Consider the following 72,089-nt stretch of genomic DNA (forward strand, 5'->3'; position numbering starts at 1 on the left):
TAGGAATGGAGTGACTAAATATTTATTGTAACTGCCTAATATTTTTGTTAGCTACTCAAAGTCACACAGAGTGAAAACCAGAGTTATATCAACCAGTGAGCCTATATGAATATGGCTAATTGTATAGCTAATATACCTACTGGTAATATTGACCCTGGTTCTTACTGTCTGTCCCTAGCCAAAGGAACAGCTCTACTAACAGAGTGGGTAACTTCTGTCTCTTTACACTGTCCCAGGCATCTCAAACCACCATGCTTGACTTTTCAAACTAGATTGACTTTTTTTTTTTTTAAGCTGATTAGACAGTACATAAGCCATATTTTTGCCTGTGGCATTGTGGGAAAGCTAAATTCAGATAGCAGGAAGGTGACAAGCAGTTTGGTGGTGGAGGAGGCAAAACAAAAGTGAAAACAGAATCATCTTTAAATAGCACATTCATTTGTCAGTGGAGTTGTTGAAGGCTTGAGTTAGAGGCAAAAACACTGTGAGGCACAGCCTGAAAATTAAGCTGAGTCCAAGGTTGAGGTTTAGGGGAACAATAGCAGCAACCTGCCAGGAAGATGTAAGTTGGTTAACCAGCTAACATTTATTCTACAGTTTAGCTGCACAGTCTAGGTAAGGGAGAAATTAAGCAAAAAGCCATCTGTGAGAGCACTGGTTTGTTGACTAGAGGCATTAAAAGAAGTAGGGGAATTAGAGAAAGCTGCTTCTGGAATCAGGAAAGTTTACAATAGAATAATAAAACAACAACAAAAAAGCCCTAGTACCTTTACATTTTTTCCAATATGATGCACTGTTTGCTTAAACTGAAAGGTGTGTAGGTGAGCTCTAGTTTTTTAAATGATAGCCTGGTTGATCCCCTCCAGTAAAACTTCTCTTTTCACATTTATTTTTAGTCTTTGCTTTTTCAATTTCTAACTGAAAAACTCCAATGGAATAACATTACATATGGATAGAATAAGGTCTTGATCTGGAAAATATGACAAATTTCATGCAATAAGCAGCAGTATAATTTATGACAAAATCCTAATGCTCCAGGTATATGTGTCAGTAAATGCTGGGTCAATGGTACCAGTAAAATAACATCTGCATTATTTCTGCTGCTCTTGATAAATTGACAAGCTGGATTTATTTAAAGCATTATATGTTTAAGTGGCCTATCCATTAGCAGGTACTGCAGATGACTTCACTGCTCACTGTTCCAAATGGTAGTACACAAAGTTATACCTTTTCTACCTATGCTCATGTAAGGACATATAAGCTGAATAAAATATGTGATATTCAGGGCCGGTCAGTCAGAGGCGACAGACTAGTTGCAACCCTGGATCTAAAGACCTCTAATTTTCTATAGATTTGTGTCACATGTTTACAGACTTTTGTGTCTCAGAAAGGCTTCAGCTATGAAGGAAGCTTCTCCCTAGGTTACATCTTTGTAGAAGGGCATGCTGTTCAATTTTGTGGATTCTCTCTTATCTATTAACACTATGTCCTCAAGTTGCAACCTTTCCTTTACTCAGCTGTCCAATTTAACAAAATGTTAAAGAGAGCTATTTCCAATATATTGGCATTCTTGAAAAATGTTGAATTTCTCCAGTGAGTTCAAAAGGTAGAGAAAACACTGCTCAAGCATACTAAAAAATGTACAGATAGAGATCACATTGTCCTTGTATTTAGAGAAACAAAAGCTAAACACATACACACAGAGACTGAAAAGCCACCCTCAAAATCCCACAGTGCTTAAAATTTATGCTTGCAGTAATATTTGAATAGAATCATTGATAAACAACATTTAAAAGTTTAAAACTGGCTGCAGGCAAAACCTTTCATCTTAATTTATAATAATAAAAATACTATAGAAGGAAAATGTCTATTGGAAAACAATAAACTGATAAATTGCTTTCATGGTTATTTAAATACTGAAGTGAAATTTACTATTCAGTAAGCCTGAAAAACCTACTTACTACTGACTACTGGTCATCTGGCAGGACTAGGCAGGGTGCCTTGAAGGCTGCTCGTGCTGCTGTTTGTGGTTGGTGCTTTCAGTTTGTATAGCATCTGCAGGCTCTGCTGCCAGTTCTGCTGGGGCTTTGCCTAACATGCAGGCTGCTGCTGGGAAGCACTGACTGCCAGACCGGGATGCTTAAGCTGAGGGACAGTGGATAGACATAGCCACTGTCAAAGCAGTTAGTGAAGAGAAGCACACAGGGGCCTGCCATTGCTGCTGCTTTTTCATGTGAACACCCACAGTGCTATCAAGGGTAACCCAGATTGCATCAAGAGTGCTTCAGAGCTCAAGGGATAAGGTGAAAGATAAGGGGGTCAGGTGATGTCTCGGTCCTTCCAGAAAGGGGGAAAGTGTCCAGCAGAAGTGGCCTCATTCAGTAGGTCAACATATGCCTGATGTCACAAGCAGGGCTTTGGCTTCTACGATCCCAAGACCCTCTGTTATCAATAAGCACTACTGTGTAGGGATGGGATATCTGACAGCAGGACAGGACTGTCTTTGCAAACAAACTTGTTAATGTACTCAGGAATATTTTAAACTGTGCATGTAGCATAGCGTTGCCATAACCTGAAGAGAAGTAAGAGCACAAGGGGCAAAATAAATGTGTCTCAGCAGCACGTTCTCTTAAAGTGTAAGGGCACTTTAAGAGACATGGGGTATGACTTGGGGCCCATACCAAATACCTGTATACAAATGGATGTAGTATAGAAACAAGCAGGAGGAAACAGAAGCCCAAGCAAAGATGCAGAGCTATAACATCACTGGAATTACAGAGACATGATGGGATAGCTCTGTAGACTGGAGTGCTGCAGTGGATGGATAGAGGTGGGAAGGCAAGGAGGAGGTTGTGCTTTACGTCAAGGAGTGGCTCAAATGTAAAAAACTTTGCCTTGAAGACAGAGAAAAATCAGTAGAGGACTAGTGGGTAGGAGTTAAGAATCAGAAGACAGACTAGCACAGGTGATGTAACAGGTGTCTGCTAGAGACCATCTGATCAAGAAGAGGAGGTGGATGAAGCCTTCTTTAGACAGCTGGAGAAAACCTCACAGTCACAAGCCCCAGTACTCATGGGAGGCTTTAATCACCCCAGTATCTGCTGGAAGGGCACTCCAGCTGGTGCAAGCAATACAGACCTTCTGAATGTCTTCAAGAGAATTTTTGATACAGGTAATCAATCTAGTGACTAGAGAAGGTGCTCTGTTGGACCTGCTACTCACAAACAAGGAAGAAACAGTGAATGAAGTCAAGGGCACGCTTGACTACCATGACCATGAGACCAGAGTTTAAAGTCCTGAGAGGTATAAGCAAGACAAACAGCAGAATTACAACCTTAGACTTCAGAAGAGCAGATATGGGTCTATTCAAGAACCTATTTGGTACAATCCCATGAGAAATTGTCCTGGAGGGAAAGAGACTATGTTGTGGTTTAAGCCCAGAGGGCAACTGAGCAGGACTCAGCTGCTCGCTCGCTCCTTCCCTCCCCTCCCCCCGCCCCTGTGGAAGGGGGAGGAGAAAATATAACAAAAGGCTTGGAGATCAAGATAAGGACAGAGAGGGATGATTCATCAGATATGGTCATGGGCAAAAGACAGACTCAACTTGGGAAGAAAGAACATCAGTTTAATTTGAACACCACCACCAATACTAATTTACCAACCAAACAGAGCAAGACAGTGAGAAATACAACCACATCTTAAAAACACCTTCCCCCTGCCCTTCCCTTCTTCCCAGGCTCAACTTTGCTCCCAATTTCTCCACCTTCTCCCCTCCAGTGACACAGGGGGGCAGGGGATGGGGTTCATCACCTGTTGTTTCTGCTGTTCCTTCCTCCTTAGGGGGAAGATTCCTCACACTCTTCCCTTGCTCCAGCATGGGGTCGCTCCCATGGAAGACAGTTCTCCACAAATTTCTCCGAAGTGAGTCCTTCCGGCAGGCTGCAGCTCTCCTGAACTTCTCCAGCATGGGTCCCTTCTGTGGGCTGCAGTCCTGCCAGCAACAGACTGCTCCAGTGCGGGCTTCCCTCAGAGTCCTGGCCTTTTTTGGGTGCAACCACCTGCTCCAGTGTGAGGTCCTCCATGGGCTGCAGGTGGGCATCTGCTCCACCGTGGACCTCCATGGGCTGCAGGGGCACAGCCTGACCTCTCACCACAGGCTGCGGGGGAGTCTCTGCTGCAGTGCACCTTCCCCCCCCACCCTTCTCCTCCTCCTCCTTTCCTCAGCTGACCTAGGTGTTTACATAGGTGTTTCCCTCACTCCCATCCCTCTATCTGCTGCAGGTTCCCCTTCTTAAATATGTTATCACAGAGTCACTACCAGTTGCTAATTGGTTCAGCCTTGGCCAGAGACTGGTCTGACTTGGAGTCGGGGAAGCTTCCAGCAGCTTCTGACAGGAGCCACCTCTGTAGCCTCTCCCCTGCTACCAAAAGCCTACCACACACAAACCCAATACAGGCTAGGAGACCTGGCTGATTTTCAAGATCATCCTCAGAGCACAAGGATTAATTTTACAGAACTGTACAATTCCACTTCTGAAAATCCAATAGGGTCATTTTTTTTTAACCTGGAAATAGGAACAGGACTTGTTTCTCTAATCCATCATACCTATTCAATATTTTTCATGACTTCATAAGAAGGCACAAAACTTCTATTCCTTTATTACAGTTCAAAGCCTTTTGCTAGTGATATTAGGGAAATTAATTAATCCTTTCATTTGTTATACCCGTCATGTAGTAAAATGTCTGTCCTACTTCATATTTAAATTTCTTGAGATCATACCAGACCATCTGAAACCATGTAAATTCAACAATAAAAATGGAAGTCTTCATGAGGTTAATATGCTAACTACTAAAATAGTATTTTTTAATAGAAGCAAAACAGGGTAAACAGCCACAGATACATGCTAAGCTTAGTAATTGTTTGACTTTTACATTAAAAAAAATAGATTTGGTTTGTTATTTATGACCTGATTTTTATGTTAACAAGCCCTCCTTCCTTATTTTCTTGTTTTTGGATTGGGGGGGGGGGGGTGTTAATGCTGCTAGTGTGACGTCATTTTGGCTTTTTAAGATCTAACAAATCAAACTTTAGTGTGAGAAAGGTGTATTCTTACAGTGGATAACAATTCCAGTTCTAATACTTTCCCTCAAAGTATTTATTTCCAATATTTTGAAGACAATAGCATTTATTTCTTTAACTCCATTCCTACAGTTTAAATATCTTAACAGGCTAAAGAAGATACTTGATCTGCTGAAAGATTTTACTGTAGGATGGAACAAGACAATTTTACACCTGACTGTTTAGGAAAAGAATCTACATAAAAGAATTTAATACATCTCTGTAACCGAGGCACCCTAATCCCAAGCAGTTGTCATCTTTAACTTCATTTTCCCTTCAATAAAAAGACCATTAGTAAACCCAAAGATATTATAACCTAGCACTTCTGTTAGAGCTTTGCTCACTCACTTTTACAATCAGAAAGCAATCATAACAGAGAGCCAGACATTTGATATTTTAGTTACATCACATAAAGCTAGGCAAGCAAGTACAGAAGTTTGAATATGTTCTCATAATAAGGAGTGAGATATTAGCTGGTATATTTTGCTCTTGTAAAGTCTTTTGCTCAGCAAGTATCTATTGATATTCTCTACTCCTTTTATCAGTAATTGGAGATAATTATGTGTTTTAAGAATAAGCCTGTTCCAAGGGTGAGGTTCTACACAGATTATTTAATAGTACATTGAAGCTCCGTAAGCCTTTAGTAACCTAGCCCAAGACCTGACATACAGGATCTCTTATCCAGTGTGTAATCAGGCCTAATGCTTAAAATCTGTTCCATACATACTGATGCATCTATTGCAAGCAAAATTAGCCTTTTGTAAAATGTTAACAGCCAATTGCTTCTTTATTAAAACTGCAATTATGTAAACCCAGAACACAGATAAACAACAAGAACATGCCTGGTAAGATTTGTAATGCCTAAAATTGTGCCAGGTTTTCTAAGGTTCACAGGCATATAAGAACGCTTGAGCTAACATATGAATGGAAAAGAATATATTAAAAAAACCCAAACCTCTGTCATATCCATGTTCATTATTTTAAAACATTAATGATCATTCTGAGTTTACTGTAAGTTTTCATGATAAATACTTCTCCTGGCAATCTTCCTGCCACTCTCACTTGTGACCTAATCTTTATGCATTTTTCCTGATCATGCAACCAGACGTAAGTAGTTTGTAAAGTTGCTACTGCCAAGAACAATGGTATTTGAATGCTCCGGAATATGTATGTATGTATGTATGTATGTATGTATGTATCTATCTATCTATCTCTATCTATCTCTATCTATCTATCTATCTATCTATCTATCTATCTATCTATCTATCTATCTATCTATCTTTTCAACTATACATCTGAATTTACAATCTGCCTCTGAACACTACTTTCTATGTTATCTTACAGAAAGTCTGGACAAGGAAAAAGGCAGGACAAGGCTTCTCAACGGAAATAATACCTTTTATTAAAACAGCAAATATAGCTGGAAAAATCAGACAAGTTTTCAGGAACTCTAATTCTTCCTTAGGTCTAAAATAGATTCAGATTTCAAACCTAGGTACCTACTGAGAATCATAGGTTAATAGAGGTTTAGAGGAATATGCATTCTTTAGATCATCATCTGAAAGAAAAGATACTTGATATACCTATGACTGTTAGAAAAGGCCTGGGGGAGAACAGAAGAGAGAGAGGGAAGGAGATGGAGAGAAGATAAGTCGTTATCTCTTTGGGGAGAGAAAGTAGTTCATAAACTGTGGAACACAAAGAGATTAATGGGTTTGCGATTCAATGAGGACTGTGACAATCTGTTACAAAACCATTATCTTTACTGAAGTTGTGGGTTCTGGTATCCGGTAGAGTTATGAATTTTAATTCCAAGGTTTATTTTTGTAAGGAATTTTGGTTCCCCTGAGAATCAGGACGAAGAGATCAGAGATTAAACTGTTCTGAAAAACTTCCTGGAAGTTGAGTGGGTTTTATTCTTCACTGACTATCTGTCAGGATACATTCACATAGATAGTGATGGCTTAATTTTACCTATATAGTTGTTCTGAGATTACCTGGTTCACAAAATAAAGGGTATTGGATTTCTAGAAGTACAGGTGTAGGAGTGTGACAGTTCTGTTGTAAATGGTATTTACTGTCATCTTGTCACTGTGGTAAGTTTATGCATCTCCTGCAGCAACATCCTGGGTTGTTTCAGGCATTTGTAGCGGTAGGCATGTAAATATTTGATCTAAATGGCTAAATAAAACCATTTAAACAGTGATTCAGCCATTGATTATTATTAGGAATAGATTATTCAGTTCATAAATTTTAATAAAACCCAATTTGTAACTTGCCATCTTTTCTAAATCACAGTCTCTGCAAAGGAAACAGCATTTGATTGAAGCAAAAGAACCCCAGACCACCAAACAACACCAAATACAAAAAAAACCCCAAACCATAAAACCCCCCAGGGCTCTAATTTGTTAAAACAGACTTTTTCTGCTAGAATATAGATAAAGGAGTCATCTATTAGAAATACAGACTAATTTTTACTAGAAGATAAACTATTACATGAAAAGTATAAAAAAGTAAAGAAACTTTTAAAAGTTTCTTTATAATCCTTTAAAAAGGTTATTTAACATTTCCCATTTTTAGACTAAACTAAAAAGTTTATTTAAAGGATAGGACAGTAATACCATCTTTTATAAATACTGCTGACATTTTATATTAGAGGTTTTGTTATCATTTGCTGAAAAGTAAAGTTAGACCTTAGAGATGAATTTTCAGTCTACCTAGGACAGACTTATTACAGAAACTAAACAATTAGATGCTATAAGAGAGAAACGTAAAGGAACTACATAGGTGGGTACACGCATGTGTAAAAAACAAAAACTCTGAAAAACTTTTCTGACCACAGCTATAAAATTTGGCTTTGCAACAAGGATCTAGCATTGGGAGCAGATTAGCCTCTTTGAGGAACATGTGTTTTACCATCCCTGTGGAAATCCATGTGAATTCAGTCAGCATATAAACCCTTCATGCTCAGCAGATACTTTTCAGAGCTTAACAAAGAAAACTGCTGAAGCACATGGGACGTCCTTAACAGAGTGACTCAGCCTATGTCAGCCTAAATCTGGAAGGACAGCATTGAAGTTCCCTGTAACAACTTTTCTTGGTCTGTGGAGATTGAAGTAAAACATAAAAATAGTCTAAATAACTTCCTTGCCTGCATCCGGGAAGTAATAGAAAGGTAAGTATTAATTAGGACACAGAAGGAATGATACAGATGTCTGAACAGAAAACCTAATGCTATTTTAGATGCTACAGGGTGATGCTATTCAGATGTTCTTGATGTTCAGCTACCATTTGAGAAGAGCATGTCTCCTGTAGGTCCTGTTTTGTATCTGCCAGTCTCATGCAGGTATGTTAGATACTGCAGAATGTCTAAAAGGGTATGTTTAGACACCTGAAACTCTCCCGGAATCTTATAAAAGTAGAAACCAGAAGAATGGGGAAGGGATTCTAGAAATGGGAGGAAAGGTACACAACTAAAAATTTTTGAAACTATAGCCAATTATTTCAGAGTGCACTAAAAACAGACAAAGAGTTGGAGTGCAGTGACAAACACTGGGAAATCAGAGGGATGAATTGGGAGACTGGGCAAAGGACAGAAGGCTACCAGTACAGAATTAAAAAAAAAAAAAAGAAGAAAAAAAAAAAAGAAAATAGTGGGAAGAAGAGGACAGGTTCTAGATTTCAGTAAGATTCTGGGGAAAAAGATTGTGATTAAGAGCCCATAAGAAAAAAAAAGGAAAAAATGAGAACCAACAACATGCTGAGCAGCATGCAAGACAGAGCGAAGCTAAGGAGCCTGAGGTTAACAAGATGGGTAAGATACAAGAAGTCAAAGGTCTGAACTGTAGGGCAAACTTAGTAATTGGGCAGCAGTATGTAGGGGAGTTTCACAGTGAAATTTGAAAACAGTGGGAAAGAGACTGACTGCAAATTATGTGTTGCGAGACAGGAGTTGAGGAGAGAGAAATTTAAGAGAATACCAACTGTGAAGCTTAAAGGTGCTATGCAGAAGGGCCTCTCTCTGTGACCTGAAGTGGAGCACAGGTGTTCCTGAACCTTAACACTTCTCTGCTGTACAAAATCATGTGCAAAATACATTCATATGGAATATAAACCCCTGGTCTTCTAATAGAGGTATCCTTATGGAAGAATAAATGTACTGCTCTCAATTTCTCCTTTAGCTAATGTAGCAGACCTCAAGATTGCAGTCCTGTTGATAAACCATAAGACTGATCTAGATGAAGCCAATGGCCCAACTAAGCCCAGTCTTTCTTCAGCAGTGCTCAAAACCAGATACCTATGGAGAAGCATAAAAGCAGGATAAAAATGCATCAAAGCCTTCTTGGAATAATATTCCTGATTTTCACAGTTCGCAGTTCAGTGACTTCCTGAACTGCAGATAGTGTATTTCAATTTAATAACCTGGATTCCATGAACTTGTCCAACTACTCCTTGAGCTTATGTAAGGTATCAGCATTCACAAAATTGTAAAATCTGGAAGTTCCACAACTGAATTATACTACTAATGAATAATCAAGTCCCATTGTTTGTCTTGCATCTCACATCTACTAGTTTTATCCCCTTTTCCTAATTATTGTACTGGAAGAAGTAGTGAGGAGCCCATACCTATCCACTATCTCCATGCCAATTGTGATTTTATACATCTCTGTCTCATCTACTCTCAGTTTGTTTTCAGCCTGTAGAGCTGTCCAGTAACCTCCCTGTAGAGAGGCCATTCTGTGTCTTTGATTATCATGGTTCTTCTTTGAAGTTTTTCTAGCTCTAGTTTTTCATTTTTTATTAGATTGGGGACCTATCTGGCCACAGCAGTCAGAATGCAAGTGAACCATGGATTTATCGATGGCATAATAGTGTTTTCTCTTTTGCTCCTTGCTTCTTTCTTAAAAATTGCTAGCAGTTTACTTATTTTCTGGACCACTACTGATCAAAGAAATGAATTTTTCATAAAATATCTATTATATCTAGAAGACCTAGTTCCTGAAAGAAAACAATAGTCAAAGTTGATAATTTCTATTTAACTGCTTTTTCCATGTGTCATTTAAAAATTATCTGTATTGAGAAAACACTGAAATAGCATGGGAAGTTTACTCAGTGTATAAGTTCCTTCCATAATCCATCATAGTTTATTCTTGTCTTTGGCATCTTGAATACCATAGTATCACTCGAAAATTTACTCACATACTTCAGTCTATTCTTCTAAATCATTTATGAAAATGCTGAAAAACAGAGGTCGCAACAGGAACAGTGCGATCACTATTAAAACCAGCTTTTTTAGCTCAACAGTTCTGCTGTATATTCTTATGAAAGGTAGGCTTGTTTCCTTACTTCTTTTTTCTTTTTAAAGCTGTTTTGCAGTGCTCACTCAAGAAAAGAGCTAGGGACATTCATCTCAGATAGTTCCAGCAACGCCCCATGGCTAAAATGCACCTATGGGATTTCCACATTTCCATTACTAGTTGAAAACTCTAAATCAAAGAGACACAAAAATAACATCATATACTTTCCAGTGGGCTTTGCTGAGCAAGGCAGGACTGTGGAGACCTGGAGACTGACCTGGCTGTAGCATCAGTGGGAGAGGGGCTGACACCCCCAGGGGGCTGACATGGGATCTTGGGCTGTGGACACTGTGGGGAGAGCCCTGGAGGTCTGGGCAGGGGCAATCAGGGCTGGTGGTGCCCTAACGGCCATGACACTAAGCATCTGAAGGGAGCTGCTAGGCATGACCCAATGAAGCCCACACCATTTGTGGAATCGCAGCTGGAGGCAGGTGAGACTATCTTAGAGCATATAAGAAAGTGTAACATATCTAATTTTTGGCAACAATCACTCTTGCATATCTAAGGTCATATCTCCTCCCCAAGCACAGCAACTCCTCACAGAGTCACAGAATCACAGAATCATCTAGGTTGGAAAAGACCTTGAAGATCATCTCGTCCAACCATTCACCTAACATTGACAGTTCCCAACTACACCATATCCATCAGCGCTATGTCGACTACTCTTAAACACCTCCAGGGATGGGGACTCCACCACCTCCCTGGGCAGCCCATTCCAACGCCTAACAACCCGTTCTGTAAAGAAATGCTTCCTAATATCCAGTCTAAACCTTCCCTGGCGCAACTTGAGGCCATTACCTCTTGTCTTATCACTTATTACTTGGTTAAAGAGACTCATCCCCAGCTCTCTGCAACCTCCTTTCAGGTAGCTGTAGAGGGCAATGAGGTTTCCCCTCAGCCTCCTCTTCTCCACACTAAACAACCCCAGTTCCCTCAGCCGCTCCTCGTACAACATGTGCTCCAGACCCTTCACCAGCTTCGTTGCCCTTCTTTGGACACGCTCGAGTAATTCCATGTCCTTTTTGTAGTGAGGGGCCCAAAACTGAACACAGTCATCGAGGTGTGGCCTCACCAGTGCCGAGTACAGGGGTAAGATCACTTCCCTGTCCCTGCTGGCCACGCTATTTCTGATACAAGCCAGGATGCCATTGGCCTTCTTGGCCACCTGGGCACACTGTTGGCTCATGTTCAGCCAGCTGTCAATCAACACCCTCACGTCCCTCTCTGACTGGCAGCTCTCCAGCCACTCCTCCCCAAGCCTGTAGCGCTGCTGGGGGTTGTTGTGAACGAAGTGCAGAACCCGGCATTTGGCCTTATTGAAACTCCTGCAGTTGGCCTTAGCCCATCACTCCAGCCTGTCCAGGTCTCTCTGCAGAGCCTCCCTACCCTCGAGCAGATCAACACTCCCACCCAACTTGGTGTCATCTGCAAACTTACTGAGGGTGCACTCGATCCCCTCGTCTAGATCATCAATAAAGATGTTAAACAGGAGTGGCCCCAAAACCGAGCCCTGGGGGACACCACTCATGACCGGCTGCCAACCAGATTTAACTCCGTTCACCACAACTCTTTGGGCCCGGCCATCCAGGCAGTTTTTTACCCAGCAAAGCGTGTGCCCATCCAAGCCTTGAGCAGCCAGTTTCACCAGGAGAATGCTGTGGGAAACGGTGTCAAAGGCCTTACTAAAGTCAAAGTCGACAACATCCACAGCCTTTCCCTCATCCAATAAGCAGGTCAGTCTGTTGTAGAAGGAGATCAGGTTTGTTAAGCAGGACCTGCTTTTCATAAACCCATGCTGACTGGGCCTGATCATCTGGTTGTGCTGCATGTGTTGTATGATGGTACTCAGGATGAGCTGCTCCATCAGCTTCCCGGGCACCGACGTCAAGCTGTAATTTCCCCGATCATCATTCCGACCTTTCTTATAGATGGGCGTCACATTGGCCAATTTCCAATCTGTCGGGACCTCCCCGGTCAGCCAGGACTGCTGGTAAATGATGGAAAGCGGCTTGGCGAGCACCGCAGCCAGCTCCTTCAGCACCCTCGGGTGTATCCCATCTGGTCCCATAGACTTGTGAGTGTCTATGTGATGCAGTAGGTCACTGACTATCTCCTCCTGGAATGCGGGGGGGTCGTTCTCCCAGTCTCTGTCTTCTGGCTGAGGAGGCTGGATTCCCTCAGTACAACTAGTCTTGCTATTAAAGACTGAGGCAAAGAAGGCATTAAGCACCTCAGCCTTTTTCTTATCACTGGTTGCCTTGTTTCCTGCGTCTAGAAGGGGATGGAGACTCTCCCTGGTCTCTCTTTTGCTGTTGACATACTTATAGAAACATTTCTTGTTGTCCTTGATTGCTGAAGGAGATTAATTTCCAGCTGGGCTTTAGACCTCCTGATTTCCACCCTGCATAGCCTCACAGCATCTTTGTAATCATTGTGAGTGGCTAGCCCCTTCTTCCAAAGGCTGTAAACTTTCCTTTTCTCCCTGAGTTGCAGCCAAAGCTCCCTGTTTAGCCAGGGTGGTCTTCTCTGTCGCCAGCTTCTCTTACAGCACCTGGGGACTGCCTGCTCCTGAGCCATTAACACTTCCTTCTTGAAGAGCGCTCAGCCTTCCTGGACCCTTATACCCCTCAGGACCGTCTCCCAAGGGATCCTGTCAAGCAGGTGCCCAAACAAGACAAAGTCAGCCCTTTGGAAGTCCAGGATGGCAGTTCTGCTTCCCTCTCTCCTAGCCTCTCTAGGAATAGAGAACTCTATTATTTCATGATCATTGTGCCAAAGGATTAAAATGGTTTCTTGTCCAGGAGACATATGTCCTGTATGTATTCCCCATTCTAAAAATACTGTAAAACTGACTCCTTTCTTCACCTGGAATAAACACTAGTATTACCTTTTGAAGATAACTTTGTTAAACTGGATGGGAACCAGCACTGGGAAAAAAAAAATTTACTCATATTAAGGAGAAAATATTCTTAACTTACTCATACCAAACCCAATACCCTTCACATATTTAAGGCCCAGTTCAGTGATGATTCTTTCTGTCTTTATAATTTCAACAGTTAGGTCCAAGCTGTTTTAATTATAGTGAGTTAAATGTTGTTTTCTATATAAAGGGAGACTTTTGCATATTCCTTGTGCTCAAAAGCAGCCAACATACTAAAATTACAGTATTAGCACAAAAAAGTGTTGCCTACAAAGTGAATTTCAAAATTACTTCAAGTAAAAACATAGGGGCAGGAAGCGTTAGGCAATTTTAGATGTGGTAGTCATTGCTATTTCTGCATTCATTCATTCCCAGTTTTGGATTCCAAAGAATTTAACAACTTATCATCTTTTTTTTAAACTTTTATAAAATCTAGCCAATGTCAGTAATGAAGATATTCTACTCAGTCCTGAAGACATTTCAGAACTTTTTCACTGCATCTGTAGCATGAGAAGAAAGAGAGATTCCAGGAGAATCTGGAAATCTCACTTGACAAAACTCCAAAACTTGGTTATTTGTTGTCAAAAATTTTGTTTCAGTCATTTTTAACTTAACTAACTTTAGCTTACGAAGAAATATAGTGGCTCTGAAAGGGTATATTTCTGAAAACTATTTGTTAAAATAAGCAGAACTTGTATAGATGCCTTCTGATTAGAAATGCTGTTTAGATTCTCAAACTGCTTACCTATGCCTCTCAGAAAATTAAGAAAGATAAATGCATGTCTCTAGAACTGAATACAGAGGTAAATAAGTAGAACTCAGCTGAATTAATATCCTAAATTTTCTGCAATGATTAATATTTTTTAATTATTCAGTTGTAATGATTTCTTTAATATAGATTGCGTTTTTCAACCAAATTCTACTCTCTACAATTTTACTCTGAGCTTTATTTGCACAGCACATTTTATATAAATATATATATACACACATTTATATTCAGAATAAAGAATGCAAAATTAAATTATTAAGAAATTTTGTCTGAAGAGTTCTGTTCCAACAGCTAAAACAGGAAACCAAAGGAAAACTCTTTGGTCAAACTATCTCCTTTAATGAAAAGCAATTTAAAATGAGATACCAGAAGTGCATTTTCTAAAAATTTATTCAATGGAGCAGGATGGCAGAGATGTACAATCACACCAAATGACAGCATATTTTCAAGTACATTTCTGTCACGTTCTTAATGACTTAAATTTCATCAATTAGATTGGGTCAACAGCAGAAGAGATACAAAATCAGTTACTTCATTCCATATATGAATATGTCTGTATGGAACTAATCTATTAGGTTTTAAAATTAAAAACTACCACCTTGCCAAATAATAGGTAAGTATATACCTTTGAAAGTTATTTAAACAGGCATATCCCAAACATTCACAATAACCTTTAAAGCATAATGCTTACTTTGAACAAACTATCTGAATTATGTTTAGTTGCCCTCTGAAGATTATTTTCATTCTCTTCAAACAGCCTCCTGAATTTTCTCTTTGACATGCAGAATAATGACTGCAAAATTGAGTTTTTTAAGTAGCTTAGTTTATAGTGGCTCTGTATGTGCAGATAAAATAGAAGACCAATGTAAAACCCATCGATAATAATATTGACTTATTTTTGAAACATTCTACACATTGAATATTTTGGAGTATTTGCAAAATAAGATATTAACAATGAAATTTCAATGAAGTTCAAAAATGTATCTGGATTATCTGATTTTTACAAAGCTCTTATTAGAAGGAAATTAATGCATACAGCGATGCTGCAATTCAACATTAAAGTAATTTTGGAATGACGTGCACTGTATCATTAATTTTTGTTTTCAAGGATTTAATTCTTGCAGAGACAGTATGCTTGGTTTATAGCATTTGAAAATGAAAATAAGAGCTTATTTTGATCAACTCTGTTTTAAATACTGTTAATATTGTTAGTCTAACAGACATAGCTGCCCATAGGTTAACACTTTAACCTGGTATACTATGTAAAAAATCACTGCTTCCTGTAGTATTGTAAGAACTTATCAATAGTTCACAATCAACAAGTAACTTTACAATATCCTTAATGCTAAACATTTAGAAATTTCATAAAGTCCAGATTTTGAAGCATGCCTGGAGTTAGATACTATATCCACACAGTCACATTATTTTCCCCTGTAACTGGTGTGTGAAGGTTTGAAATCAGTACATCAATCTTTTTCCTCATTTCTAAGGTATGTAGTATGAGGTCAATATGAAGAGAAGGGATACAGTTAAGGAAGAGCCAATATTGTATTAGACAGTGTATTGGGTCTGTCTGAGATAGAGTTCATTTTCCCCATAGCAGCCCTCACAGTGCTGTGCTTTGTGTTGGTAGCTAGAAAGATGCTGGTAACACACCAGTGTTCTGGCTACTGCAGAGCAGTGCTCACACAGCATCAAGGCTGTCTCTCCAACATTCCTCCCTCACCCAGTAGGCTGGGGGTGGGCAAGATCTTGGATGGGGACACAGCCAGGACAGCTGACCCAAAGCAACCAAAGGCATATTCCATACCATGTGACGTCTGCTCAGCAATAAAAGCCAAGACAAAGGATAAGGCGGGGGAAGGTTCGTCTTCTGGAGCAACTGTTATACATACTGAAACCCTACTTCCTGGGAAGTGGCTGAATATTGCCTGCTGATGGGAAGTAGAGAACAAATCTTTTGTTTTCCTTTGCTTCCACACACAACCTTTGCTTTTGCTTTCTTAAACTCCCTTTATCTTGACCCATGAGGGGTTTTTTCCATCTTATTTTCTCTCCCCTGTTCCTGCTAAAGAGGGGGAGTGATAGAGTGGCTTGGTGGGCATCTGACATACAGCCGAGGTCAACCCACCACAGACAACTAAACCTTTTCAGAGATGTTTTGGAAGATAAGCCTCATGTTTGCCATCAGAAGACAAAATGACAATCACTCTTCAGGAAAACAAGATATTTAATTATGGACCCTTCAGATAAACAGGATATGCCATCTTTTGTGCTTGAGTAGGTGAGCCTACAGTTTGATAGCCACTAACTCAGGGAAGAATATAAGTAGTCAAGTTTTACTTACTTGAAGATCCACAAAACTTATAAATATGTTGAAATAGTGAATAAGCTTCCCCATGCCAGGGCCCGTAAAAATTAATCTGCCTCAACATCTACTGTCCTACTTTTTTGATTTCTAAATTACGGATGATCACCAAGATTCTATATGCTATTTTAATACAACTTAATTAACACTTTTGCTATACATTCTTATCCATTGGGTATACACTGATTTATGGATGAAACAATATTTTTAAGCTGGAGCCTAAATGACATTCTGAAGAACAGAGATCACAGGTATATGAAATGAGCTGTAAAGAATGCTGAAGAATGTTCTTAATGGAGTGGCTGTCAAGTTATTTCTAATTAAAATAAATAAATGAAGTAAAATATTCCCATATATCCCAAATCAAATATGCAAGATAGAAGACTGATCCACAGTGATAATTATCTCACTATTTCAGGGCCCAACACCTAAACATAATGAGATGAAACCAAGTTTGTAAAAATTTTTACTAGATATTATTTAAAAAATTGCTACTGTTAAGGTCAAACTACTTCCAAGGTGATTTCCTAAGATTAGGTGACATTCACAGCTCTTCCACAGACAACAGTCATGCAATAATAAAGACACAAATCTACTCTCTTAAACCTAGTAGATTTTCTTCATCTCTCCTCTCTGATATAGCTAGAGACAATAGAGAATATGCTAGCAAAAGAAACCAAAGTACCTGTAAGTTATATTAAAATAAATTACACTGACCACACATACTTTTAGTTTTTGTACAATAAGTATTTCTGAGACAGAAGAAACAGTCTTTCAAGATTTTATCTATACAGCAAAAGCTCTGCTGAGCATTAAACAAGATGATGAGATTTTCAATATGCAAAAACACACTGCCAGGTAAATATTTCTTGCTGATTAAAGTGTTTCTTATAAATTAAATTCAGATTCCAAGAGCTCTGTTTTATTTCTTTCCATTAAATTTAATTTGCATTGAGGTTTATTGGCTATTGTTAAGAGGTTGCTGAAGCTTAATCTAGAATGAGATAATCATGTCATCAGAGGATAAAATAATGATATGCAGTATACGTGTGGCACTATAAAGAATAGAAAAGAGCAACTGAGTGCCAAATTATTAAAGACTTCTAAAATGATATCCAAGATAACAGCATAGCATCTGAATTAGTGTAGTGATTTCTAGTCGTTACCAAGGCATCTACATAAAACAGCAAAAAACACTATTTAAGTATTAGGAGAAAATATCATAGTGTGAATAATAATTATGTCTGACATCTATGGTTTACATAAACAGAAATGGCTAATAGTGTGTGGTTCAGAAAAAAAAGGGCATATTTAACTGGACAGTTTTGAGTCTTTTTTTGTAAGAATACAAATGAAGTATCATAGATATTTATATTCAATTAATTATTATTTTCACCAAAAAAAAGCATGGATTAAAAAAGCAAAGTTCACAAAAAAATACAGCTTCTGGTATGAATACTAACAGGTAAAAATTATACTTAAAGCAATAACAAATATAAAAGTGAAATGACAGGAAATCTGAATTATTTCTGTGGTGACAGAGTTACAGCCCAACATCCAGATTTTTTTTTTTTTTTTTAAATCTGCAAAACTTTTTAAATTACATAAATGTTAAAAAGGTTTCTATCCAGACCACTCTATTTAAAGCTGAAAAGCACATCATGAAAAGTACTGTTCAGTGAAATACTAAAACTAACCACAACTAATAAGCTGTGAACATTTAACTCTTCCCCCTCACCCTTACCCCCTTCTCAGTCACTTTGGTGCCTGATTTTTATAGATAGCAATAGCACTTACATAGCAGTGGAATCTTAAATTCACCTAAATGATTTCTTGCTAAATCATTTAGGTTTTGTAGGTCAAAACCAACAATACAGACTGCAGAACAGTAGTTTAATAAGCTTGCAGTCACAGAGTCACGCCACTTACCAAGTAGCCTTGATCCAGAACCACGGTACATAATTTTTTTGCCAGATATATTCTATACTTCCATCCAGATTTTTTGTATAAATTGGACTCATTTTTCATATGTAGTAGCATTGAGCTGTGTGTATGGCATTCATTTCTGTACTTCTTAAGGTGCTAACAATGCTTTATACAGTACTTCCAGGCACCATGCACACAAAGGAAAGAACAAGCAGAGGAAGGGAGCGGAGGCGGGGTATGATGCCTGGTTAACAAGCCCAGGCTTGCTTCTGCAACTCAGCCAAAGAGGACAGTTCAACCAGGAAATTCACAATGCCCTCAGTCTGTCGGCTGGTCTGAAGCTTTCTCTCAGCCTGCCTTATAACCATGGGTATGTAAGCCATTGCACACCTGGATATTAAGTTTAGCCCATTATAGTGCATTAGTGGATTTTCTGTCCTTTTGACCTTGTACTACTGAAATGACCTGGATAATTGTACTACTGGCTTGTTTTTGTTACTCTATTGTTATTTAGAGATAATTTGTTTATTCCTAAAGCTGTTAGTCTGATGTCTACATCCAAAAGTTATAGCTTGTCAGGGTCACGTTAAGTCCTTACTTCTCTTCAGGATCCCCTAGGGAAAGCACAGGAATTCTAACCACTTGAATTTAATTTTCTAAAGATTAATTATTAATTTAATGGTGCCACTGTTTACAGTAAGCTATGCTTCCAGTTTTCCTTCTGAAGTCCACAGAAAACTCATGAGTGTATATATTTTATTAAGACAGAATAGATAGTACAATGTATAAAGCTTAATTTGAATATAGCTACAGGTGAAGTCATCCATCTAGGAACAAGACACATAGACCAGATCTACAGTTTAGGTAATATAAATGTGACTTTGAAAACATGAGGGTGGAAGGTGTTCATGAATAATTGAACAGATCTTCTCAGTGACATGTTCTGGTCAAGCAGCTGATATTGTTCATATTGCTAGGCAAAGAAATGCAGTCTTGGAACAATGTTGAAATAATACAGCAAGAAGTAGGAGTAAGAGTTTATGCAATTTACACATTTGATATGTAAATACGGAAGCACTGTCACCAGTTTCAGTATTCAGACTTCAAAAGGATGTTAAAATATTCAAAAGGGTTTAGAAAAGAGACATAATTATTTGAAGTGTGGAGAAAAAAAAAATTTTGTGCACTGAAAAATTTAAAACATTCAATAGACTGAATTTATCCAGGAGAAGGAAAATCTGTATATGAGAATCTATTGGAGGCATTTCTGATACTAAAAAAACTGATATATTTTGAAAAAAAAATGCATAACAAGATCTTGTGACAGAGAAGGTGCAACCAGAAAAATTGATGTGCTTACATTTTCTCTTACTAACAATAAAAACAAAGAACACCTTATACCTTGCTTAACCTTGTATCTTCCTTACTTAAAACAATTTAATTTTGTATCGTTTTTTAAAAGGTTTTTCACTCAAGCAAACATTGGACACCATGTGAACATTCTTAAGTTTAGTCCTACAAAATGTTTTATACATAAGAAAGATTAGACAGTTAGTGATTCTTCTGGCTTCATTTTGCAAACAAAGAGTGTTATAGAAAGTTTTTGAAATGGAAATAAAACCAGAGTAGCCAGTTCAAAACGTAAAGATGTTTTTTTCCCCAAGGATACAGGTTCAGGTCAAAATTCTTAAAAGGATTACAAACAGGCATCACTAGGTAACAAAGGTGATAATTAAAAAAAATATATATTAATCTAGATGTTACTTGGAAGACATGAAAGAGACAAACTCCTGCATTTTTCCATAGGATATAATATTCCAAAATATTTTGATACTATCTCATGTTTTCAATGTGGTTTTTTAAAATGTGTTTGTTATTATATGGTATATAATATAGTCATGGTATATAACTTAGGCATTTTGAAAATAATTTTTTTATAATTTCCTATCAAAAGAAACAACAAAATCCATTTTAATGAAAAGTTTTGATTTATTCAAATCTCTACTTTTGAGTGGAAAAAGACTGTGATTTTAAGCAAAAAAAGCTTTTGTTAGTTGTGATTAAAATTGTACGTTTTCAGACATTTGTCATTTCAAGTCATTTATTTATATGCTCAGATATTCCAACTATATTAGTACCTCTACCTGACAATGGAGAAGCACATGTCTTCATTTATTGGTCAGAACACACTGTTACTCGTAACAGTTGCCTTTATTTCTACAAAATATAGAATAGAAGGCAATGATGAGGGCCTTCAAAACAGAGGTTTGGAAGATAATTCACATTCGGCCATGTTCAAAGAAGACTGTACTCCTTATTATGCCATTTAGCTCAGTTTGAGTAAATTAACTTCATTGTGACTGGACAACTGGAAGTAGAATTTGAGTTAAGAGCATTAATTAAAAGTGAGTGTAATTCAACACTGCAAGACTGAAGTCAACTTTAGGTACTTACGGAGAATACTATCCAGTAGGAACAATGCATTAAACTTTATACATGCCTATTGTCTAACAACCTCCACACCAGAGACTTGGTGTAAGTATTATTCAACTGCATCACTTCACTATGATTGTGAAATTGACTGGTACATCCCAAAAAATAAGATAACTTCCCCCTCCACCCCAGGAAATAACTTTAACTTATAGGGTCTTTAACTGGTATTACCGAAGATCTTCAAATTTATCACTATTATTCAAGTAAGAAGTGTAACTTTTATTTTTCACCTTGGTACAATTTCCTAATAACATTTATGAAAAAGAGTGTGCCAAACTTTTGTTCTATGCTCTCTGCAAATTTCTACAATCATTTGAAGAATGAAAGTGCTGAATCTTTTACCTTTGGGTAAGTACATTGTTTTTCGTTTAGAACTGTTGGAATTATAGAGAAGAAAAATAATCAAATTCAACTTCTAAGATATTAAAAATTAGAAATGCCTTATATTCAAGGCTCTAAGATGACATTATGGGCTTATGGAAGCATCTGCTTCTTTGAAATTTTCTCTTTTGTTTTGCTTGTTCTTAGTTCTGAAACAACAGAAAGGCAGCAGGTAAAACACCCAAGTCATTATTTAAATATATATGAATAACAGTAGCTGCAGCTCAAATTTTATTGAATCATGGAATGATAGCACACTGACACAGAAGTTGCAATACCCTGGGAAGGTAAATCTGAATCACCCAAAGAAGATGATGTGTAGCTCAGACTCTCATTTCTGTTTCTAGCATGTTGCAGTCACAAATACGGCCTGTGAGTGCCTCCTAAACAGACAACTCTTTACAACATGGTGAGCATTCTGCTACAAGATACACAGGAGCTCTTCAACATATTTTTAATTTTATTTTTGAATGGAGATCAATCATTTACTTCAAGCGGTATGCATGTAGGAGTGTTCTGTGGATTTCAGCTGTTATTTAATGCATTGCAGGCTTGAATCTACAAGCTGTAAAAACTGGAAATAAAAGATGTGAAAAATCTGTAAAAAAAAAAAAAAAAAGAAATCTGTAAAATCTGGTCTGAAAAAAAGGCTATCAAAACATTCATGTCCTAAATTACCAAAAACTAAGTATTTCTGTCATCTCCTGACAGCACTCCTGGAGCTCTGTGAAAACATAATTGTACCAGATGTAAAGCAGATGAAATATGTATTTTCATCAATTTAACAGAATAAAGAATAAAACTGTAATAATTTCTACTCATTTTGTTTCCTAGCGTTGATCAAAGCCAGTAACTACTTGCCAAAAAAAAGAGCAAGACACATGATTTTGTTCATCCTACATACTTTTTTCACATTAAGGAATATTTCTGCAACTCTTAATTTCAAGGGATGAAATCACATTAGTTCAGTTCATACCATAGCCTTACTATAAATAACTAGAAAGTCAAGGTCCATTTTTGTAGTTAATTTTATAGTTAATATTTTGTGTTTTCATTTCAATGCTAACAATATGAAATGGTATGTGGCCTATCTTCTGCTTCTGGGATGTGATTATGATTGTTCTTAGTTTTAGGTTGTTTCTTCACTCACTATAAAATACAGATGGCTTCATTCTGAAACTTATTTTGATGCTGAAAGCAAAGAAAAAGGCAGAGATGCTCAGTGAAAGGAGTGGTACAGAGTTAAATCTTATAGTCCCATACAAAAATATTCTCAGATGAGTATGCTAAGATGCAGTTAGATCTGGCAATTATCTTCTCTATTCTCAGTGCTGTCTGCTGTTGCTAAAACCTAACTGCCAATAGACATTTGTAATACACATGGACCTGTACACATGGATCTCATGATCTCTATTTCTGGATAGTCTGTTCAAAAAAAACCCATGATGCATGGGAATTTAAGAGAGAAATACAGCAGCTTATGAAACCTAGAAGGAGAAGATCATGAATAGATATAATAACGTAGGCAAAAAAAATTCTGTAACCAATAAATACTGTAAGAAAATGGAATGATTGAAGATATCTGTGCATTTTGCAACAGATCTTGGTAAAAACATAAGTTCTTTTGAACATTTCCTACTAAACTCCTTGCTTACAGATCATGTAGAACAATCAGTAAATCATGGTTTGAATAGTAATTCCTGGTGTGAATATCCCCTCATTACTCTGTTAATTTTGAGTAGCAAAAAGAATCACTGCAATAAACAAGCCCTATACATGCTTGTACCTTCTTGGACACAGATATCAAGACTTGTAATGCAGAAAACCAGAGACATTTGCTATGCTTTTTAAGCCAACAGCAGTCAACAATGAAAGTTTTTGTAATAATACTTACTGACATTATTTCACAAGTTATTGGACAGAACATGAGATTAATATAAATGTGATCAATGGCAATACAGTGTCAAACCACTCCAGGTACTAGGGAACATATGTACCACGTGCACAAGTAACTTAGGAAACAAGGGAGTTTAAGACTGCCTCAGAACTATAATCCTTGTGCTAGCACATGGAAGCTATGGTAAATAAACATAGTTTTCAGAGAGAAAGTTTCTGGATCAAGTACAACGGGTTACCAAGTAACAGATTACCATAGGGAAAAAAACAAAACCAAACCCCTGCTACACTGAAAATATAGGAGGTAATGAAGACATCTTTCCAGTCTCTGGACCCTTTCTTATGCTTTTTAAAGAAATTATGCTGGAGAAGTGCAAAAAGAGAAAAGTAGTTCCTGATTCCTAGTTTGACTGAGCATAACGTAAGACAGGTGAGGTAAAGACAGAGACCAAAAAGGCCTGACTTATATGGAGGAGAATAATCTTTATGGCAACAAAAATAAACTTCTGCTCTCTCAAGCATAAATGAATCTCTCCAACATTGTCATTGAATGAGCTATAATGCAGCTCTATGAGGTATTTCCTCTGCAACTTATTTCAAGGCTAATGACCCTTATGTTCTGAGTTAGCAAGAGAAGGTAAGAGATTCATTACCTGCTGGGTTGTAGAAGAGCACTTTCTGAAGTCCACTCATCTGCTATCATTTTTACTAGGTTCTTTGAACTTCATATATACTCCATAAAACTACACTCAGGAAAAAGGCAGGGAAAATTTACCTGTGTACATCCCTTTTTGTGACACTAAATCCCCTACTCTGCAAAGGGAGAAGCCAATATAGCTGACTCATGCTCTGATAAAAGAGATGAAGGAAATGGTCCATGCATTCTCTCCTTGGGTGTGCTCACCCACCCTCCCCCCCCCTTGAGCTCATCTGCTTTGCGCCTTGTTTTTGCATGGAAAAAGAAGCTGAGTTAGGAAAGTGAACACAGCAGTGACTGTGCGCAAGTCATTTGCAATAGAAGTGTTAGATTTTTTTTTTTTTTTTTCCTACAATCTCTCAGGGCCCTGTGGGGTCTAATAAGCTTTACTGGGTATGGCTAACCTCACCTGCAAGACTCCCTGTACCCCTTCACATTGATCCAGGAGCCTCATTTCAACTCACCCTGGGGACTGTCTGAACTACATCATAGGTGTGTGTGTCTCTGGCTTCTTTCTAAACTGTTTGGATTTCCTGGACTGATCCAGGACCTGGTTTGTTACTTTGCTTCACATGATACTCACTGGACTGGTGCTGGGACCTATTGCTGTCACCACCCTGCTCTTTCATCCAGCTCAGGTGCTATGGGATTGGCATGGCACTGCCTGGCCTGTGCTATGGTCAGCCATGGCTCCCAGCTCCCTTCTTTTAGGGAGCAACCCTTACAGCTCCCTGACACAAACTGATCCTTTTCTTTTCCAACTTCCAAAGGTATTTTAAGTTGCTGAAAATAACAGAAAGAAGAAGGTCTGAGAGGGTAAGCTGTGTTTCCTCTGGCAGTTAGCAGCAATTCAAGGATCAAAATGGTAACTGCTGCCTTTCCTGCTGACAGGTAGTTCTTTGAAATTTAAGGTTGCAGTCAATAGAACAAAAAAAGGCATTGCAGTCTCATAACTAAGCACATCACTTCTTCCACTGGTTTAGTTTATTCCTTCAACTCCTAAGGAATACCATTGTACTTATTCTCACAAGCAGAGGACTATGTGTTCTCTATCAATAGAACTCTTACCAGCGAGAGGTGCACACACAAATAAGTTCACTTAAGCAAATAAAAATTGTCCTAAAAAACTGAAACAGGCTTATGGTTGAATAAGACCCATCCCTTGCAATCAAAGGCAACCAGATAACGAATTGGCTTTAACCTCAATAGTGAAGATGCTTACCTTTGAGGACCCGATGGGTCCTACTAGAAGGTTCTAACAAAGTTCTGCTTTGAAGTTTTAAGCTCCTATGTCCAACATCCAGATGTAATTACATGTGCTGTTTATAATCAAATTGTTTTTCCTTTTCCTTCAATGTAAAAGAAACTTGCCAGCTCCTCCTTGTTGTTTGCTTCCAAATGTAATGCATAGCAATATTCTTTCAGCCTTCATTTTGAGAATTTATAACATCCCCTTCTCATCTCTCTATTCTAAGAGTGGGTCTTTCTTCACCTGGTCATGCTAACAATTCTTTTGAGCACTTCTTGCAGCTTGAATGGCCTTGGTGAACAAGAACTACAGTATGATGGAACCTGGTGTAGTTTAATAAAATGTCATACTTTTGAAAGTGAGCAGATTATTATCTCAAGAGGTAAAATTCATAAAAACATCTTCCACTTTATTTAGGGATCACTATAGGCCATATTCTCTAGATACTACATTTTCTATCCTGTCTAGCTAGGAGAGATGAATTATTAAAAATCCTAGTTACTGAACCTGAAGATTCAGGATACATTTTTGGGGAGTTTTTTTGAGGGGAAGGAGAAGCTGGCTTGCATTTGCTGTTTATACAGGTGCAGCAAGAGCTGGTATCTTGCAGGATTGTAGGATCTGAAGAGGAAGCAGATGAAAGCAGAGCAAGAATGCATGAGAAAAGAACTGTAGAAAAGGCCAAGTGGAAGAAGTCAGAAGTTACAAGGTGTGAACAACAAGCCAAGAGCAAGGATCAGCAAAAGTAGTGTAAGTGGAAAGCTGAACATGCCAAAGGGAATTCAAGGCTATACTGCAGACATTTTGTCCCAGATGCTTTTACACAAAAGGTCAAGAAAGCCAAGTTCTTTTGTTCTACCCCACAGCTCCCCTCTTCTCACTACAGGAGCATTCTGGACTCAATAAACTTTTCTCAAGCATTACAGACAGAAAAACTGAATTCAATCTGAAAACTCTACAGAATTTCTCAAACCAGAACATAAAGAGCTGAAATGATAGTATACAATTTTTTTCCTGAATTAATATTTAAAAAATCTTTTTTCCTCATTATCACGACTAATTTTTTCCTGTTTTAAACGGTGATATATAGATGTTGTATTTGATTGAAAAATACATAGCATACACAAAGGTAAAAACAGCTTAATCCACTTTAAAGCGTGTCTTAATAAACACTTAAAGACACAACATAGTTTTTTCTGTACCTTTGATATTATGAGTTACCATGTTCAAACAATGTGTGCTCTTCAAATATCATTGTTGCAAAGTTGATCTTTTAAAGAGTGAGAAGTCCAAGTGTATCAAGTCTGGAGTATGAATTGAGGACAGATCTGCATAACTTTGTGCTGCACTGCCTGTTTAGAAATCTTCATTAACACAGGAGGAGTTGTTGAGCAAAAAGGGTGTATTTTCTTTGTGCATATGAGTACTAGTATCTGTGATACAATGTTTGACTCAAAATATGTCTTGATTTTCTTAAAGAAGATATGCTAAATAGTCAAAATTTGAAAAGAAAAAAGTAAATTGTTGAAGGTATTTTTTTCTTACAACTTCTGAATTACCATTAAAACCCCATTATTCATGCAGTTGTATAGTATGTCTATGAAATTAAGTAAAAGGTCAAGCTGCTAATTACTCTCTTTCAGCATCACCACCATTTCACTTGCTTGTGACAACTTTAACTATGTTGCCAGTACATTAAGACTGACAAAGGGACAGGGTCAGCATTACTTTGCTGGCAGCACAATTTTCCCTATCCTACACTACCTAACAGTTTATGCACTTTGGATTGATTTTATCAGCAAACCAAAAAAACAGAAGAGAAAACTCTTATGTATCATTAAAATAGACAAAGTAAGGTCGATGTAGTTTGGCTGCTTAAGAATTACTGTTGGATTGATGAAGTTTTGCATCATAAATTTATCACATTTTTGTAAAGCAGTTCTTATAGAAGATGGTGAGAACCCACCCTGAAGAACAAATACTTTTACAGTTCCAAAATCAAGTAGTGTTCAAATTAAATAAATGGAAAATAATTAGGTAATCACTTCATGTGTGTCTTGCTATCAGCATTTTATTATTATACAAAAATTCTTTGTAATTAGAGCTTATCAAAAGTGCAAAATCAACAGAAAACTCTATTTTAGATTCTGTGCTACAGAGAAGCAAAAGGAGGGGAAATTAATTCTTCCTTTTCTTTACCTCATCTGCACTGGCACATATAGCAGAGGCCTACTTGAAGGGTCTTCTTTTGCTCTGCAAGCCTGAAGTAAGAGATCACAAGACTGGGGATATAATGAGACAGAAATATAGACTAGATTTTAAAAACTGCATAGACACATGTTCTCTTTTGCAGCAAACATCCCTCTCATTTTTTCTAATACATACTATAAAGTGCTGAAGAATACCTTGCTGACATCTAGTCTGAAATATTTTATTCTTTGCTCGCAGAATGACATTATAACTGTTAAGAGTCAAAACCACTTACTTTCACTCACCCTTAGACTGATACTGTTGAGGTTATAAATTACAAGATAACTCTCAGGGAACAGGAAGACTGCATCTTCCTTTTTGTTTCTTCCAGTGGTCTTTTTCTTGATTCTTTCTCACCACCAAAACCAGATCTTTTCATCTTTGAATAAAAATTCTACTGGTCTCTTCCATGCCAAAATATACCCTGATCTCCTACTTGCCTCCCTACATGCCATCACATTTCCCTCCCTCAAAACTCACTAAACATAATATTTCCAAGCACTGCCTCAAATCTTCTTCTACAACTCAATCTAAGGCAATAGTCCATCCCCATATGAGTAACAAAAATGTAGTCATTTAGCAACACTATAATGCAAGAGAAAAGGCCAAGAGGTTTGTGCTGAAAATTCTTCAGGTCTGCCAAGTGTCACATATCTTACATAGAACTCACATTTGGCAGACTATCGTTCCTGGCTGCATCTCCCGATTAAGTTTCATGTATTAATAAGAAGTGCAGGTAGAAATGTACATCATGTACTTCTTAGTATTAAAAAAAAAAAAAAAATACATTGGGGTGAAAGCCAAGATTTTATAGTTTTGGATTTTATAGTTTCTAATTTCACATCATCTACTAAGTAGTTAGGCTATATCTTTGTTGTAAAGAATTCTGTAATCAAAATCTCCTATCTCTATCCTGGAGCCAGGCAACCCTCAACTCCATCTTGTTTCAAATAAAACTAGTTGTCAAATTTCGTAGAACTACTGGAAGCAGAACTGGGATTAAAACTCATAGCCAAGTCTACCAACCACAAGGCTTTTTTCAGGATTCACATAATCAACTTGCGTGCTTAGCCATCCTGTTCCTGCCCTACAAAGGCCATTCTGCCAACTAGAACCTAAAAATCCTGATACCCCTCATTGTACTTTTATCTCAAACAGCTTTGCAACCTTTAGTAACTGTGCATTTAGTTATGATCTGGAAGGTGCTTCCCACAAATTCAAAGACCCTGGTTTGTTTCCAAGGATCTCTCACATTTTATTTATCTTTTCCTGGTCATTCCTCCAGACCCCCAAGTTCAGCAGCACCCTTAGCACATAAAGACCATTCATGTCTCCCTGTGCTCCTGTTGACCCTTCCTCCACAGTCCTCTGCACAAAATGATACAAGCTCTAACTGTGCGGTCCTCGTCCTGGTTTCAGCCAGGATAGAGTTAACTTTCCTTGGGCTGAGAGGGAGCACAGCTAGAGGGCCGGTCCCGATAGATCATCGGAGCATTCCATATCATGTGACTCATGATCAGTATATAGGTGGATGGGGCTCTCTCTTGCACAAGCCATTTTCAGTTTCTGGGTCAGCGTGGCAGGATTTTCCGGTGCAGTCGGATCGCTGCTGCGGGGGGTGGGGGGTTGTCTGTGTACCTGTCGCCATGCTTGGTAAGCCACTGCTGCATTTTGCCCATTTTGGACTTATTATTGTTACTGTTGTTTTTTTGTTACTGTTAGTAAATTTCTTTTATTCAACCTACAAATTTCTTCTTTTGTCCCTCCCCTATTTCACCGTGGAGGGGGGAGGTGAACAGATAGCCACATGACGATTGGCTGACAGCTGAGTTCAAACCACAACAGTCCTTTGGTACAGCAAAAAATATGTGGACAGTGAATACCTGTGTCCTTATGTGCCTCATCTCCACAGTCTTCTCTAAATTGTTACAGTCCTAGATGACATGACTGGAAAATCATGTGGATAATCTCATTCCCACTCTTTGCTGAAGATTGACCTGGCTAACAGCCTCCAAATCCCAGGTGGGAGTTTAGAGGTACTGGGAACTTCTTGGGTGGAACAAGAAGACTTGCTGGTGTAGTGGGCTCAAGCCTTACAGCTCCACATCATACCAGCAAACAGGGAGAATGAAAATAAGCCAACAAGGCTTCAGTAACATTTGAAAACTAATACACACACACCCCCCTTCAATTTGTTATTTTTGAACTCTATCAATCACGACTTTTAATCTAGTTAGTATTGTGCGAGAGAATACATAAAGTGGTTTTTGGATGTTTCAGATAAATACTGTTCCTTGAAAAGTTCAGCCGGAGTTAACTGCTCTATTCAATTGAAGCTTGATGGTGGCTATATGTAAAAATCTTAGAAAAGCTCAGAACAATATTTAAATTAACTTTAGAATAACTATTTTTATTTTATCCACACCTTTTTGGAAAAGCAGCTGTCAGTGAATGGTTGTGCTTGATCATTAGAAGTGCTGTATTTCACCTTGAAGGGATTCCTACATGAAGGTGCTGTCATGAAGCCATACTGTTCTGCTCAATGTCTCCAATTCCACTTACCTAGGTAAACTAGATGGGTATGAACATGCTGTGTTGTTACAGCTTACTTTCATTGGGTAAATAGAATGATTTGTAAAGTACCATTGCACTGCTGGAACTGAGCCACTCATAAGCATTTTTGCTTTTATACCAGTGTGATATGAACATAGCCAGTATAGTTTTGTGTCATACTAATTTCTAATTAACTCTTATCACATCTTACTTCTAATTATGATATATTTCCATCACTTGAAATCTTTAAACCATGGCTGGATAGTAATATATATGTTAAAGACATATCAGAAGTTACAGCCTTACTACAGAAATGACTGGTTTCAGTTCTTTGGGCTGAATTACGGAACACATGAGATGAACTCATAATATCCTTTGTCCTTAAATCATCTGAATTTCTAAGAAATCTTTTCTGTATTCAAACATTGCTTAAGTGAGACATAATTTACTAACAACAAACAAAGAAATACCTTAATCACCATCTTAGCATTTTTATGTTTTCAATATATCATTCAGCTGTATTTTTATTTTCTTAATCAATCACCATGCTTCTACTTTTGGGGAGGAAAAATGCTGTGGGAACTCAGATGTAATCCACTTCATTTCAGATGGGTCTAACACTAACTATTCATTCCTATGAAAAAACAATTTTCTTTTGTATCTGGACCAAATACTTCATTCCAGTTTTCAGAGCATTGGCTGTCACCAGGTCATCAACACCACAGTCTTTCAGCTGAACGTGATATTAGCATCTGAAGTACAAATCTGCAAATGATACAAAACTGGGAAGGCTGGTTGTGTTGCCATTCAGAGGGACCTCAACAGGCTGTAGAAAGGGGCCACCAGCACCCTCACGACGTTCAACAAAGGGAAATACCAAGTCCTATACCCTGGAGAATAACACCATGCACGAGTACATGCTGGGGGCAACAGGCTGGAAAGCAGCTTGGCAGAAAAAGATCTGGGGTTCCTGTTGGACAAGTTGACCATAAGCCAGCAGTGCACCCTTGTGGCAAAGAAAGCCAACAGCATTTGGGGCTGCATTAGGAAAAGCATCAGCAACAAGTCAAGGGAGGTGATCCATCCCCTCCAGTCAGCTTCGGCTGAGACCACACCTCCAGTGCAGAGTCCATTTCTGGGCTCTGACCAGACAGACATGGACTTGTCTCTGAGAAGACAGACATAGGCTTCCTGGAGCAAGTCCAGCACGGGTCCACGAAGATGGTGAAGGAATAGGAGCACCCATCGTACATAGACAGACTGAGAAAGGACTGTTTAGCATGGAGAAACGAAGGCTCAGGGTGATTTTATCAACATGTGTAAGCACATGTTATGGGAGGTGTAAGGAACTGAAGGAATTAATGCCTCAAAGATTTATTGATACAGAAAACCTCAAGGACAAGTTGTGGACTTTGTGATTAGTCTAAGGGATGCTGCCCAAGGAAGCGCAGAGTGCGTCAAAGGATATATGTCCCCACTCCCTTGCAGTTGTATTGCCAAACTTCTTAAATAAGACTCAAAGTGGGGAAACATGGACTGAGTGAAACCAGATGTTTGGGTTAAAAGACTGATAAGAGAGATAAATAATGAGCACCAGATCGACCTAAGCAAAAATTGAGGAAAGAATAAAGAGGTTGTGAGTCTCCACCTGTGAAGATACTCAAAACCGGACTGGACAATGTCCTGAGCAACCTGCTCTAGTAGACTCTGCTTTGAGCAGAGGGCTGGGCTAAGCGATCTCCAGACATCCCTTCCAACCTCAGTTATTCTGTGAAATCAGTAGAAAGTAGTTTCTCAGGGAGTGATCAGGGTGTCCCTGGAAACTAAAGGTCATGACAAACCTTATTTCTTCCTCCTACACATGATTTTTCTTATCTAATGCAAGCATGTAGCAATATATCTACACATACATAAAAATACGATCCAAACACCTAAAAAGCAAGTTATGTAGGACAGATGTGAATCATATCATTTACTATAGCAGGACATAATCAAATATTTTGGTGATGAGTGTGGCATAAAAATCTACCTAAAGCAGAGTTTAATCCCTTTCACTTAATGTTACATAATTATCTAATTTCTACATAGAATTAAAGATGATGGTGAGGAAATTACTCTGTACAGTGATTACTATACGTATTTATTATAAAAAAAATAGTCATCAGAGTTTGCTCTGTGCCTGTATAAAAATTGGCATGTGACAATACATAGACTAAGGATCCTAAATGCAAGCATCTACTTTGAAATTTTGACAGGAATAGTGCTGATGAGGGTTTGATAAGAAAAGTTGACCTCTTCAAAACAATGCTTCCAGAAAAAATTAGCAATTTCCTTTTATTTACGTTGAAGCATGTGCATTGCATGCTCTCACATCCTGGATTGTGTATCCAGATCTAATAATCAGTCTAAAAAAAAAAAGCTGCTCTACTCAAGAATGTTATTTGCTATTTCAAGAAATGCTTTATTTATTTTCTAAGAATAGTGCAGAGTTCACTTCTGAAAGGAAAGCACTGACTATAGGGTGCATTAACATGTTCATTTTCCACGTTTGCTGTTGCATATTTAAGGTAAATACAGGAAAAAACAAGAGTAAACAGCGGATAGGAAAAGGATACCCTTCTGTATCATATCAAGTAATTTCATGAGTTTAACTATAAATTCAGAGATACAGCACTAGGGGTTCCTGGGGCATAGAAATAAAACAAACAATAAAGAGGGCACAATGCAAAAAAATTACAAAGCATTTTTTATGGAAGCATTTATGGCTTACTCAGACTAATACAGAGTCCAAATTCTACACCAAACTTGAAAGAAACTTCAAACCTGTGTTTCTCCCACTGAGAGAGAAAAGTGGAAAGAGAAGGGGGAGGGGGTATCTGCAGGTAAATTAATCTGACATAACATGAAAAATGAAGTCACAGAATCACAGAATCACAGAATCATTCAGGTTGGAAAAGACCCTTTGGATCTCCTTGGTATGTATTGCTTAAAATCAGAATTTAAAGGCCAGTGTGCATGGCTTTAATGGAAAACAAATGCAGGTATTTAAACTTTATGTTATAGAGTTTTATTCAATTATTTCTTAAATATGTTCCTTTAAAGATTTACCTGTACAATCATGTTCAGAGGATATTTTCAGGAAAGGGCTTTTTAAAGAAAATACACAAGTTTTAATTTTTATTTCAGTGATCATCCAATGGTATTTTAAAAGGAAGCACTTCACTGCATTTTATTCACAGGGGCTGAATTCAGGAGGAGTGGGGGGAGCTGGAGAGGAAACTGTAATTCTGCTTCTCCAAGCTCAGCATACAAAATATCCTTCATTTGATTGAAGTGTCAAAATAAAATGCTACTCAGTTAATTGTGCAGATGTTCAAAATATTATCATTTTGAATTTAATCAAGATATAAAACAAAACCCAAAAGCAAGGTCACATTGAAATTTCTTTTTTGGTTCTATACACTTCCGAAGCTTTTGTTCTTCTTCCTGCTTTCTCTGTAATGAAACTGAGCCCTGTGAAATTCTGGTACTTATTTTGATGGGGCGATTTGTGTCTCCCTCACATCATGCACAAGCTAATGACAGTTTTCTTAGCTAGGTCTCATTGCTTTGCATGTATTTTGCTCAGAGCATTACCATCTTATCCATTTGACCTTTATTAAAGCTATCATGGGGTAAGATTTACCAAACTGTCAGAGCAATTTAGGAAGGATTTGCCTTTTGCCATGTTTATCCCATGTCTCCGACACTGAATAGAAGGCTATTTCTAATACATTGCATTGAAATAGGTTTATGCATTCTATTCTCGGTTAGTTATAGCATCTTTTATTGCAGACTGGTTGTGGGTGCTCAGGCATGCTCAATTCTCTTGGTACACACTAATGGATTAATTCTTGCTCCTGTAGATCCCTTCTGTTGCAATAATGTCACTTCAAAATTGACATTTCTTCAGACTTGAAATAAGAAATATTTTGTTTACTAAGCTAACAAGATTGCAATTTTCCTCCTTTTCACTAATTGCATGTACAGATCAAGGCTGTACTCTACAACTCTGGACATTATCACTTGACCTCTTCATTCCTACACTCCCTGTTTTTATTATAATGCAATAACATGGGATAGTGTATGAGTTAAAAACATTAAAGCCTGTGATGTTCAGCTACTATAATAAACTTTCTATAAAGACTGCAGAGGTATCATATTTAAATCTGTCAAAACATATGTGAGTACTGTAGAAAGTTTAGGGAGATGGGACTTCTTTAACTAGTATTTCTATATTTACTATTAATCATTCTCTCCCACTCTCCAAATGTTTTATAGATTCTGCTCCCCTTCACCCCTATAGATGCTTTTAGCTTTTCAAGGTGCAGTATCCGAAATGCAAAATAAAGCTCCTATGAAACAGAACTGGAAATAAAATGTGAGATGACAAGAAATGTCAAATGTCATGTTAATAGAAGGGTTAATAGAAGGGTTTAATTATAGTCAAAATAGGTTTGAAGTTCTAATATGACCAAGGATAATAGCTTAACTTTCAATCACTTGCATCAACTGATTGTTTATTAAAAAATATCCTTTTATACAAAGGGTGGCTACAAAGAGGATGGAGGCTCTTGCTCCACAAGGAGCTACATGGAGAAGACAAGAGGCAATGGGTACAAGCTGCACCAGGAGAGATTTCATCTCAATATAGGAAAGAATTTTTTTTACAGCAAGAAAGATCATTCACTGGAACATCCTTCCTAGGGAAGTGGTCAAGTCCCCATTGCTGGGGGTTTTCAAGATGCAATTGGACAGGGTGCTAGATAATCTCATCTCAGCCCCCTTTCCCACAAGTTGGACCAGATGAGCCGTTTGAGGTCCCTTCCAATCTGGACTGTTCTATGATTCTATGAATGATGCGAATTTGATATTGCTAATTAGTTACAGGACTGCCAGTGAATTCTCCTACCTATTAGTTGTACAGATGCAAACATTTCTGCAGGCCTTATCAGATTCAGAAGTCTTAGATTTCTATTTTCTCCAAAATTATTACGAGCACAGAAATGCTTAATATTACACAAAACTCACCATTTGACTGAGAGTATGTTGCTATAAATCACTTACTAGTTCAAAAAAATTGTTTTACATGATTGCTAAACCAAGCAGTACAACGTGTTACGTGAGGCTGGCATTATAGACATGACATAAAGCAAAAATCTTAAATAAAAGATACCAGATGGCCAAATTCAGCACTACATTCTCTTCTATTACTTATTTCATGCACAGTTTAGTCATTTGTTGACAGGATTTCAAATCAGCATCAGTAGGCTGGACAAGGTGTCAATCCCCTCTGAGGCTTCCCCAGGTAACTTCCAAGAAGCAGTGGAGTGCAATAAGTATGTTGTCATTACTTACAAGGGGACACAAGTTTGTATTAAGCTAAGAAAGCTCACTGGACTTGCACTGTTTTGTATGAACTTGTCTTGGCCTGCCTGAAGATTTATTTTACAGTGTGTTTAGCTATAACTATAATTATCTAATGTCCAAGTGATACCACTCATTTTGTTTAGTGTCTCCTGAGCTTTGTACAATTTTGTGGTGTAATGGTTATTTTTATTTTTGTAACTGATAGATTAGTAATAACATTCTGTACAGAATGGACTATCTTTGATCATGAAATAAAATGCAGTGAATGGTAGTGCAGACATGGAATGAGAGCATGACCCTTAAAAGTACATGTAGAGGATAATACTGAAGACCACAAGATGATAAACAACTCATCAACAGTAAATTACTAGTCATTAAAGGACTGCACCTTGGAAGCCAAGCAAAATGTATTTTAGGATTAGCAAAGATAATAATTCTCCAACATATAACACACACCTTACTAAATCTGGATGCAATACAGGCTTGCAGTGAAGAAAGTGCAAAGCTAGTAAACATACAAATGTACATAACACTGTCTATCCATATAGTCTAAATATGTAAAGACCATATTAATAAACCTACTAGATCCTAGAGTGAGGAGAAAGAACCTATCAAGCCAGCAAAGACTCAGGGTACTGATAGCTTGCATTATCCAACCCAGAGTAAGACACCTGAGGATCCAGAGGGACACTGCAAAATGAAAAGGTAGTCTGGAGAAAGTTTGTGTATCATTTTAACTGGATAGAATTTGAACCAAAAGTATTAGTATCATTGTAACAGGACTAATAACAATTCTTAAAATTGACTATAATTAGGCTAATCCTGTGAAGGAGGTCTTACCCCACAATTTTCATAGAGAAAACTGAAAAAGTAAATGACTTGCTGAAGATCATGAAGAATCCTGTGATGGAAATGAATCAACTCGTCTTTAAGTTATGGAGTTTGTCCTCAAAGATTGTCCTTGGTGGTTCATTGCGAATGACATGGATGGCACAAATGACAAAACATAGTTTTTTTCAAACATTAACAAATACAGCATATTAAATATCTGTTATTTGCTTTTAATTTTAGTGTCTGATTTACACTCATTGTGGAAAGGAGCCAAAGTTGAACCAGTTCTAAATCTTACCAACTGTGGAATAAAGCCAAGGCTGAATTAACTCTTGCCATAACATTAAAAAAAAAAAACATCCCTAAGCAGCAAGCCTGAAACCAGATTAAAAGGCTGATTAACAATGTAGGTCCAAGGCAATGAAATTAGAAGGATTCAAGTAGTCTGTTGGCCCTATTTGCAAACAGAAAAACAATTAAAGGATTCATAATTCAGTATATCTTGTTTATTTTGTTTAACTGTATTTCAGTTTAATCAACAGTTATATCCGAAAAAACATGAAAAAGTCAATTTTTCCTAAACATTCTTTGACACACATAAAATAAGATACAAAATACATCTGACTATAAAAACCAATAAAAAACTAGGAAAATAATTCAGGTCTTGGGGCATTGTTTACTAGTATTTTTTCTCCTACTTCTTTAGGGTAATTAACAGGAGACATTATGATCCCATTGGCAAGCAATCAACTTCTTGTATATGTTGACTGTAAAGAAAACGGACTGCGTAGGTTTGCTGACAGACTATAAGCCTCTGACTTGATTCCTGCTATTCTAGAACCAGTCTGGGATCTGAGGACCCAATCATGTGCACAGGCAGGCTAATAGGCTTTTGTCATTGCCCATCTTGCATTTAAACTGCCATGGCTGTGACAAAGCAATTCTTGCTCCTCTGTGTTTCCCTGGCTTCTCACCACTGCCTAGCTAGTGCTCACAAAACACATTTTTGTGGCAGCCCGGGGAGTTAATCAGGGGCTAATCTGGCTGAAAAAAAACCAAGTCGTGTTCTCTGTGCTACTTAGTTACCTCAGCTCCCTGATACAGCCAACAAAATGCCTGCACTGACAATATTAAAAGAAGTGGGAAATGGCCAGGAAGGAGCAACAGGGGAGAGAGTCAGCCAGGAACTGCAGCTTTTGGCAGAGTGCTGTGTAAATGCAAGTCAGATGGCATTTTTCATAGTTGTTCCTATGGAAACAGCAAAAGTGTTACTTTCCTGAAGTTTTATCACTGGGTGTTATGCATTTATATCTCCACCAATATCTCCCTCCTCATCTTTGTGGAGAAAAGCAAGCACCATTAAAAATACATTTACTGAATGTAACAGTGAACCAATTCTGGAAGTAGCTGTTTGCACAAGTTCCCACCCAGAGTCAGGTTGCAAATTATTTCTCTGAAGAATACGTTAGTGCTTTGTGATTAATAGGCTATTTAAATTTTTACTTCTACTGAAAGAGTCAGAGAAACCAATTCTTGTGCATAATGTACTTAGTTTTAGACATAACGAGACTTAAATCTGTATTTACAGACCAATTTCTGTTCAAACCACATACTCCTCATCCTCAACTCTGGTGGCTGAACACCGCTGGGTCACTGGGGCACAGGGCCACCAGCCCATGAACCACCCATGCAGCAGCCTCCATGTTGCCAAGGCGGCTGCAGGTCTGGGGTCTGCAGGGCCGGGGCATGGCAGTGCTGCCAGCCCAGGGGGGAGAGCCTCTCGCCTCTCCCAGGTGAGCCAGGGCTGTGCAGTACCCTTGGTGGTGTGGGCTGTACTGAGGAAATGTGCAGAAATGAACTTAAGCAAGCCCAAGGCTGAGGAGGAAGAAACACCCACTGCCAGGGAAAGGCCTCAGGGTGCTGGTGCCTTGGTGTAGCTGCACCCGCCCGCCCCTGGTGAAGACCAGAACTGCCAGTGTGGGACTGGAGGAGCTCAGTGAGGTTGAGCATCCTGACAGGGGAAAGGCATAGCAGCTGAATGGTGAGCATCCTCAGGGGACAAACAACAATCAGAACTCTGTTTTTAATGAGGGTTTTCATATTTGTAAGATAACTTGGACTATTAAGTTGTTAAAGGATTGATTGGACTAACAAAGTTCTTACCACCCTCTCTAGCTATACACATACACAAAAGCATATATTAATGATAAGCATGTGGTTTCTTTCCTTTATCCCATGTTAAGACTCTAGTTCAACAGACTTTCTGGCTCAGGGCTGATTTTCATTGTACACCCAGAAGCCCCATGCAGTCTCTGCTGCTGATGCCCTTCCAAGGCCTTGAGATACAGAAGAAAAAGAAATAAAAAGTTACCAATAACCACACTCCACTTTTTTAAAAAAAGTTGATTTAGTCACAGTGAAGAATATTAGCAAACCTTGTGAATGCAGACTTAACAATATGGCAAGGAAACATAAAAATCATCTACAGAAACAATTTTTTAAAAATCCAGTATTTTTAGGCTCTCAAGAAATTTTGGCCATTGTGATTGCTTAGGATTCAGACTGACAGTGTTTTTGTCTAAACTGGCTAAGCTTGTTGGTTTAAGTGTATACCCTACCTGCATCCCAACCTTACGTGGGAACAGGTGTTTCATGTGTATCAGTCCTTTCTTGCTTACCATATGTTCAATTCCATACTGTCATGGTTTAACCCCATCTGGCAACTAAGTGCCACACAGCTGCTCGCTCACTCCCCTCCAGTGGGATGGGAGAGAGAATCAGAAGAGTAAAACTGAGAAAATATGTGGATTGAGATAAAGACAGTTTAATAAGTAAAGCAAAAGCTGCTCACACAAGCAAAGCAAAACAAGGAATTCATTCACCACTTCCCATGGGCAGGCAGGTGTTCAGCCATCTCCAGGAAAGCAGGGCTCCATCACATGTAATGGTTACTTGGGAAGACAAATGTCATCACTCCAAACGTTCTCCCCTTCCTTCTTCCCCTGGCTTTATATGCTGAGTATGACATCATATGATACAGAATATCCCTTTGATCAGTTGGGGTCAGCTGTCCCAGCTGTGTCTCCTCCCAACTTCTTGTGCACCCCCAGCCTACTCGCTGGTGGGGTGATGCGAGAAGCAGAAAAGGCCTTGACTCTGTGTAAGCACTGCTCAGCAGTAACTAAAACATCCCTGTGTTATCAACACTGTTTTCAGCACAAATCCAAAGCATAGCCCCATACTAGCTACTGCGAAGAGAATTAATTCTACCCCAGCCAAAACCAGCACACATAGGAAGAAAATCTTGATGCCTCTGCTACAAGAGAGGCACAACACACTCCCAGCACATGGATGATTTAGAAACTGAAATTCTGCAGTGTGCTGGGGTGTGTCTAAACAGATGTAAACTGAACATGTCTAACAATAGGTATTGTCTCCGGGAGAGATACAACTCCATACTATTATTTAAAGGTGTCCTTCTAAACACCTTTAAAATGTACTTTACTTTGATTAATTATCAAAATAATTATTTTCTCAGGCTGTGTCTGTACAGTATCCAGTCCAAGGAGAAATCCCTGGCCTCTAGATGAACTGACACAGTGTTGCGTGCAAACCTATTTCTTATTGCCTCCTGTTTTTGTAGTGGCCATCTCCACTCTGCATAATACACGTTTCCTCTGGAGCTCATGGGGCAGATCTGTGGCCTTACCAAAAGGATTTTTTTTTTTCTTTCTATTGCAAGGACTTGAAATAGTTCTAGAGTATTATCCCGAACATCTTTATATTAAATAGCATTTAGGAGTTGTGTGATATTTATTCTGTGCCTTGGAATGAGAGGGTTTTGAGACTATAAAGCCTGATGGACAATATTGGAGAATTATAACAGTACAGAGCTAAACATTGTGTGGCTATATTCACGTTACCTATGGGGAGCAATACCTGGAACAGACCACCCCCAAAATGGTGAACAGATTTGTCTTGTAAGGATCTATTTGGTTAGTTCTGAAAGAGAACTTTGAAAAAATACACATGCAGATCCATAATCAGCACACCAAGACAATCTAGGAAGGTAAATTATCTGGAAAAAAAGATCACAACTTAGAAATATATATTTTAATTTCCCAAACTACCCAACTAAGAAAGAAAATAATAGCTGCCTGAGTCCTGAGCATCAAAACTGCAATCTTTAATCAGAAGTTATAAAGAACTAAAGACCTGCACTGTAGGTGCAGAAACCACTTGAAAGCATGATGAGAAGAAATCAGATATATTCAGCTAGATTATTGTATTTTACAGACATGAAAATATAAAGTGAATTGGAGGATTCCCTGTTAGTAGTATAGCATTTTATACTTACTTCTTATGCACTCCAATAGGAGATATTTCTGAAAACACTCACATAAGTAATTACAGAGATAATTGATTTAAAACCACCAACCTAGTAATATTAATTGGTAATACTGCGTAGCTGTAATATATGAAGTTAACAGTAACTATATTCATCTTTAGAGAAAATATCTAAATATATTTTAAGTATTATTTGATTTTGAATGAATATACATATCTGTCACAGTAATTTTCAATTAAATGTTCTTATGAGATGTTCAGCTTAGACTGTGTTGGAAGGAAAAGGTATTAAAGTGAAATCTTGTAACAGCTGTGTAAATCTGATTGGACTTGTATATAGACTTGTTTTCTGCTTGTTTTTTGATACAGCAGGAATGAAAGGCATGAAAGGGCTCAAACAAATACATTTCTGACAATCATTGATTAAGACTAAACTGTGATGCATAAAAGCTTTGCTTGTGTTTTACTTCGTTTGTTTCAAAGCTTTGCTTGTGTTTTTTATTTCCCAAGGACTCCTTAACTGTTTCCCTAGGCCTTTGTCTGTTTGGATCTCCCTATGGAAATTACTGATAGCAGACTCAAAGCTTTCAATGGACACTTGGGCAGCTCCTAGAATGGGCAAACTAAGATAAGGGGGACTCAAAAAAAAGGACACAGAGATCCTATTATAGGGAGGATGATCTTGCTGATTTAGGAAGAAGACACCTGGACTTTACTTCACAGCGCATGGTCCGGAAAGAAGGTCAACTACCATAAAGAAGACTACTTACTTCTTCCCTCCACCACCAAAGACCCCCACTCTATTTTTACTATGCATGCTAGGACTATGTAAATGAATCCTGGGAACTCATTATCATAAGACATTCCTTTCCAGGAAATCTAATGAATATGTATGATTTGTGTGTATGTAAACTGATGTCCCTTGCTAGTTCTTGGGAGCCCTTATGGTGGAGAATCCTCAGGGCGACCCCAGCTCTGCTAATAAAGAATACCTGCTTAACAGTTATATTGGATTCTGACTGTTGAGTGAATTTGTTTCAGGCAAATGAACTGTTTTGCCATTTTATTTTGAAATAAAGATGCACTCTTATTTCATACCTTATTGTCTCATCCCATGTGGTGGGTTATGAGGGGGGTGAATCTTTAGAATTCCCCCAAGACTGTGCTGGTGGAAGAGCCAGAGCTGGTCTTTGCTCACAGAGCTGCACGGGGGCCGAGTCACCACAATGTCTCAGAGGAACAATAGTGCTGGTGACTTTATTAACTGACCACTTCAGTGAACGAATGGAAACAATTTGGCAACAATCAATGATAATTGTCCAGGAAACTAATAAAGGCTCTTTGGGATGCAACTGTTTTCCTAATAACCTGTCAATGATCAACCAATTGTAATTCGTAAAAAACTGATATACATTAATATATGTAAGAAAGAGAGAGCAGAAGGAGGAAAGAGAAGGGGAGGGGGAGGGGATAGGGAAAGGGGAATCACCATCCTTGGATCCTTCATTGTTGCAGAGTACCCAGCTTGGTCCGTAGGTGGTGGGTCGACAAAGACATGCGTGGAGTGTTGCCTTTATATAGTCTCATGCATGCACAATAGGTTGTTCCAGAAGGTTCTCATTTTCTCTGTCTTGTACCTGCGCAGTTAGGCAAGTTCTGTCTCTGGGCAACCACAGGAGGGAGGGGGAGAGAAACGCCCACCACCCCACCTCCGCAGAGCTTGATCTGCTTCTCCCCCACAGGGCGTCCCACTTGAGTTGAGACATCCTCTTTACGAACAATTTCTTGTTTATGAAGAGTTTGTGACACTTATTCATAAATAAGATCAACTGAAACAACTTAATTTTCCTACTCTGCAAAGTGGCTGCCTTCTATTAATCTCTAGCTATATATTCAGAAGAGCAGAAGTAAAGAAAAGAATTATCAAAATTGAACATATTAAGATGCGTGTGATAGATGTTTAGAGGTGGGGGGATATTATAATCTCTTCTATAGAAAATTAAGAGGACTCTCATTTTGTAAGACTGCACAAAGGAGACTGTTACTGCAAGACGCTCCATGTCTGAATCACAATGATTTGGCTGCCTTTTAAAAAAAAAAGTAAACAGCAGCCACCATATTAAAGTAAATAAATTCCTGATGTGGAAAAGCACAGCTGTTCTTTGAAAATATGATCTGGATTTTTCAAGGCTGCAGTCTTGATCCTCCAAAGTTTTCTTTTCACCATGTGTTTAATTAACACTCTGTAGTCATGGAAACTTCAAGCACCTGTAATTGTTCCTCACAGCCATGTTTAATAGTCTGGAAATAGCATGTCATGATCTTTAATTTCTAATCTGCTCTGAATTTCATCAACGTTCTTCATCGCTAATATCTCCCCTCCCTCTCCTTTGCTCTGCACCCCACGACCTGTGAAACTGGTGTTCAGAGCAACAGCTGCTGCAGGCTTCCTTGCAGCAGGCCCCTGCCAATACTAACCTCTGATTCCACAGCATGTAATCACCATAGTGCAAGGTCACAGGCTTCTTGCCTTCCTTTCCCATTCATTACCTGTGGCATCAGAACCCCAGAGAGCAATTCCCTTTCTCTCTTACCCGGTGTTTTGAAATTCCAAATATTTGCTGTAATTTAACAAGGATATACTGTACACTGGTTGTCACAGAGCACCACAAAATGCAGCTTTATTGCTTAAATAGCAAAGGATCTTAGTCTGTAGCTTCAACAAACAAAGAAGGGAACAGAAGGATCTCAGACCTACTTTCAGTATTTCCTTTCTTGTGGAAATCCAGGGAGGAAAATACATAGAGTCCCAGGAATTTAGTGAAAGATGGCAGCTGGGCTGACAGACAATATCATCAAGAATGCAAGGGACAAACTGGAAAGTATGTATACACCTGTAGGCAGTGCTAATTTTGGGGATGAGCCCTTTACAAAGAAAAATTGCCTATTAAAAGGAACTCCAGTTGCCATTAAGTTAGAGGGAAGTTTCTTCCACCTCAGTTCCATTAGATAGAGCTACTCTCTTTGTTAGCTGAGAAATGAAGGAGTGGATGGCCTTCATGGGAGCATTGGGATACCAATGGATATCACTGTACCTTTACTAGACTGTGTAGATAGCTCTCAAGAGATCTTCAGAGTTCAGGTTTAGAATCCTATCCTTTTTCATGGGGAAGGAAAAACTAGTCCCTTTGCTCCTTAAATCTATGATCTCAATAAATGCCTTTAGAAGATCATCTGTTACAGAAAGCTTATACATTCCTCCCTTCAGACTCCCTTACTTTCAGACTTTTCTTCAGGTATCCAGCTTAGTTTGATGCATAAGCATTATCTGCCTTGTATCACAAGTCACACATTATTCTCAACCTCCTGCATGGTTATTTTTCTTAAGAGAAAACATGCTGTTAGTTTTGTGCAAGGAACAGTTGCTAAATGATTATTATTTCCTACAGATTATATCATCTCATAACAGCAAAACATTTCTTTACAACGACTTAATAAAATGCAAGAGAAGGTATCCAAGTTCCATTTAAAATAAATGGTGAATGTATTAAAATTTAAAAAGACATTAAAAATATCTGCAGTCTCATCTGTCAAAAGGGATGGGCACAGTATTGTGGAAAAGGTGCCGGCTTTTTCTCAAGATGTACACCCATAAAGCTCTATGGGTACTTTAAGGCAGCATAATTCAACACTGCTGCTGGAGGGAGTGGAAGCCCCATGTACTCTATAGGGCAACTAATCCACAGGTAAGTTTTAGCCCTGCTGCACGGGTTTGCTGCACTTGGATGCTTGACAAGGTGGAGATTGGCACGGACTAATTGGATGCACAAAAGAATAGCACTCCTTTCAGTGGCAGTTGATGCTTTATCATGCTTATAAAACTGAGAAATGTGATCCTGAAACCAACCTCTTCATACTGATTATATTTCAATCAAAGCTACATTCTCTAAATTCTGTAACCTTCTGAAAAAGCATTTCCTTCTCTAAGAAGCTTAGCTTCCCGCCAAAGTTCAGTAATGCTTTGCAGTGGTGCAGTCCTTGTTGTTTTTCCTATGAAACTCTTCACTTAAAGGCAAACTGAGAACCTGAGTTGCAGGATCACTGGAATGTTCATAGATGTGGAAGAAATGTCCTTATCATGGAGTGATTTTTAGAGGTTATCTGTTGGGATCATGAACTGCATTTCTTATAGAAACTTAAAATGCTTTTTCTGTTTATGAAGTACTGCAGTTGTACTAGTGATTCAGGGCAGAAAGAACAAGGCACACCAGTGTAACAGAACATGAGTGGAAAGAGCAATGGGGCGACATGAGCAACAGGAAGGAGTCCAATGCACATAGCTGCTGCAGTTGATATACAAATGGTCAGAGTGCTATGACTCTTGTGCTACATTTAATGTAGATAGCATCAGGCCCTAACAGATATGAAAGTGAGCTTCTGCTTTCTGTCATTGTGGCACCAATCCAAGTCAGCTATACTGATTTTTATGGAATTTCTCCAGATTCAGGACACCAAAACTAGAAGAAAGTTAGACTTTCACATAAGACTATCATGATTATTCCTCAATATTTTCATTTTACTTACTTTTCTTTTCAAAAACTAGAATTTGGTATTTATTAAACTTAAAACAACCGTGTACATTAGTCTACTCTGGATTTCTGAATGTGGCTGAGATGTAAAGGCATGAGGAAGGAAGGATAGCTCTTACTCTAAAATGCAATTAGGAAATCCCATATAGTCTAAAATACCTCAAAAATAGGAACTGTACAGGGTGTGCCAACTCTCCTGTTAAGGCAATATGCTTTGAGATTAGTGGGCAATACATAAATAATGAAACTATTTCCCCAAAGCATTCTTTACACTTTTTCATATAGCTTTATGTACAGGTGGTCACAGATGGCACTGAGATAAACAGCCTATGGAGGACTGAGTCACAGGTTTGTGAGATTCAAAAGCTACTTCCCAAGAGAATGACACAATATACTACAATTCCCACACCACAAGAAAGTGCAGTCTGGTTACTGAGCACCTGTGACTCATGTCCTTGGAACCCATCAGTTCAGTTTCTTGGAGGTAAACTCAAGACTGATTTTTCACAATGTTTCAGAAAGTTTCCAGCAACACTATAAACAAACAAATGAGAAGCAGTTTTGTACAGACATGTAAATCTATATTTACCTTCCCACAAGGCCGATTCTTGGTCCTCACTTCAGCCCATTTGTGCTGACCAATAGCTCAAATGACCTTGTATATCTCTTTTTACTAAACAAAAATGTATTCCTCCTAAACAAAAAGGGAGGCAGATCATATTCAGCCTCCCACAATGTCATATTCGATAGGGGACAGTTATAAGCTAGTAGAACGTAATTATGTTACTCCCTAGAAAGGGGGAGTCTTTCCCTAAAATTCAAGACAATTGCTGTGCAGAGCAGAACATCTCTAGTTGACTATGAATGTATATAAAATCATTCTCCTTTAAAAATACACCTCTGTACAAAAAGCCAGCTCAGTTCCCTTAAGCCTACGTAAGAGGTTTTTTACTGGAGACGTTGTGCTTAGCCTCAGCAGATCCTCTGACATAAATGAAGTTTTAAGTAACATTGCCTTTAAAGACTTGCAGTTAGGTGGGGAAATTTTACTAGATTATAAGAACAAGATTTTGCCTCTATAGGAAGCAGTAGCACTATCATGGAACTAAATGGTAGAGCTGTGTTACATAAAGAATTAATATAGAATTTTGCTAAGCACTATCATAGATCAAATCAAACCTGTTCAGGGGAAAAGCTTTTAGAGTGCGAGTTACAGAAGGCAAGGGCAGAGTTTGAGTGTAGATGGTAGCCTCCTGTGATAAACCAGGAAGGGAATAAATATGGGCAGATATCAGAGGTAGCAGAAAGGAGGAGAATGATCTTTTCACCAGCAGGAGACTGTTAATTTGAACCTTGGATGCCAGGTTTGCTGGACAAAAATCAAAAAGCTGCAGGACAGAATCCACCATAAATAAACAATAGTAGAATAGAAGTTTATTTTCAAGGCTTTTGTTTAATCTGCCTCACCCAAGTGATTTGGGTTTTCTCTAAGATCATCTACTATCTTATCCTGGCTTGTTATTTCTATGTTCATATAAAGTCTAGCCTTAGAGATTGATAAACTTTGCTTTGTCCCTTAAAATAGATGGGAAGGTTTCCTTTAATACCTTACTCATCATATCTGTGGACTAAAGTGCAGTTAAGGGACAGTCTGGTGCTTTCCCAGTTCTGACATTGTCATTCACTACCATTGCCCAAAGTCTTTGTGTTTTCAGACTTTAAGGTGCAATATAGAGACCTAAATGGGCTTCAGAATTAGAGAGGGTAAGAAACGCTCTGCTGGTCAGACCTGCGGCTCTGCCTCTGATGGTGGAGTAGTACATACTATTAAGGAAGAACATGAAAGCCTTCCTGCTTTCTAGGGAACATTCTCTTCATGTGTTGGTTTAGAGATGTTAGAGGGTACCTATCTGCCTGTTCTCTTCTGTATCTTTTTATAGACCTGTTGTCTATGTACTTGATTAACCCTTTCTGAACTTATTATTTTTGCCTGCCTCTATAAGCTCTTATGGCAGCAAATGCCAAATTATTACCAGTACTTGAAGATTCCCTTTATCTGTTTTAAACCTAGTTTCATTAAATATATCTAGTTTTCCTATTTGTTAAAAAAAAATTCTACATTTGACTTCTCTACTCCTCCATGATCTTGTAAGCCTTAGTATATGGTCTCTCAACCTCATCTTCTCCAAAGAGATCTGTAGCCTTTTTCATTCCTTCTTGAAAGGTAATTGCTACATCCCCATCCTTTAAGTTGCTCTGATGATACTATATCCTTCATGCTGTGTGGAAACCAGAACTACTCACAGCAGTCAAGATGTGGATGCACCAAGGTAACATATACTGGCAAATAAATCCCTCTGTCTTGTATTCAGTACCTTTCTTGATGATGACCAAAATTTTACTGGCTTTTTTTAGCTGCTGCTGCATTCAGAGAATGACTGTAAGCCATTGTACACAACCCTCTTTCCAGTGTTGTAGCTATTAATTCCAAGTTTAGCATTAATTTGATTTTAAAGTGCTGATTTTGATGATTTTTAAAACTGCTTGCCCCTGCTTGACATTAGCATGACTGAAAGGAAGAAGAGTTATTCTCTCTCCATGATACAATTTCTTCCACTTGTACCTTTTTATTTTCCCATGCTAGACTTGAGACAGCTGGAGAAGGTGAAAAATTTATTGTGTTTCAGTCAAATGAAGATTCTGCATCCTACTGCCCAGGAGTTCTGTTGGTGCAGAGGCAGTAGATAAAGAAATAGATAAATTATGTGGGGAAAGAAATCTGGTCAAAGACAAAAAACCCCAGCTTTTCCTTCTGAAAAGCATTATCTCAAAAGAATATATTTGTATGTATATATAAGTTAGAGAACTCGAGGGACACAGTGGCTTAACTTAAAAATAACCAAGGTAAACATAGGACATTCCTGGAAATAAGTTCATGTTTTTGTTTGAGAGAGAAATGCAACCACAAAAGAGCAAAACCGAGTAGAATTTGTATCTGGCTTTAATTGCAGATTTCAATAATTTGACCATAAGCTTGCTGAAATATCTGTAACTCCCAGTTAAAAGGCAATGCTTACCTAGGTGCCCAGTAGATACACAAGAATATAGAAGGTTTAGAAGTTCTAAGACATTCTTGATGGATTTTCAGCCTCTTCAGTTATATCTGAGGTCTGTGACATATTTCATTTCATGTAGTAAATGACAGAATTGAGAACCCACTATTTTCCAAATTTGTTTTATTGTTTCTTGGAAAATAGTGTTAGTCATGTCAGTCATGAATAATCTTTTCTGTAAATAGAAGGAAAATGTGCTTTTTAAGCACACTCCTTGACCCCTTTCTGTAGTAGATGAGACAGCAATTATCTATATTTATTTAGCATTTCATTTATACGAGCATATACATGACAGAAACATGACAGGAAAGATGAGGATGTAACAATTTTATCTGATATGAGACCAGGGAAATTGACCATACGGGATATTCCAAAGTGATCTGAATAGATCATTCTTGCACAAAACTTGGGGGGGGGGGGGGGGGGGGGGCGGGGGCAGAAATAAACATATGAAAAAGACTTGGTGTTTCCTGAACAGTGACTGTTAGTATCAGAATAATTCAGGCCACGTTGTCAGATGAGAAAAAAACTATCATCTGTGGGGAGAAAATCCCACCTGCTCAGAGCAGGTCTAACATAAAGAGGAGTGGTAGGACTGTGTGCTTAAGCAAACTGTACTTCATGTAATAGAGCTTCATAGATAATCAGCTGTTACTGCAGTAGTATGAAATCAAGTTATGAACGCTAAGCACTGGCAAATCTTCATAACTAGTGATGTGTCACAGTGGAAACAATATACCATAATGCTGTTTGCTATTTTAAGACTGGGTGTATTTAACTGATTCCTGTATTTAACATTTGAATCCCAGCTGTGCAAAGCAAGCCTTTATATTACCAAGTGAAAAGATTTTGACAAGTTCTGTCTCGGCAGTAATACCACAGAATGATCACAGAATGATGCAACTTGACTTGTACTTGGTATTAGATTGGTTCTGACCTAGATAGCCCACAGAGCATTTGAAGGATACACAGAAACAAGATTTAAAAAATGATTGCATTCCAGGTTGTTACATTCATAAGGGATCAAAGGCTAATCCTGCCTTTAGCTGCTCAGAATAAAACCAAGATACAAATGTCAAATGTCTTTGCAGAGTAACAGTACGTCTTTCACATTCGCACAAATTCTATCTTGTATATTCCATTATTTAAGCCATACTTCTAAGTAGCAGTTCTTGATAACAAAAAGCCTGTGGTAAAACTTTCATGTACAAATGAATCCCATTAATAAGCAGACTGCCTATTTGGCTTGACAGGATGAGACATGTACTGTGCAAGATCTGTTTCCCACATGGTAAGCTTTGTCACATAATCTGGCTCTAAGCAGTTGTATTATTTTCTATGTCACTAAAGTTAAATAAAAATGTTAAGAAAAGCTGTCAACTGTGAAAACAAATCAAAATAAAAAATTAAGAACCCAGACATGATTTATTGTTTTGTGTGACAAAACATTGCTAGAACAATGAGGAAGGAGTCTGTCCGATGATTTATTTTATACTCTGAACGTACTTAGTGTAATTCCTCAGTAAGAGCAGTCACTTTTCTCCTTTTGCATGTCTTCCACAAAACCCCCACCAGAAAAATGAAATCATAAAAATGTTTAAAAGGACTTGGGAAGATCAGAGAAATTAAACCTATTTTAAATAATTTGTATTGCCATTAGTGGTTTCCATGCTAGGGATAATAACTGGCATCCATTCCATCCTAGCTAAAGATCATATGCTGCTCATGTGAGAAAAAGCATAGTGAAGTAGGAGCAGTGCCTGGCTTGAACGGCACAGAATTATAAAATTCAGCATATATATAAAATGGTTGAATATGCCTACAAAGACAATTTTATTTTCATCAGCAATTCCCTCTTTCACATATGATGTGTTTACAGCAAGGCTATGACCTTATCTAAATTATCACAAACCAATGCTGTTTAGCCTGAGCATAAGGAATAGATTATCTTTCAAATATATCTAAATCAGAGATGAATGTCAGACACATAATCTTGCTTTTACTTCTGTTCTGAGTCCAGTAAAATATTTAATATCATTAAGGATCACCAACAAATGTATGGCACTTTAAACTACATGTGTAAAAGAATGTGCAGAATATTTTCATAAATTAAGTAATTGATTCATACAAATCACCTTTAGTGATATTTTTGTTCTATTTTGCAATCTTTTTTCCACTTTTTTGTGGCAAAGACATTGTTTATTGACAAAAGAATTTTGCTTCTTTTCTGTATTTGTCATATTGAGGATTCTGACTGTAAAAGAGAACTGAAATGATTCGGCCACTGATTTTCAAATAAGTTTGCACGACTTGTAGAGAAGAAATAGTGCTCTGTCAACACAAGTGTGCATCCCTCAGAGATGACTACAAAGATACCATGATATTCACCTAATGGAAAGTCTCTTCTACAATGCCTTAGAACACTAGGTCATAGCATATAGCTCCATAAATCCCTTGTCATCTCTGAGCCCAGCCATGACCTTGACAGTGAGAAGAGGTCAGAGTTTGGCTTCCAGATTTTAATAAGTCCCATACATAGCAGTACCAGTCATGAAGCAGTAGCATTGTTCTTTAACTGACAACAATTATTTGGGTTGGACATGAGAAGGAAAATAATGAATGTGAATTCTGCTAAATGAACAGTACAAGTGGCTTCTAGTTTTTGTTGGCTTAGCTGGTGGATTTTTTTTCCTGCAGTCAGTGAGAGACTGGATGTTATTAAACCTTGTAATATGTCTCCATTCTGTCCTCTACCAAGAACAACAATAAAAAGATGCCTGTCTACCCTTTTCTATCTTGAGATGAATCTCTTTACTACCTTTGCTATGAGAGATCCAATAACAGAATAATTTCTTCAGGCATTGTTCCTTTTTAATGATCAAGGCAGTAATTCCAAAACTTGGGTTTTGTGCTTGGAAAGGGCAAATGGAATTGGCATTCAGAGAAAAGTTTGGGAACTGCAGGTTAAAGTATCACTTTTTGCCCATGCTCTCAACTACTTTTATCATTTGCATCTGTGCCAAATGTGTATGAAGTGTTACTGCTATTTGCTCTCCCCATACATGTAAAATGACCTATTGAATGACCAGGAATAGATTATTTCTTAATCCGGTTGTCAGATGGTTAGGAGTCTTTTCTTTCTCCTAGGTCTAGAAGTATCTACCATGCTCATCACTGCTAAAAGTGAAACTTGCTGCCCCTCACATTTATGTGAAAATCATGTCAAATCTTTCAGGTGCAGTAGCAAGGAGAATGAAAAATGATGGAGTACATTGTATGCACTATTTGTTATGCTTGACATCTAAATATTTTTAAGATTTGTTTATTGAACTTTAGTGAATGACAAAAAAATGATGATTAAAAAGCACACGCATGAAAAGAAGACAAAACCAAAATTCCTAGAAATAAAGAGATACATTAGCCCTAGCGAGTAATTTGAGAAAAGAAGAGATTATTATGAAAACTGGTATGCAGCTGTCTGGCCCAGTGACTGTGTGCCATCTTCCTCTTCTGTGATTTATAACAAAAGTGGTTAGATCTTTTCTAGAGGGTACCTTCAAGGACATAGATCACTCTTCCTGTGAAGTGAAATACAGAGTAGGATGCAGCATTTTCTGTCATCCTAGAACCTGATATCCAGGCTTTTTTAAAAGCCTGATGAGACTTATTTTCCTTTCTAAATTTAACTTAAACATATTTTGTAATGTACCTAGAATCAGTAAAACATCCATAGTTTACTATCATCCATATTTCAGTTGTATGTTGAGGTTTGCCAGCTGTCATCTACCATCTGAATTGCAACATAGGATATACATAAACAGTGACACAGTCCTTAGATCTGTATATATTCAGTATACTCACAAAGCTAAATATTTCTAGAGTTTGTTGCACTTTCAAGAACGCATAATCAGTGTAGAGTGACACCCAGCTGCACTGGTAAACAGCCTTGTAAAAGCTGTAGGTGTCTGAAGTGTTTGCTTTTAACAGCATGGGCAACATTAATCCCAATCAAAATTTCTCTCCTTAAAATTGTCTGGATTTTTTCCCCCACATTCCTTTTCTGGGAATAAATGTTCAGTAAAAAATGACATGTCTTATTTCTTTTCCTCTTTGGTGTAGCAAAATGTTTTAAGCAACATTGCACTGGATGGCAGATTCCTCTGAAGAAGTTCTCTTCAGCCTTCCACTCTCTATTACAGCAAGGCCACACTCTGCAGTGCTGCCTCAACTTCCTTGTTGTTATTCTGTCATACCACTTCAACTCTGTGAATTCTTCACAACAGTGAAGAAAAGATATTTTTCTTCAATTCTCTGACCATGTAATTAGGAAAAAGTTAGCTATATGTATCAGAAAAAGAAAAATTATCATCATTAGTTTCCCTATAATACTGATGTCATAATAAACTATTAAAAGATAAGTAGTTTTGAAAACAATGAAGATTCTTCAGTAAAGCAATTGGTATTAAGAGATAGGATTTTTTGCTACCTGAATAATAGATTTCCCTACAGTGTTTTTTTCCAGTGAGTATAACTATTAAGTTATTTGGCACCTCAATGTTTTCTTATATGTGTGACTTCTATTTATGATCCAAAATATGTTCTGAAGGAGTTAAAGTTTTCCTTACTTCTGGGGCCAAAGCCCTCATCTCTTAAATTTCTTTGATTCCTATCCCAAATTATATACAAGGGTATGCAGAACTGAAGTTTGAAGCATTAAATTTTATCTGATATTTTGGGTTTACATAGTATGTTTTTTTTATGAGATGCTATATAAATTTTGTTATTATGTTCCATGCCTCTTGCTTATCACTCTAAATGCATTAAGTTCATTGCAGCTGTTTCCATACAAGAGAAAGTAGACATGAGTATGATATATTTTCCAAGCTGTCATCACTTTGATTTCTAATCATATAGTTAAAGACTACATAACCAGTTCTATGATAGTGTCTAAGAAATCAAGCATCACTAACATATACCACACCATAATACTGGAATCTGCTACAATTTACTTTTAAATCCAGAGAAGAAAATCATGGTGGTTTTTATAAGAAAGTTTAAAATTAGTTCTTTTGTGGTGTGTGTGTGGAGGGGTGTGTGTGTAGGTTCTACTGTAATGTAAATGCTTATATTCCTCTAATAAATTAATCAGTGTATTTTAGTTGTAATGAAATGTACATCATTATCAAACCTCCTTCAGATTTGGAAATGTTAAGCTAAATTCCAATTTCATGTAAGCAACAAAATTGTCTTATGAATATGTCACAACAGCCTCACTATTTTGTGTTTTCTATAGCAAAATACTGTATATTTAAATTTAAAAACATTACTTTGTATTTGGAAAATTTTTAGACTCCTCCAACCTCTTTATCCTCCCCCCAAAAAAATAAAAATAATAAAAAAAATTGAACCTCAAATATTAGGTATTTAAAATGTTGAGTAATGTCTAACCATAATGAAGCTCACAGATATTTAATGCCCTGTCCAGTCATTTACAGGAAATACAAATTTATGTTACATTTTTAAAATTACAACTTTTTCTGTGACAGCTAATGAAGACAACTCTACAGGCATGATTTACTCAGACACTGAGTTAACTGGTTCAGGAGAATGACCTAGAAATCAATTTTTTTCCTAATTTCTGGGAAAACCTTAAATGGCTATCATAAAAACAGAATATTGGACTTGAACAGAGTGAAAAGTAAAAGAAGACATAGCTTTATTATTATCTAACAACCTATTGCTATGCTCTATAGCATGATAAAAAGTATGATAAAATGTATTCTTTCAAAGTATTAGTTCATTCTACTGAAAATGGGTTTTAAATGTCAAAATATTTAAAACTAATCTAGATCTCATAACAGACTACACTTTTCTTCCATGTCTGCATTTCAGTAATTAAATTTTACAGCTTTTTATTCAGTAGCATCTGTTTCATATTTTTGCAGTGTAGTTAAGCTATCAATTTTTGGCAGTGTAATAACCCTGTTGAGTCAATAGCTCCTGTTTGCTGTGACATTATTGACTCAGCAGTGAGTTTCTTGTTTTGCTTGTTTTTACAGCACATACTCTTCATATATATAATCACTTTTAGCTGATAGAGAATATTAATAAAAGATGTACCTCATTCACTCTAGTAGAGTACTGTCCGGTGTTACCCATTCAGTGGAGACCCTAGGAAAATGTTTTTATAATAACGTAACTGGAGATAGCTTTAAAGTATACCAAATGATACAACACTGCTGCCATATCTTCCAACATACCTACAGATTGAAAACCTCTTTAAACTGGGTCAGATGCTATTTGTCCTGTTTCAAGGACTGTAGTAAACTTTCCTTTTCATTGTTCTTTAGCCATAGCCTCTACACACTTAAGTGATCTGAACTCATAAAATCAGGATGATTTGGGTTGGAAGTGATATTAAAGATCATCTAGTTCCAACCACCCTCCCATGCGCAAGCACGTCTTTCACTAGATCAGGTTGCTCAAAGCCCCGTCCAACCTGGCCTTGAACACTTCCAGGGAGGGGGCATCCACAACCTCTCTAGACAACCTGTTCCAGTGTCTCAGCACTCTCACAGTAAAGAATTTCTTCCTTGTATCTAATCTAAATCTACCCTCTTTCAGTTTAAAATTGCTACTCCTTGCCCTATCACTACAAGCCCTGGTAAAAAGTCCCTCCCCATCTTTCCTGTAGGCCCTCTTTAAGTATTGGAAGGCCACTACAAGGTCTCCTCAAAGCCTTCTCTTCTCCAGGTTAAACCACCCCAACTCTCTCAGCCTGCCCTCATAGGATAGGGGTTCCATCCCTCTGACGATTTTTGTGGCCATCCTCTGGACCCACTCTAAGAGTTTCATGCCTTACTTGTGCTGGAGACCCCAGAGCTGGATACAGTACTCCAGGTGCAGTCTCACCAGAGCAGAGCAGAGGAGGAGAATCACCTACCTCAACCTGCTGGACATGCTTCTTTTGATGTAGTCTGGGATACAGTTGTCTTTCTGGGCTGCAAGCACACATTGCCAACTCATATCCAATTTTTCATCCACCAGTTACCCCTAAGTCCTTCTCTGCAGGACTGCTCTCAATACCTTCATCCCCCAGCCTGTATTGATATTGGGGATTGCCCTGACCTTGCTGCAAGACCTTGCACTTGGCCTTGTTGAACTTTATGAGGTTTTACACGGACCCATTCCTTATGCCTTGCCAAGGTCCCTCCTGGATGGCATCCCTTCCCTCAAGCGAATCATGGGCACTGCTCATCTTGGTGTCATCTGCAAACTTTCTGAGGTTTCACTCAATCCCACTGTCTGTCATTAATAAAGATACTGGATAGTATTGTACCCACTATGAAACCCTGAGGAACATCACTTGTTACTGATCTCCATTGAGCCATTGACTGCAACTCTTTGGATATGTCCATGCAGCCAATTCCTTACCCATCTAATAGTTCATCTATCAAGCGCATAGTGACAAGGATGTTTTGGGAAACTGTCAAAGGCCTTACAGAAGTCAATATAGATGACATTAGTTGCTCTTCCTTTATCCATCAATGCAGTCACTCCATTGTAGAAGGCCACCAGATTAGTCAGGCATGATTTGCACTTTGTAAACCCAAGCTGTCTATCTAATCACCTCCCAGTGATCCATATGCCATGGCATAGCTTCCAGGAGGATTTATTCGATGATCTTACTGGGCACAAAGGTGAGGCTGACTGGCTGATAGTTCCTAGGGTCCTCCTTTCTACTCTTCATCAGAAAGCAGTGTCAGAGTGATATTTGGTAATTGGCTTTGGATTTCATGCCTTTGAGTGCAGTAATTTCTAATTGCTATTGTACCTCATTAAGTAATGTACTTTGAGCTAATAAAAACCCTACAAGGTAATAGGTGTCTTACTGCAAAAATGTTCTCAGACATCTGAATTTTGTCCTCAACATGTCAAAAAGCAGTGGTACCTTGTCTGAATCACAGGAAAATCTGTGCAAGTGCAAAGCATCTCTGTAAGGCTGACATGCTACCTGTGACATTTGAATTATTTGAAGGGAAGAGAAGCAAAAAAAAATTTTTTTTCATTTCAGTCCAACTGTTTAAAACAATAACTTGCATAGTTCCTGCATGTTAAATAACAACCACCATTACCTTCCTTTAGTACTAATTTAAATTAATAGAGCTTACCATGCAAGACTAATTGAAATTCCAATCCACATTTTAACAGAAATCCATCAAAATCAAAACTACCAGCTGGAGGGAAAAAAATATGTTGAAATAAATAATATATGTAAAACTTATTTTTGCCTCTGAAGAAGTGCTTATAGTTACTGAAAGATAATCACACAGAGAACCTGGAAGGAGTAAAATGTTGTTACTATGCTAACCTTTATCTATTTTATATTTGACAGAGCTATTGAACAGTTTCTACCCTGTCTTAGGTAGAGAAGCAAAGAGGAAGAAAGAACAGGCATGGAGTATTTGCTCCCCTGTATATCTAGGGTAAGTTCTTGATGCCAAGGCTCTCAAGCATTTTGAAAACTGTTATAGCACCATTAATTTCACTAATCACTCCAAAGATAAATGGGTCAGTTACAGGTGGCCCACAGGCCCTGCCCAGCTGTCCACAGCTAGCAATGGGGATAACAGATGCTGTAGCTCTTGTTCAGTTTATACTTCCACAGCACGTATGGGAAGGCATCCTATTCATCTCCTTCCTTCCAGACAAGAGTCCCTCAAGGAACAGCTAACAGTGCATTGACTCCACCTTTCCTCAGCACCAGAATTACAGTGGAATAGTTTGGCTGTATGACCAGTACTGCAAAACAAATTAACACTGATCAGAGTTACATTAACACATAAATTACTAGGCATTTTTGCGTACTAGTATCTGAGACCTAGATACCAGAGAAAATAAGAATGCAGTCCACAGTCTTAAAGGATACACTGTACTTTGTGTCTGAGTGAAGAGAACATTTTAAGTCTTTTTCTTATTTTCTTATTTGCAGTTGTATATGAACAAAAGTGCAGTACTGTGCATATTTTCTGCTGAAAAGTTCTGAAAATTCTGTAACAAAATAGCAAATGAGGTCAGTGTCCACATTACAGCTTTGGGTTCTGAATACTTCAAAAATTGCTTTTTTTTTCCAGATCAGTCTCTCTGATTCAGACACATATATTTTTATTAAGACCGGCCTCAATATCAAGGCTATTAATGTAAAGTAAATCATAAGTTTCTTTAAACAACTAGAAAATAAATTGCAGGCCTTTCCTACAGTTAGCAATGTAGTATGTATCTCTCCCCATCATGGATGAGTGTTTTAGATCCCTTAAAGAATCACCGTTAAAGGTAGTAACAAAATTGATTTTAATATAATATTGTAAATGTGCAACTTAAAGTTTGATGGCGAGGTTCATTCTATTACTTATTAAATGGAAAAGTTATACAAAGGAAAACCTAGTTGGAATCAATTTAGAATGATTTACACAGAGACTGGAGATGCAAAAAGGTAAGAGAGACTCTCCCGTTGAGTCACAAGGTTCAGAGTGGACCCCCTTGCTTTCTAAACTCCTGATGGAGCTTAGGTGTGACTAGATCCAATCTTAGTCTCGGACTTGGTCAACAGTTTATGACTAGTGGAAGAGATACAAAGGGAAAGGAAGACCTCCTGTTGAGTCACAAGGCTCAGAATGGACCCCCTTTCTTTCTAAACTTCTCAGAGAGGAATCTAGGTGCACCTGGATCCAGACTTAAGTCAGTGGTTTATCTCTAATGGAATTAGTAACATGGATTTAATTATTATTAATTTAGGAAGCTATTATTCACTTACCAAGGATCTGTTGCAAATAAGGTGTCTCTCTGCCTTGGTAAAGAATCTCTTAGTCTCTGGTAAGGAATCTCAAACCTTGAGAGGTGTCCCTGTTAAAGGGGAGAGTCCCCTGGTGTGCAGTCCAGTTGCAATTCAAGGATCACTCAAATTGGGCCCTTCCAATGACCTGTTATTGGTAAAAGGTCTCTCTGCCTCGAGGAGCAAACATGAGGGGCGTCCCATGTCAAGGGGAGATCACCACCATTCAGCCACACTGCCTAACAAGGAGAGCTTAAAGAAGACTCACTTTTGCTGTCATATTTATGGGATAAAGTGGTTGGTTTGTAGTCAAATTGCATACAATGGGAGAAGTATGCATGAGACTCCTTGTACCCACAACTAACTTTGTTCCTTGATGGATAAAGCTGGTTAATATTCAAGGATCACCTCCAACCTCAGGATTGAAGCATCTTGACAAAGAGGAAGTCAGGTAGGAGACCAGAAGGCCTGCATGGATGAACAAGGAGCTCCTGGACAAGCTCAAACACACAAAGCAAGCCTACAGAGGGTGGAAGCAAGAACAGGTAGCCCGGGAGGAATACAGAGAAACTGTCCAAGCAGCCAGGGATCAGGTTAGGAAGGCCAGATCCCTGACAGAATTAAATCTGTCCAGAGACATCAAGGGCAACAAAAAAAGCTTTTACAGGTATGTTGGTGATAAAAGGAAGACCAAGGAAAATGTGGGCCCTGTCCGGGAGGAAATGGGAGACCTGGTTACCTGAGATATGGAGAAAGTTAGTGTACTCAGTGACTTTTTTGCCTCAGTCTTCACCAGCAAATGCTCTAGCCACACCACCCAAGATGCAGAAAGTAAAGGCAGGGAATGGAAGGATGAAGAACTGCCCACTGTAGGAGAAGATCAGGTTCAAGACCATCTAAGGAACCTGAAGATGCACAAGTCCATGGGACCTGATGAGATGCACCTGCAGGTCCTGAGGGAATGGGCAGATGAAGTAGCTAAGCCACTATCCATCATATTTGAGATGTCATGGCAGTCCGGAAAAGTTCCTGCTGACAACATAACCCTCACTTTTAAAAAGGGAAATAAGACCTAGGGAACTACAGATAGTCAGTCTCACCTCTGTGCCCAGCAAGATCATGGAATGGATCCTCATGGAAACTATGCTAGGGCACATGGAAAATAAGGAGGTGACTGGTGACAGCCAACATGGCTTCACTAAGGGCAAATCATGCCTGACTAATCTGGTGGCCTTCTACGATGGGGTTACGGCACTGGTGGATAAGGGAAGAAGAAATGACGTGATCTACCTGGACTTGTGCAAAGCATTTGACACTGTCCCACATGACATCCTTCTCTCTAAATTGGAGAGACACGGTTTTGACAGATGGACCACTTGGTGCATAAGGAATTGGCTGGATGGTCACACTCAAAGAGTTGTGGTGAACAGCTCGATGTCCAACTGGAGAGCAGTGATGAGTGGTGCTCCTCAGGGGTCAGTATTGGGACTGGTGCTGTTTAACATCTTTGTTGGTGACATGGACAGTGAGATTGAGTGCACCCTCAGCAAGTTTGCCGACAACACTAAGCTGTGTGGTGCAGTCAACACACTGGAGGGGACAAGGCTCCAGGGAGATCTTATAGTGAACTTCCAGGACTTAAAGGAGGCCTACAGGAAAGATGAGGAGGGACTCTTTATCAGAGAGTGTAGTGATAGGACAAGGGGTGATGGTTTTAAACTGAAAGAGGATATATGTAGATTAGGTATAAGGAAGAAATTCTTTACTGTGAGGGTGGTGAGGCACTGGAACAGGTTGCCTGGAGAAGCTGTGGCTGCCCCCTCCCTGGAAGTGTTCAAGGCCAGGTTGGACAGGGCTTTGAGCAACCTGATCTAGTGGAAGGTGTCCCTGCCCATGGCAGAGGCGTTAGAACTAGATGATCATTGGGGTCTCTTCCAACCCAAACCATTCTATGATTCTATGATTCTAAGAGTCTTGGAAAAACCACATGCTATTCATGTGTTAATCATGTGATCCAAGCTCATATGCATCAGTGCTCACTGGATCCCTGCTCCTTTGTGTGTTATCTAGAGGAGTTCTTGGCCTGTCTATGTCTCAGGCCTTTTTTGGAGACTGTACCAAACTACTGCAAGTTTGGTTGGGGGGAGTTGAGTGCATTCATCACACTCCCCCAGTCAGCTTCAGCTTTGCATGAATCTAGTACAAACTTAAGTGTTTCAGGCATCCATCTCTATCAAACTTGGTAGAATTAAGTAAATGATTCAGAAATCTTTGAGAGTGACAGAGGAGACAGACTGAGGAAACCAGTTTATGAAAGCTAAGTACGAGTCTCAGAACCTGGCAGTAACCACATTATATGTACACAGGTTATTAAACAGTAATAATCTCTCAGGAGGTTTCTTTTAGAAATAAACACTGATGCTGACTGTAACAAAGAGCTTAAAAGATTAAAAAAAAATCTAGTTCCTTATTAAGGAGATTGCACTTTAAATGTAATTCTTTATAGACTTCCACTTGTTAATATGGACTTAATACAGTTTTGTATTGAATAATCATGCTTTAATGCAAAAAAGCAAAAATGTGTTTTATGTTAACTTACATTTAATGAGAAGACTATGGCCTATCAAACCCTGAAATTGGTGGATCACGTGTCCCAGAAAATTCATAATGTGACAAGGAAGAACATTCCAGTGTGAGATCTATAACAGTTAGGGGTGTTTTCCATAGCAAAAGAGAAATAATAGCATAGCATTTGCCACATCTGCTTAACATAGAATTAATCAGATAAACAAAGTAAAGCGGTGACTTTGTTCTTTGGTTTTACTGAGAAATGGAAAATTTATCATGATCACAGGTTTCTGAGATTTTGAGAGCCAGTCCAAGCATTTCTATCATGACAAATTATTTTATTAAAAAAAAAAAAATAGTCGCTTGCATTTAAAATTAAAGGAATGTTAATATGCTGGTCACATTCACCTTAAACATTGAAACAGGAAAGTGCTTGCTAGTAACAGAACTACATTTATATTTCTCATTCCCTCTTAATCCCTCTCTCCCACCTACATGAATTTTGAATTGGATAATCCATTTATGTGTAAAATGCATCAAGCACCCGTCTTGTCTATGTACAGGTGCAAAAATGTTTCCCAGTCAAGAACTTTTAATTAGAACATATTTCTTAATGACTGTATTTTAGATTTGCACCACTAAAATACAAAAAGTGATTATCAGTCTACTCTTCACATACAGTGTTCTGCTTCAATTTTGTGTGATTGCCTTCAGACGTCTCTTTATCCTTTTCCTACAGTCACTCTTTTAGCATATTCTTGCTTGCTAGCTTGGATTTTAAGATGAACATTGCTAGTTTATGTGAAAAGGAAATGCTGCTTCTTATTTATTACTCCCAACAAAATGTCAAGGATATAATTCAGATCCCTGATTCTTCTGCAGAATATATAAAACTTTAACCTGCCCTTAAGCAGGTTTATGGTGCCATCATCACTGTCAGAACTACCTGACTGAATATTATTAAAATTAAAATAACAATTTAAAAATTCCCTACTTTGATATCTAACCTGTCCCAAAAGAACCTGCAGAATTTTTAAAATAGTATGAAATTAAAACTCATTTGCAGTATTGACAAAATACATTGCACACAGTTCTTTTATTTTGCCTGGCATTCCTTTACATTCCTGAATGGTAGTCTGTTCTTTTACTAGATTTCAAAACACGATGTCAAGTCATTCTTCAGAAACTACATTGAAATCCAATTGAATTCTCTGTTTCTTTGATACATAAACCAAAGCCTAAATATCTCTCCTTTTCTAGTGTTCAGAAGCAATATAATTATTGCAGATCACATGTGTGTAATCAGTTTCCCTTTTGGTTAATACACTTACTTGTTAATTAGTTCACATGGTCAATATTTATGGCTTGTGGCTTTGCCATGATTAGCAAGCAGTAGTTAGTGTGTTTATCTCCATTTATTTTTGTGCAATTCATTTACCATAAGATATTCTGTACAATAAAAATATATATACATTTATAATTCTAAAATGTCATTGCAGTTCTGCTTCACAGATATATAGACCATGAAGGTTACTATCAATTCTATAGTTAATTGTAATATTCATATTGTTTGCAATTATTTACATTCTTTCCTTGTTTATTTCATCCTAATAAATTAAAAAGCATTTCAAATACACAAATTATGAAGTGATGGTTTATTATATAAGTAGCTGGCAAGATCAGATGTAGGTATTTCTTTAGGTCATTAATTTTAAAAGGAATACACAGAAATACTTTGGATTTTTTTTTTAAGCATTCAATATATTTTAGCAGAATTTTGTTTCATATACAGAATTGTGTATACAGAGGGAATAGCTAGAAAAAGTGAAACTACATGTTATTGTTCTGCTTTGCTTAAGAGCTGCAAGTACTCAAATGCTCGTGTTAATACATCTAAAACATAGATTTGTTTTCCACTCTGTAGACACTTGAAAATTATCTCTTTTTCCAAAAAGATTTCATAATTTATGGATTAAGTAGCATACTTAAGTCCTTAGGTATATTTAATATTTTAACATTTTTAAATTTTCTTACACTTATTTTTTCAGTTTTCTTAATTTTCATGGCAGGCAGTGCTGTTGTTCAATGTCTTCAACAACAAGTAACCCAGCATCACATATTTTACTCTTGAGACAAGCTCTTTTGCTATCCTAGCCTCTTTTGAGTTTCTGGAGAACTTTGTTCAGTGCACAACCTTTGTACAACTCTCAGACTTCTGTGTCATGTGGACTGTGCAGTTTTCATGCTACACCATCAAGATAGTATTTCCTAGGGAATGAATAGGGACATAAAAGTAGGATTATTTAAAAGGATTAAGAATTTATGTAGCATCCCTTCTTTCCACTGTCACTATTTGTCCTAAATGTTGATAACAATTTCGGAAGTAAGAGGGTAAGTAAAATTCAAACACTTATGGAACAATAAACTGAGAAGATGTGAAGAACCCTAAGGGACTAGTATTAGTTGAAAATGTGGAGATCACTCTTCATCAATTTATACAAGATTCAAAATTTTCAGGACCTGATCAAATTGGGAATTCTCTAAGAGGCCCAAATCAGGAACATGGTAATTGACATAACAGGCTAAAATCACTAGGGAATGCTCAGTGCATTCCTAAAATGTGGTTTTGCATATGCTGACAAAGAGGAAATCCAACATCTGCTTTTGTGGCCACTTGTATTAAAACAGAAGTTAAAAAAATATTTTTTTTTCCAGTTTTAAAATTATTAAATATCAATGCACTGTGTATCTTCTTTGAAAAACTACTTGATGTTGCTTCTAATTTTTTTTTTTTCCATGAAAAAATATTACTAGCTTTCAGGTGGACTATTTATCTCTAAAAACTGTCATTTATTGATTTTTTTTTCCTCCTGGTAATGTTTTTTTCTCTCACAGAAACTTAAGCCAATTTACTTTTCTTTGCCAATGACTGATAAAAGCACCTACCGATATTCATATCTAGAAGAGCTGATTAAAACCGTGTCAAGATTTCATTTTCTGACTCAAGTGTCAACTTTGAAGGTATGTTTCAAACATCAAATAAAATAATATAAAATACTTGGGTTTTGGGGCTTTTTTTAGTTATCCTAGCAAGAGAGGTACAGAAAAATGTGTCCCATCTTCACAACTGAATCTGATGCCAGCTAATGGACTTCAGAGAACTAAATCAGTTCTCAAAGTAACTTATATCTACTTCAAATATTCTGAAAATTATAATCAGTTCCTCAGTAAACCCCAGTCAATCTGGTGAGAACCTAAAGCACAATGAGGTACTCTTTTGCAGTTGTTCATTTCCCATAACCACCATATGTGATTCACATTACATCTGTTATCACAGGGATGGCATAGTTAATTTATGCTGACACAGTGGTATTACCTTTGGTTATCCTCAAAAACACTAAAATACTAAGTTCTTGCTATGTTTCACCACCTGCAATGTGAGCTCTCAAACAAGCCTGTTCAATGTGCAACAGTATTGCCGTTTCTGAAAAATTACAGAGGAAATTAGAAAAGAGAAACACAGGGAAGGGCACAAAGAGCAATGTGATTCTTAATTTTGTAAACTGCTTTCTTCCAGTTTTATGTTAAAATAAGGTGCCAGATAAAGTTACTAGTAGCAAATATGACTTGAGAAACATGAAGTGAAAAGTAATTTAAACTTGAAGTAAATTGTCCCAGTGGAATACACAGTACTTTAGGCCAGACTGCAGAAAAGCATCAACATCTAAAAGGTATTTTCAGGGCGCTAATAGTAATGTGTCTAAGGTCACCTTCAGATTAAGCTGCACTGTAACTTCTCTTGTTAAAATGTTGAGAGAAATCTAGAGCATCTAAAGAAGAAATGTTGTAAAATTTGCTCTGTTGATAATGTTCTTTATTTCTTTTGGAAAAATGTGACAAGTGCTATGAACAAAATTACAATATTTAACTTATTATATAGGTATAATATAAAGTAATATAATATAGGTATATATATAAAGGTACTATGAGTAGTTTTGGGGTTCTGTTTTTATGTCATGGCACTAAGCTGGGCAATCAGTGGTTATAACTTGCCCACTATGAAGTTTTCCAAGGACTTCATGTTGTTCTCTTCAGGAGAAACTGTTGACATTCTTCTGCAGTAAGGGATATATATGTGTGGACTAGACTTGAGGCAGATGCAGTGCTTAGTAATGAATAGGTAAGGCTATAATGGCTAAGGTAAAAATAGTGGAAAACCATAGCATTCACAGAGATTTTTGCGATCAGAAAGATTTATCTGATTTCATTCCTGTATTGGTTTAATTTAACCTCCTTTATCAACGAAATTAATTTTCCACTATGTTTTGCTGATTAAGGATACCAATTAAACTCGGACACCAGAGTGAAAAGTGTAGGCGTACTTTACTAGTGATAACCAAGTAATGTAACAGTGTAATACAGAGAACATGCAGTAAGAATAAGCAGAATAGTGCACTTAAAGCAACAAACAGAGTAATGCATCAAATCATTACTACACGAGAGAGAGAGAGAGAGAGAATAGTAATTAAGAGAAATACATCACCACTTGCATATATAATCATCATCATCCAGATCCGCAGTCGCTGGGGAGCCCCGGTTACAACGAGGATTTGGAGAGCCTGTCCCGGCAAGTGGGAAATCCTACGCGGTGCGTCCACCCATAGGTGAGGCATCCAAAGTCGCTGTGAACGGGCCCAGCCTTATATACCAGAGATCGACAAGCCAGAATAGCTGGTATCTTTGTTTTGAGTGGAAAGTTTCTGGTTTCATTCTCCTCTTGGATTCCACCCAAAGCTTGGCCAGGGCTCGGGGGGGGAGACCAAGGGAGTTTCTAACAAGGCCAAATACTTAGGTTCTCAGCCTTGAAGAAGGCTGCGAAAGGAAAGTTGGATACATTCTCTCCTCTCTACTGATTATATTTTGTCTTTCACTAGCGAGTTTACATATTTTACTAATGACTACATGCTAAGTTAGCAGCTTCAGCTTGGGGCCTGTTGTTCAGGCTTCAGTATTTCAATACTTTAGCACTTTTTACACCAGCATAAGTGGGTTGTTATAACTTAGTACAATACCTACTAGCACAATGGTTATCTGTTATAAAATATACAGGATTCATCTATAGGTCAACTCAGGCTTGGGCCTGTTGTCCAAGCCTTAGCACTTCACACTAGTAGTGGTAAAAATGCACGCCAAATAAATGAGTTATAAACCATTGTATAAAATAAGCAACCTGTTAATAACAGCAAAGTATGTGTAGAGAACGGTGTCCCCTGATCTAGAAAGAGGAACGAAGGAATTATTCTAAATAATTATTGGCATTTGCTATTTGGACAAGGAGAAGAAGCCTTGGAGTCAATTACAAAATGGCTACTTAAAGGTACAATCAGTTGCTTTTGCCAGTTTTGAAGAGCTAATGGCAGAGTGGTAAAATATGAAAAAGATTCTTAGAGATGCATTACTGTACAATATCAACATTTGTTTCTCTCTCATTGCTACTCTACCTTTTATCTATTATGTCTTAAAAGCATTGTTACAGTAAGTTTTACCTTTTCTACTGCTTACCTTGCAATAAGAAAGTATTATATTATTATATATATAATATTTCAATATAATGCATACATATAATATTTTAAAAAAACAGTTTGCAACATAATACAAAATGAACTGGAATGATCATGTTGCATGTAGAGATGCTAGGTTTGTGGGTTTCTTTCTGCAAATGGATTTCCTGGTCCCTTTCAAGTTTATGAAGGTTTCTGAAACTCTAGTTTAAAAAAGTATCTATTTTTTGAGATTACCCGTTTTCTTAACAGAGTGGCTGTCTATGCAAGGAATTTCCTTTTTAATCTCCCTAAGAATCAGAGACTGCTGTTTTCCATTAAACTGAGAAAGTTTCGGAGTAGTCAGATCTGGATTGGTGAACAAGTAGTTGCTAAGGACTTGTCTGGCAATCTGGGCACTTGTCTGAACCTGGCTGCCAGCACCAACATGTCCTGCTTGCCTCATCCAGCTACTGGGCATGGGACTTTTTCTGGTGAGGCCCCTGCTTCTGCCCATCTTGCTGTCACCCTCAGCTCCTTTCTTACTTTCTCTCAGGGAGCAGGCTGCCCTTGCTGTCACATTACAGGACCAGACTGTCACTGAGGGGATGTTTAAAAACCCTTACTTATTAGGATCTTTTAAACAGGACAATGCTCACGTGGGGAATCAGATCTCTCAAAACTTGATACATGAGCAGTCCTTGTCTGGATGGTGGCAGGAGTCCCCACTGTAAGGAACTTTGCAGTGAGTTCTTTAGCTGGATCAGGAAAGAGTCCCCAGACCACTGCTCTGCTGAATTCTTACATCCTTTCTTGTGTCCTGTGGTCCTACGTGACTGTTCCAGCATATGTATGTTAAATTGCTATTGATTAACTTAAACTGTGTACGAAACACCTCATGTCTTAAGTATGTTCAAAAGAACATCCTAGGTGACCATTTCTGCATCTGCAGGAATAATTTCTAATGCTTATTTACAATGATTTTATCTATTTAAAGTTAAATCAATTCTGCAGCAAGAACTGCCACAGAGAGTCTCTGGAGCAGCCAGATTCTCCATTCCAGATGTTAATCAACACATTGAAGCACATGCGTATTCCCTGTGAATTGACAAGTGTGCAGCAGAGGAAATCACCTGGACTCTCTGAATTTCCTACCTGGAAATTAGTGAAATGTTTTATGGTGAAGTTGGGGAGTCAATCCCCTCATCTCAAATCAGTCCACAGGTTCATTTCAGCAGAAACTGGCCAGGGGTCTTCTTTGATCAGCTGAGGAATTGGTGACTGAGTGCATTGGGAGTGCACATGGGCACAGCCATGATACCCACCTACACCACAATTACAAACACAGGACAACTGGAATTTCATCCTTATATATTTGTAACTTAAATTCTGTAGATGTTGGCACAACCAGATGTGAGGTTTTCAGCATTTAAAAAAATGTATGTTTGTGCTTGTTAGGAAAGTTTGCTCTCTAAAACTAACAAACCTTGATTAACAAAAAATAAACTTTTAGCATATTCGTAATTAGGATTTTTGTATGCTACAGTGCAACAAATTATCTCTCTGATGGCTGGTTCAGAGAAGTTGTCAGAATGATAATAAATTTGGACAAAATTTTGGAAATAGCTGCAACTACTTTCCAGTCACAGATCTTTCAGAATGGCAGTTTCTGTCTTCCTACAGGGAAGTACAATAAAACCAGATTAGTGATATCAACAGTTTTGTCAGAAAGAGTTGATGGCTTGTTCACTACATATAAGTCCCACCTTAAGCTCTTCCTAATGGAAGACTTTTTTGCTGTTGGAAACTTCAGCTGTTCTTGCTGCTGTCAGTTGGCTGCATGAGAAAAGACTAAATGGACTAACAAGCACCATGAAGTTCTTGTTCAGTAGTGGGAAGTTTCTGGGCCTGTGTGTTAGCAGTGATAGAACATCAAAGTCCTAATGAAAATAACTACTTTAGGGCTTAATACAAGAAGAAATGCTGAAAGATTTTGCAAGCCTTGCCTACACTTTGTCTTAAAATGCTGCATCAGTTGTCTGTTATAAATGTACATATCCTAACAAAATTGTTTTCACCTTCTCCAGTGGAAAAAAAAATACAGGGTTCTTCAAGCATCTCTGTGGCAAAGAGACAACAATTTCATCTGCTTACTGGCAAGGAAACTGAACAAAAGGAAAGTACCTATTTTTTGAAAGTAAAGAAATACTGGACTACCTTCAAGGAAGCCAAAGAAGACATTGTTTTCTCCAAAAGAGAAATAAAAGTTGGGCCAGTCCCATTGTTAATTCTTTTTTATTTCTCTCACATAGCTGAGTCATGTTCTCATCATCAGCATGCTTAAAATATCCTCACTTACACCTCCATAAGCCTCTTAATGTCCACTCTTCATAAACTTTACGTTGTATAAGGTAATCTAATGAGTCTTTTCACAAAAGCAGGTATCCATACATTTAAGTTCCAATTTAAAAATGGCACTACAGAGTCAAAATTACTTTACAAATTTAGCCCATAGGGAAGTGACAGAATGAGCATCATGTTCAGCCCACTTTTACATTGCTGCTCTCTCTTTTCCCACTTACACAGTCCCAACTGAACGTCCTTTTCATGGCTTTTAGAAGCTATGTAGTCTTCCACTATCACATATCAGAAAAGCCTGCATGAAGGCTGTACCAGTCAGCTTCTAGTACCATTCTAAAAGGTTTCTGGGGAAATAATTCATGAAGGCAGAAAGAGAGCAGAGAATGAGAAGCCTGAACTAGTTGGAGTTAATATATTACTTAAAAGTGTCGGCAGCAGCAAAAGTGTTATCTGCTGTTTGCAGCAGGACTGTGGATACATGTCATGCCTAGATTCCTACTTTACTTACCCTTGGACGCACCTTAAGGGATGGGAACAATTTGACTTTATTACTGTGATTAAATCAATGTACTTTAAGGGACTTGAAGCTTTCATTTATGGTCACTGTACTCAACATTGGTCCTATCCTCTCAGCAGACTATACAAAACCGAATTCTGCTGTCCAAAGGAGAAAGCAATATGAATTGTGGGAGGAGAATGGCAACTGATAAATCTTTCTCCTGTCTGCCCTCCAGAGAGACAAGGCTTTATTTTTCCCTGGAAGAGGAATTCATCAAAGCCATACCAACAATAATCTGCAGGGGCTGAGAGATTCAAAGCCTGTTGTGCTCCCACTGGCTCCACAGAGAAGATGTTTCTGTGCTCAGTGTACTAGCAGCATGTTGCTATTTTGAGGAACTCCAAACTTTTGTCAAAAAAATTGGTGTTAGGCTGTGTGCACTGGCAGCAAGACTGACAGGACTGCCCGTTAATGAGGGTGTTTTCTTACCCTCAGCATTCTACCTGGGACAGGGAGTTGTCTATTGCAATAATGCTAGCCTAGCTTCAGTCAAAAGGAACAGGACTTTTCTGCTATTCAAGCAGAACATGACATAATAAATAATTAGAATATTTATGTCAGCCTTTAAAACCAGCTTGAACTTTGTTAATGCATTTACTGAAAGACAAGAAATTATCTTTCTTTTTACTCGATTTCTTCATGTGGTAAAATGGGTTCTATTTATGGGAAGTAAATTCTTAAATGTATTAATTTAATTGTTGTTTCAATGCCATTTTGTTGTAACGTAACCTTATTCAAAGCAGTTCAAAGAAAAGTTTAAAAAGCTATAGCACAATTATAGGTCTAAAAATAATGCTGAAGCTTAGGTGTGATTCAGTTTGAGGCTAAGAGAGAAAAAATTAAGTTTCTACAAGCTGGAGTGCATGTGTACACAAGGTCTCTAAACTCATCCTGTGGCTGAGATTCTGTGACCAGTCTGGCTTTTTAAATACACCCATCTGCTGAGATTTCATAGGGTATCTTAGACATCTCCATGAGGATACATGTGATACAGATGATACAGGAGGTTCACACCTTCCTGCAACAATAGAGAGCAGGCAGACAACATACACTAGAAGGGCTGAAATAGCACTAGCTGCCCATGTGAGGAAATGGAGTAGAGCTCCTGATGGCTAATCAGCTGAATGTCTTCCCTGTGACTGTAATGGCTGCCATAACAGTGATTGACAGCTGTCTTAAGAAAGCTGCATGACAGAATTGGAGACATAGTGCAATGGAAGTTTGACCAAAGAAATGGTCATGAGTTTAAGAATGCATTTAACTCATGTAGCAATGGAAAAAAATATTTGCTGACTGGGTAGAACACTCTCTCTACAGGTTTTTGGATGATGCCAGATTGGAAAAAGGGGACTAGGGGGCTGTCCTGCTGTGCAAAGGGACTGAAGCAGAAGAAATGATCTGACAGAAACTTGATACAGTTTTAAAAAGGTAAACAGAGTCCTGCACCATGAATATAATAACCCAACAAAACAGTACTGGCTGGACATCATCTGGACAGAAACCATTTTAGTAGAAAGGGAGCTGGGGGTCTTGGTGGGCAGCAAATTGAATATGAGCCAGCAGTGTGCCCTTGCAGCAAAGAAGGGCAACAGCATCTCGAACTCCATTAGGAGAAGTGTTGCAAGCAGATTCAGGGAAATGATTCTGCCCCACTCTTTGGCATTTATGACACTACATCTGGAGTATTGTGCCCAGTTTTGGTCTCCTTACCACAAGAAAGATATTGACATGTCAGAGTAGGTCCAGCAAAGGTCTACCAAGGTAATTAGAGAGCTGAACCACATGACACATGAGGAGAGACTAACAGATGAATTTGGTTTTAGGAAGAGAGGCTAAGGGGGAGGTCTCATAGATACCTTTAACAAGCTAGTGGGAGCATATAGAGAAAACAGAGCCAGGCTCTCCTAGGATGAGAGGCAATGGACACAGTTTACAACATGGGAAAGTCTAAATAGATACAAGGAAATCTATTTTCATTATGAGGCTGGTTAAATTGGCTGCCCAGAGACCTTGTAGAATGTCCATCTGTGAAAATATTCAAAACTTGACGGGATAAAGCCTTAATTTAAATGATGTAAATTGGCTCTTTTTTGAGCAGGAGTTTGGATAAGATGACCTCCAGAGATTTCTTCTAACCTAAATTATTCTGTGATTAAGGATTCTATGATAATAACAAAGAAAAAATGTGAAATAAGTGTAGCAATGTAATGAAATCCTAACTTTTGTATTAGTCTATGGTGAAGGAAATAATGGTTTGCAAACAGTTAAACTGCAATATTCTAATGGTACTGAGAGTTTAAGACTAACAGTTGAGACTTCTTTCCTAATGAATACTTTTTTAAAAATTCTAAATGTTCTTGACTCGTAATCATTGGAAATGCAAAAATCTCCAGACCTTGCAAAAAAGGCAGCAAACAGAGACAGTGTGAACTGCTAGCAGTAGTTTGTATTTTGTGGGACTGGTCTGTCATTGCTGTATTGCACAGATAAATAATTCTGTGTATGTGTGCATAAGGAGTAGAACTTCAGTGTAATTCTGTTCTCCTACACATGTAAAGAGCAGGGATAATGATGAAATACGAATCAAATAAAATGAATTATTCCCTCTGTATGAGCTAATTTTATTCAAAAGCCACTGTATTTAACAACATGCTTTTTAAAAACAACTTTATGAGTATCTCAAAAACAAAAATATTGGCATTTTTCCCATCTGCTGTACCTATTAAAATCTATCAAGTAGGTAGGTTTGCATTTTGTGAGCTGGAAAGGGCAGAGACACAATCTGTCAAGCACAGTCCATACTACATGTGGATTACACAACTGTTAATAAAGTTGACAAGCACATATTTAGAACGTATCCTGAACTATTCAAAGGGATACAGTTTGATCTTCAGTATAATGCAACAGGAATAATGGGCTCAAGAGGGAAAAACGGACTTAGCAGTGGTTCGCCAACAGCAGA

The sequence above is a fragment of the Strix uralensis genome, chromosome 1 (assembly GCF_047716275.1).
Source record: "Strix uralensis isolate ZFMK-TIS-50842 chromosome 1, bStrUra1, whole genome shotgun sequence".
Taxonomy (NCBI): Eukaryota; Metazoa; Chordata; class Aves; order Strigiformes; family Strigidae; genus Strix; species Strix uralensis.